The sequence below is a fragment of the Hibiscus syriacus genome, unplaced genomic scaffold (assembly GCF_006381635.1).
Source record: "Hibiscus syriacus cultivar Baekdansim isolate YM2019G1 unplaced genomic scaffold, ASM638163v2 tig00117048_pilon, whole genome shotgun sequence".
NCBI classification, from domain to species: domain Eukaryota; kingdom Viridiplantae; phylum Streptophyta; class Magnoliopsida; order Malvales; family Malvaceae; genus Hibiscus; species Hibiscus syriacus.
The window spans coordinates 35,397-106,877 of record NW_024063538.1 but is presented as its reverse complement, the minus strand read 5'-3'; the positions used below and the strand labels follow the sequence as shown (position 1 = coordinate 106,877).

The following is a 71,481-nucleotide window of genomic DNA, read 5'->3' as shown; positions in this document are numbered from 1 at the left end:
CAATGCGAACTTGGACTATCGCAATGCGAATATGTAAATCGCAATGCGAACTTGGACTATCGCATTGCGATTTACATATTCGCATTGCGATAGTCCAAAATCGCAACGACTGGTGGTATTGCATTTGTTTCTTAAGAATTTTCTCTTAAAAGATAGTATTCGCGCGGACGTGTCGAAGCCACGTATTACCACGACCACGACCACGATCCGAGACGAGACGGACGGCGGCGGCGGCAGCATGCGAGAGTCTCCCTTGTTCTCTATCACTCAACAAGGAAGTGGGAAAGCCAAGCCTTAAATACCATTCCCAATAGTGTTTCCAATACTATGTGGGATTGAGCATTACCAACACTTGTTTCCAATACAATGTGATTATTCAGGAAACAATTAACAAGCATGCATCTTAAAACAACTGAATCAGCAACCAATTGCATTAGTATTATATGATTAAATATGTCATAATTAAATGTCAATCTACAATCAATCGCGATTATTACAATTTTAAGCAAAACATTCAAAAATAATATCACTATTTAAGGCTCAATCCCACATAGTATTGGGAACAAGTGTTGGTAATGCTCAATCCCACATAGTATTGGAAACACTATTGAGAATGGTATTTAAGGCTTGGTTTTCCCACTTTCTTGTTGAGTGATAGAGAACAAGGGGGACTCTCGCGCGCCGCCGTCGTCCGTCTCGGGTCAGGTCGGGTCGGGTCGGGTAGTGGTCATGGTCGTGGTCATGGTAATAAATCACAACGCGAACTTCGACTATCGCAACGAATTTGGAATAAATCGCAACGAATTTGGAATAAATCGCAACGAATTTGGAATAAATCGCAACGCGAACTTCGACTATCGCAACGAACTTGGAATAAATCGCAACGCGAACTTGGACTATCGCAATGCGAATATGTAAATCGCAATGCGATAGTCGAAGTTCGCATTGCGAATCTAGAAACTGATTTGCGATACCGGAGATCGCGTTGCGAATTATCGATCGCATTGCGATTTAGTTGGTCATTTTGGCAAATCCAAAAAAAGCTAGTTAAAATCGTATATTATAAGACATTTTTGGTCACTGAGGTTATTTTCTCTATCTATTATTGTTATCGTATTTTATCATCAACTTCAACTTATATTAATTAATTTTTATATATCATATCATATTTTTTATTGTAACATGCAATGAAATACAATACAAATAAATAAATAAATAATGGGGCAAGACAAAGCGATGTATCTCTCTTAACATGCAAGTACAAATTTATTCTTTCTTTTATTTATTTAAATTCATCATCTCCTTTTAAGGTTTAAAAATTGAAAGAAAAAGAAAAAAAATCAACCACCATGCTAAATGCACCGACTTTTTCTCTTTTACATTTTATTAATTATTATTTTATACTCGTCACACTTTCAAGTAAAAAAATATATTATCTTGCTGAGAGCCCGACGGTGCAAGAAATTAAGAAAATTTTCAAGTAAATAATTTAATCGTTTTTTAATTACTCAATTAATTTAAACATAAAACACATATTTTATTTCTAAATTAATAAAAAATAAAAAATCATAAAATTAGCCCTCAACATTTATATAAATGGCCACTTTTGGTCCCAATTCTTTTTTAAGAGAATTTTAGCCCTAATATTTTAATTTTTTATCAAAATAATCCCATTGAATAGAAACCGTTAATTGAGTTTGGTCAATAAATATTATTGATGTGACATATGTCACACTATTATTTTAAGTGATGTGATATATCACGTCATATATTTAGTTACGTGGTATGTGGTATGTGATATAAGTAATTAAGTACAAGTAAAAATGTCACATTAACAATATGTGTTGACTTTTAGTAAACTAATATTTTTTATCAAATAAGAATTTTTATTAAAAATCGAAATGTTAAGAGCTAAAATGCTGAAAAATATATATAGGTCAAAGTTATCATTATGACAAAAGTTAGGGGTTAATTTTATATTAAACAAATAAAAGGATAAACTATACACATGATTTCTTAATAATGAGAAGATTCTAATTTGATCATCAATCTTTCAATTTTATCAATCAGATCACTTAACTATTTAAATAATATCAATCAAGCCACCAGTAACATTTGACGGAGTAGAAGATACAAAAATTAATAAATTAGTATAATTACACATTTAATCATAATTACCTACCAACTAAATTTATTGAATTAATTAAAATTAAGATTAAATTGATAGAATATGTAAGTAATAAGAACTAAATATATAATTATACTAATTTTGTTAATTACCATATCTATTCATTTGTCAAATGTTAACGACGAATGACTAGATTGATATTATTTAAATTACTAAGTAATATGATTGATAAAATTTTAAAAAATGATTAAATTAAAATATATCATAATTAACTGATAATGGGGTGTAATTTATCCAAAATAAAACTACAAACATATTTGTAGAGAAAATGTATGTATTTCTATCCCGGCCTAAAGATACGATAGTCACAATAACAACGCAATTTATAAATAAAAAATACTTTTTAAAATCAATATTTAATAAATACAATACTATAAACAGATCCTAATTCTCTAAATTATAGAATCAATCCTAATACTTTCATGGATTTATTTATTTATTATTTTCTTGAAATATATCTTTAATTACTTTTGTTAGCTTTTCCTTTACATTTTTACTCTTATTTTTTCTTTGTAAACCAACTTTTTAAAATTTAAATTATATTTCCCCCACTTTTATCATTCTTTTTCTGTGTTCCAATCCGATGGGATGTCCCCCCTTTTTCTAAAATAATTATTAGTCAATAGATTTATAATCACAACACATTTTATAAAAACTATTTAAGCTTTAAATTAAAATACATTTAATATTTTAAAAAAGTTTAAAAAATATCTTGAATGATTGAAACTCGTGAAATACAAATTTAAATAAGGTTGTTAGTTTAAAGCGTGATATTATAAGTTAAATAAATTATCATTTATATAATAATTTGTTATAATAAAATTGTAAGATTAATCTATTACTAAATTAAATATTATTGATGGTAATATTAGGGTTATAGTTGCTATTGCAAATCATTATTTTGATATAGACGAATAATATTAGTAGATGGCCCACCGTCCACGATAGATTTATAAATGATCAACGGTGTCTGATTTATCCAATATATAAGAGAAGAGAATTCAAGAAGAAGGTGAAAAAATGGGCACTTCTTTAATTTTGTATGATAGTTTATATATAGAATTTTAGTATTAGTGTTAAATCTAAGATTACATTATTATTTTTAAGTTGATAAACTAAATAAATTTAATTATCAATATTAAATTATAAATTATGTGAACTTACTCGTCGTTATATTAAAAGGTCGTAGTTTTTCGAAGTACACAACGCTACGAAGGTTTTGAGGGACTCTGAAGTAGGAGTGTAAACGAGCCGAGTCGAGTTCGAGTATTGCTGAGCTTGACTCGACTCGAAAACTCTAAAATTGAGCTCGACTCGACTCGAAAACTCGCGAGTTTAAAATTTTCAAGCTCGACTCGAACTCAAAATCCTGAACTGAAGCTCGTGAGCAGCTCGAAAATGCTCGAAATGAAGAAAAAAATTCTTAAATTTAACTCGATTGAAGCTTCAAACTCGAACATGAACCTTAAATGCATGAAAATATTAATGTATTCTCTTTAAAAAAATCAATACATAAATATTAATATTTTTAATATTTTTTTTAAAAAAATATAATCTTATATATTATATTTTCGAGCTGCTCACGAGCTTTTCGAGTCGAGTATCAAGTAGCTCGTTTCGGCTCGTTAAGAATTCGAGTCGAGCTCGAGCTCGAGTCGAGTCCATTCGATCCGAGTATTTATCGAGCATTGATCGAATCAATCTCGAGTAGCTCACGATCTGTCTCATCTCATTTACAGCCCTACTATGAAGTACTTGTCAAATACCATATGATTTTCTATCATACTTATTCTAAATTAATCTATTAATAAATTAGATATAATATTATATTTAAGAAAACAAAATTAAGCAAAAAAAACATAAAATTTCTTAAATTGTTTGATATTTTCATGGATCCATCAATCAATTGCATAGGCCATAACAAAGCTTATGAATCTCATATTTATTTCATAATATATAATTATATATTGAGATTAAAAATCCTAGAAATTAAGCACATGGAAATTAATACTGGAACATGTTATCTGCAGAGGCCATGATAGGCTGATTCAAGTAGGCCAAATTCAAAGGGTTAAGGAAGCTATCAACCGCCGGTTCGTGATCGTCGTCATCGTTCAAGAACCCGATGATCTCATTCAATGACTCCAACCTCTGACCGAGCTCGTTGAGTTGAGCTCGGAGCACCGAGTTGTCGGCCTCGATGTTCAACAGATGTTGCGCCGTGAAGTTTATGTTGCTGGTGATGTCGTGATTCTGTTTCCTCAGCTGAGTCGCCTGAGTCATTAAATCGTCCCAATGCTTCTGTTTTCTCATCCTCGATCTCCTAGCCGATTCTCGGTTCGACACCATTCGTTTCCGTTTCCGTTCGTCGATTACCGCCTGCAGATGGTCTTCCTCCGCCGAGCCGGAGTTTTGAGTTACGGTTGTCGTTGTCGATGAACCTGATGATGTCCCACTTGAAGAAGCCATGGAATTTGCAGATTTTTTTTTCAGAAACAATAAAAAAAACAAGACAGATTATTTATTATTATTATTATTATTACTATGATTTTAATAAAGAGAAAAAAATGGATGATTTGCTGAACTTATGAGACGTAATACAACCAGTAGAGGAAAACAACTGAGAAAGATTGAACGAGATGGGTCCTGCGAATGAATGTGGAATTGATCATAAACCCAGAAAGGAAGATTTCACTGAGAATTGCAGACATGAATCTCAAACATCAAGACAAAGAGGTTGAGCATCAATATTTTTTTATAGGAAAAAACACAAAGCAAACAAAGAGGAAGAGAAGGGGGGAAGTAGAGGAATGAATCAAGTGAAAGGAGGGGTGATTTATAGCAGGAAGAATGGAACTGCAAGTTGATGGAAACTCCGAAACTGAAATGGAAAAGAAAAATATGAGGAGAGAGAAAACAAATAAAGCTAAAAAGTAATGGAATATGTTGTGAGAGAAAAAAGTTGATGGAACATGTGGGGTGAGGAACGGAGGAGAAGCTCCACAACTGCCTACATCCAGCTGGGACTCATCTCCTGTTTACATCATGGTCTGCTGCCAATGTCCAATTTTTTAATTCAACAATCTTGTAAATTTATATAAATTATTTATAAAAGTAGATTGAATTGTTTTTTTTTTCTTTCTAGAGAGGATTCAATAATCATCTGCAGTCGTAGATGGACTGAATTTTTACAATAATGCATTAAAAAAATAACTCAAATAATATTGTGTAAAAATTATTTCATGAAATAGGATGAATGCTATAATATATCTCGAAATTGTGTTGTAATACCCATATACTGATGTGGGTGATCCGATCCAATCCAATGTGTCACATTAAGGCCACTGGAACGATCCATCGTAAAAATCCTAGAAAAATTAAAATTTATTTTAAAACAAGTAAAATCATAAAACAAATTATATTTAAAAATACAAGTTTCAGACTCATGATGACAATCAAATGTGACTTATATCGTACTTTGCAAGCGAAGCCGAAAGGAACTCCCAATACTAAAGTTGATAGCTGCACTAAATCGATTCTTTTAACATGAAAATGAGAGTCAAAGATGAGCTTTGAGAAGCTCAGTAATACACAACTACCAAGTGATGCTGAAGGACATGCATATAAATGGAAAAACATAAATTTTCTTTATAGATTTAACAATCTACAAGTTTTCGTAATGAACTGAGGTTCTAATGATATATCATCGAGTAAAAACCAGGAATATTTCAGTTCATAGGAAACATTCATAGTACCAAGTTTTCAAGAGATCATAATATGATGTCTAGTGTGTTCCAACCAAAACTAGTGAATAGATAAAGACATTTTTAAAACAATAACAATTTAAAACATATTTTTAAAACTATAGTAAAACCCTCAAACCTAACGCCAATATGCAGTTCCCCAAAACTGCATCCATAATAATTTACCTTAAGCACACAACAAATAAGCCACTTTAAGGGAATACTTTATGGCCTATAGGCCTACCCAAATGTCTCTTTAGGCACACAAGGATTTACCACCTTTATTAGAGTTGAACCTCTATACTCTAGAATCCTACCCATACAGTATACAATAGAAATCAGATTTAACAGTATCCAGTAGAAATCAGATTTAACAGTAAACAGTAATATCAGGATCGTGATCCAATAAAATCTCGTAATTGTAACAATGAAATAAACCATATAATTTCCATTCACCCGTACACTATATGTAGTCTCATGATTAACCCAAGGGAATGCCTTAGGGCCTGAGAGCCTATATAAGAAAGTTTATCGGGGGCCTTAGGGCCTACCCAAGGGTCGCCTTATGTCCATAAGGAATTACCAGCTGATCGGTGCTGAACCTATATAAGGAATTACCAGTCGACCGACACTGAACATATATAAGGAATTACCAGCTTGATCAGAGCTGAACCTCCATACCCCAGCCTACTCAGATAATGTCCCAATAAAACAGTTCAAGTAGTAACCAGTATATTTCATGATCCATAAATCAGGAACGATCATATTTTACAGTGAAAACATGAAACCATAGAACATATACCATGTAACCATAGTTCATAAGCTAGTAAATCACTAAATTTGTGATTTCGGAAAATCACATTTTAAAATAGATAAAACATTTGCATGTCACATAAGGAACACACTAGATGATCCAAATATTATTCGGAGATACTTGGTATTTATCAGGTAGGGAACCATGAAACTTTTGTAATTTAATATAATTTTAGAATCGAGATACCTATAAAATGGGGTTTGATAGCTAACTGATTAATCATTTATTCGAGAAATGATTTATCAAGATCATACAATATTCAAATATTTTTCGTAGGCAATTGAGTATCAGGAAGGTATTCAAAATCTTTTACATCATAATTATTTAAGATTTAGACATAATATGAGTGTTCTGATTATTCAGACAAATAAAGGGCATTTTAGACATTTAGTCTTGGAGAATTATTAGTAATTTAATCCATTAAGGGAATAACGATGATTCATGGTATTTAAGATTCATGTCGATTTATCAGGATATCGAGGTAGCTCGAACTGAACAAATCCCAACACTGATATCTGTCAACTGGCTAAATTGATGCACCACAATGGTATTCACACTTTAATACTGACAACTCTTGTCAAACTGATCATCTTTAAAATCATCGTTGAATGAATCTTAGGGATACGAACATGTGTTCCAATGGTTTTTATTGCATTTCTGTAATACAATGATATCAAGAAATGTCGATATGGTTGATTATTGGTTCAACACCCTTATGGACAATACAACATATAGGTTCATTAGCGTTTCCATACTTATCTAAGTCATTCCCTTAATTCTAGGTCTTTGATGGTACTTAGTCCATTTATTAGTTAAGTCTATCCCAGTCACTTCGAAGTTTTTAGAGTAATTCGGTCGTTTCTACAAATTTGAATATATACAGAACATCCATTCAATTCAACATGGTCATATAATATAGTCATTTTGGTATTCTAGGTTGATTTATTCATTTCAGAGCTGAGGGTATTTAGTTATTCCAGAGCTTGGACGTACTTCGAATCATTTTACCCTTCAGGGGCATTCCAAATAAATTAAGAATTTAATCAGTGATTCCAAGATTCAAGTGGATCAAAATATAAGTTCTCAAATTGTCTCTATTATCATAGTCATCCATAGTCCTTTTTTACATTTTAAGCGTATTATTGTCATTTCATTCAATTATGTCAGTGACATTACTTCCGATAAATTAGGCTTCAAAATATCATAGTTTCTTTAGAGTTCAGGTTATTTTGGTCATTTAAACAATTGAGGTTATTTCGTAGCTCGAGGATATTTTGGTAATTCCTTTAATCCATACAATATGCACTTTTTATGATAATTGGTCAAGTATGTACTTTCTAGGTTATTTTTCACCATTATAGGAAGTCTTGGTCTTTTACAGTACAAGGGCATTTTCGTAATATTATCATATAAGGTTATTTTTTTGTAATTTCACCCAACCGAAGTATTTTCATAATTTCTCATCCAAGTACCTTTGGCTTTTAAAATTTAATGAGATAAATCAGAATTTACATATCCTTGGGTTGATTGCTTTACTGCTTAATCGCATAACTTGAAATTAAATTCCTACTGGTCCCCGAGTTTCTTATACGAGTCATCTGATTCATATTCGGTTATCGACTTTTTATCGTATTCGGATCGAGTTTAGAAATAATTTACTATATAGATGACACCAATCATATTTATCCATGTATCTACCAATTCCAACATGTTCCATATAACATGCATAAGGTAGTAATATATTACCTCAATTTTTGTGCCACCGATCGAACATTTAAACTCCATTATATTACTCTCGAACTTGAATTCAACATCCAATAATTCCTCGGATACATAATAACCGAATTTACGTCAGAAACTGAACTTAATTGAGAAACCAAGTTGAATCCAAAGATAAAATACTAAAAAAGGCTTACTGAGTGCGAATTTGGCAAAACGGACTTCGGATTCAGACTCAAGACGTCGAAAAACATAAAATATGTATTTTCGAAAATTTTGACTTTTCAGGTCAAAGTCAACGGGTTGACTCGGTCGGATCAAACATACCTGGTTTGACTGGGTTGGTCGGTTCGATCTGGGGACGAGCCCTATGTGCACTACCGACGCGTGACGACGCGTGTGGTGGCGACGAAGGTTGGGGACGACAGACGATTCATCCTTGGTCTCCTACGCACTCGAATTCATGCATTAATCAACCAATTTCACAACAAAACTAGTCAAAATTACCCAAAAATATTAAAACCAAGCTTACTCACTCCGTCGATGATGAAATAACGACAATGCTTTGACGCATGGGTTGGATCACGAGCGCCCGAGGACGGCGATGCTAACGACGCAGGCAGTGAGGTGAGGCGACTCTTGATTGGTGACATTCGAGTGGCAATCAAACGGTGGGGTCTTAGAACTGACAAGGCTTCGATGGTCCCTATACGACGATCAGTGACCAAATCCGGAGCAACAAGGGAGGGGTTTTAGTCGTCGGTCAATGACGAATCGAACGGGGGTAGTAGTGGGCCGATTGTGGCCGTACGAAGAGGGCTTGGGGAAGCCGATGAGGTTTTTATGGAGGGGTTTAGGGATTTGATTTCTTGAAATTGGGGTATTTTTTTATTTTTCTTTGCCTATATAAAATGGGAAAATTTAGGGTTAAGTCCCTAAACTTCCTAGAGTTTTAAAATCGAGCTACAAGTTTCTAAAACTTGTAATTTAATCCCTTAATTTTACTTAAATAAATAAAATCTAGCCCATAAATTGGGGTGTGACACACACTATCGTCCGAGTGTACAGTCGATACCCCTCAAAGACGTATTGGCGTCTATGCGATTTGGATTTTGTCGGAGGACGCAGGGCAAGGTCGCATGGCTTGCCATGCGTCTCCCTGGGGAGAGGGGGTCGGTTGCCACTCACCTAGGTGCATCTCCCTTGGTCTCCTCACGTGGTCGATAAAGCCGTATGACATGCCACTCACGTAGGTGCAATAGGTAGCTGACATTTGAATGATACAAGTTTAACTAGACCCCTATCCTATCCTAACCCATACCTTGTAATATAAAGTTGAACATTAAAAAAATTTCTTTGAACTATATATATGTAAGAATGAAATCGGGGCAACTGCAATTCAGAAAATTGATAGAGGGAGCAGAAACAATTGCAAATAAGATTAACAGAGGGAGAATTTCATGGTATGTCCCAATCCAGTTAGATATGTTGTAGTACCAGTTGAAGAAGATGATGATATTGGAACTATGATTGGATTACATGAGTCAACAATTTTTTTCAGTTATTAAGTTATTTTTTGATGTGCGTAACATATCTGATGTTCCTAGGTCATTAAGAAATGTGACTATAAATTCATCTCAAATGGCTTTCGGAAGCGAGTTTTGAGGACCCGACATACAGATCGATAAACAATTTTATGGCACTATTGGAAAGTGGAAATAAAGTCGGTGAAACATCGCAACAACTGAGTACGAAGAAAAAAACATGTATAACTCAAAATTGACTGTTGATGTTGATGCTGAAAATTGATGGGGATAAATCAATGATGATTCTAGCGAAGATGAAGAAAATGAGGAACCCGTTTTTACGACAATGATAATTTTGGCTGTGGTGGTACACCTAACCTGGCCACTGATGAAGTTTTGACACCGTATCAACCTACCCCTCACATATACGAGATATATTATAATGCGATAAGCGCACCAAAATTCCCAGACATGCCACATATACTTCCATACCACATGGCTGAATCATTCAAAAATTATGGTGAATTTTCGGTTGGGATGTAATTTAGAGGAAAAGATAAGCTACGCTGGCAATTAAAGAGTATTGCATCAAAGGTCATATTGATGTCCATGTTGTAGAGTCCAACAAAAAAACCATATATGCGAAGTGTGTTAAATATGTCCCAGAGTGCAAGTGGAAAATTCGCATGTCCAAAATTCAGAGGCATGATATTTGGGTCATTACAAATTACAATGGTCCTCACACATTTTTGCGAAACTCAATCGAACAAGAGCATCAACTATTGGACTCCGATGTAATATGCAAATATGTGAAGGTGTTGATTGAGAAGAATCCAAGGATCCCTTGTTCAGTGTTAATTGCATTCGAAGCCAATTTGGATACCAAGTAAAATACGGTAAGGTTTTGAATGTGAAAATGAAGGCAATGAAGCTAGCATATGGAGATTGAGATACATCGTACAATGAGCTACCACATTTTTCACAAGCAATGAAGCGATTCATCCCAGGAACTATAGTGTAGTCTCAGACCATGTCTGCATATGACGAAGAAGGTCAACTTGTTCCAAGGAAGAAAATATTTCATAGACTTTTTTGGGCATTCAAGTTATGCATAAAAGGATCACCATTTTGCAAACATATGGTCCAAGTAGATGGTATGTGGTTGTATGGTCAATATAAACATGTATTGTTGATGGAAGTTGTACAAGATGGTGAATGAAATCTTACTAATTGTATTTGCCATTGTTGAAGGAGAGACAACAGAGGTATGAGATTTCTTTTTGACCAATCTACGTCAATATATCGTTTGAGAAGATGAGGTTTACTTGATATCCGAACGAGGAATAGGTATTTTGGCGGCAATTGAACGACCAAGAAGTCGTTAGATAGCTCTGTATGCATATCCCACATTTTGTATCCACCATATTGGTAAAAATAATATCAATTAGATTGAATTTGAATACACGATTTGCATTCAGAGATAGTTTTCTCACAATCTCGACTTTGCTTTGTGATTATCGGTGGTCCTTCAGTAGTTTGATATCTTATTGTGGTTCATTTATTAATGTGGTCAGATCTATTTGTATTTATATTTTCGAGCTTTTATGTGTTTTTAATTTTTTCTTATATAATCATTGTGTAATCTTAAATCACTAATTTCTTTTATCAATAATTATAATAAATGTTTTAATTATATATTTAATTTACGTTTATGATTGAGAATTTTTTTTATAATTTAAAACATTTCCTCTCTAACTTACAACTTCTATTCATAAAAAAAATTAGAATAGGACGGGTCAAAATTTTAATTTCTAAATCGAAGCCCCATCATAACTTAACTAAATCATTTTCTTCGATAAAACACTTGTTTAAGAGGAGAGAAATGGTTTAGCTATATATTTTATTGATATTTTATTGATTTTGTCTATTCTGAAAATTTATTTGTATTCAACTCATTCAAAAAATTTATGTTATTAATATATGTATAACAACCCTAAAAAAATATTAATAGATTCGTCACTAATCACATTAGGCTTTATAAATTTTCTCATAGATCATATTCTTTAAAGCTATGTTATATTCAATTTAGAACCTTTTACTCTTCTTCTGAACTTGCAAAATTTCTCTACACGATTCTTATTAGTATAATTGTGTGAATCATTGAACTTATTAAGTGGTTTCAGTTGTTAAAGAGAGTATTGTTCTCTTGAGATTTTGGATTCAAGTAGTTATGTTTGCAGGATATGTATACATAAGAGAGATTATGAACATATATTATAATCTTACGAGACTATTAAAAAAATTATGTAAACCATTGGTAACTTTTTTCACAACTTTATGTATAAAAATTATTATTTAAAAAAAAAAAAAAAACTCTTTTTATTATGAAAAGGGTGGTAAAACATTTTGAGCCGTTAATAAAGAGGTTGAATCAATAATCAAGCGTCTACGATCATGTTAAAGTTATTCCATAAAAATCCAATCAAATCTCCCAAAGAATACGATTCTGTGCATTTGGTCTACAACTTGATCTAAAGAACACCATCCATTTATATGGAAACCAAGGATTATTATATAAAATAAAGGTTAGACATATTTAACGTGAAGGTAACAAGTGCACGGATCGTTTGATTAATATGGTGTTTGAACAAATAGGCGAAATCACCATTTTATCGATACCCCAAATGAGTTAATCCCTTTATATGGGCTAACGTCAGAGGAGATAACGTGTTCAGGATGTAAATTACTGTTATTTCTCTTGTTATACAAAAAAGTAAAATTATTTAAAAATATATAAGAGGATAGAGCAAATCTATATGGTTTGTTGGTTAACTTGAATTGTTCATTTTTATTCTTTCGTATATTTTTAAATCAAAAGTTATAATTATATATCTTAATTAAATAGTAATATAATATTTTTATAATATATCAAATGATATTATATTTTGAAAATCTATATTTCGATATAATCAATTCATATTTTTCCTTAAAAAAGAGAGTGTAGCAGCTTTGTTCATTTGTTTCACCGTTGCAATGTGGACACGACTCACTTGGAAAGTGAGACTGTAAGAGTACTTTGAAAAATTATTTATTAGTACGTCTACGTGCATCCAGTTTGTCCAAACTACCCTTTGATTTGACATGACATGTTCAATATACATAGGGCAAATCTGCCTTTCAAAATTTGTAGGACCTACATTCCTCTTCTTCCAAAATCCTTATAAGACATGAAAACATGTTAATTATTAATAATCACTTCATTTTCATGCCCCCAACATTTTTGTCTTGGTGCGGTGCCCATGGCTGACTTCGCCATGAAGAAAAATATCTTGTGAGTCGTCAATAGCCTGCCCGAATACGAAACCGAAAACGACCCGTCTTTTATTTCGTATCGTATAACCGTATCGCATATAAAATTATTGATTTTATGAGTACTAATAAAGAAAAAGTTGAGATAATTCGATTTCAACCGAACAATAATTAAATTGAATTCAAATGAATAACTTATTAGTTGGATTTTAATATTTTTACAAAGCAAAACAATGCGTATTTTCATCTGTGGGGCTGAATTTATATCTCCCAACACCATCACCAACGACAAGTTTTTCACATTACAGCATGTTAATGGCTTCTGCAATCATAATAAACGCGAATGAAACCGTGAAGAACAAGCATTTTTCAACATGTATAAGTAGAGTTTGCATCATATTTGTTTTTTAGCCTTTGAAGCAGTGAAAATTTTGGTAATTTGCAGATTGTTTCATCTCTTTCTTGTCGATGAATTTCTGAAACTCCGGCTGTTTACCAAGCATCCTCAAGTGCCTGCACATGGAAAGATGGCAAACAAAAAAAGGTTATGTATGTATGTATGTTTGTATGTGTGCGTGTTTGTGCACCTTCTTGGCTTCGGATAGTTCTTTGTCGGGTGGCATGACGGATGGTTTCGCGCTGAGGAGAAACACTCTCTCTTCGAGTTCGGCCATGGCGAACAATTCCTTGTTAGTGATCGGCGGTGGCAACTGAGACTCAGGGCCTGTAACTTGCTTAGCACAGCAAACTTGACCACCACCATACACGGGGGCTTCGCTTTGTTTCTTCGGCATGCGACGGGACATTCGAATCAGGGTTATGATTCTTATCACGAACGCCATGATTCGTCCGAGAATGCCGCTTCCCGTTCCTTCACTAGATTTTCTACTATTGTGCACCTGGTATATATCTGCATTTCAAATCCTTCCCTTACCTCCAAAATAAGGCCTTAGATCTACTCATCGAATGTTAACGAAAATGGAAATGATGTGTACAAAATTAACCTTTCGAGAAGGCGAACTTTTCGTTTTCCACTGGTTTAGGCCAAGAAGCATCCACACCCTTGTCAACTATAGGAATAAGTTGATCATAGTCACAGGAATCTTGGTACATTTTCTTGATTGGAGTCTGCAATATATAAACACATGTACTTGTTATGGGATTGTTATACAGGTTAGAGGCCTTGACGTCAAACTTACTCCTCGAACCGGAGACGATGAAGGATTCTCCGAGGGCCATTCAGTGCTGTCCATCGCTATTTCTTTGTCGGAGGAATGAAGCTTCATGGTCCACAGCATCAAAACAAAATGTTAGGCATTAACTAGATCTTAAGGCTAGTGTTGCAGTCTTGCAGAGGCTTGGCTATAAGTGATCGATGATCGATTACCTCTCGGTGTGCTTTCTCATTGATGATGCCTGATAGAGTTCTCCCTGTGCTCTTGGCCTCGCCATTTTCGACTCTCTGCTCATCAATGTGAAAGTTGTTCATTTCGTTATTTCAACAACGATGCAAAGTAGATATTATCCCGAAAATCAATCGATCGATCTCAGGTGAATACCTTTAGTATTTCTGGATCGTTCCATGGACCCTTATCAGAAACCATGCAACCTCCTTTGTCTGCACAATTGCAGGTACCACCAAAAAACTCAGGCAGTTCACCGTTAAAGATCACAAAAAAGATTCTTGGAGGATCATATCGCTGTATGAATACATCTATGTTTAGATATGCATCGGAAACAAGTGCGAATCTACATGTATTTTATCAAAACGACATTTCAATCGGTCAAGACAAGATTTACCTAGCATCAATGACTTCCAGCAAAACCTGGTGTTTTAGCAAACAATATGGTATCAAATGCAAATCTATTTTCAAGGAACTGGTGATCTATGCTTACATGGATTTTTGTAGTGGTGTTCGGGTGAAGGAACGATTTAACTGTGCTCCATAACAGCCTAAATCCAGAACCAGCATTGATGATATAGATGTGGTTAAGAGTCTGCAATGTATATAAAGCATTCAATTAGCTTGGGATTAACCCGATGGCAAATGCTTCATCTTGACATAGCAGGCTCCCATGGATCACAAGGCACATTAAACAGAGTGCTTATGATTAATGACTTACCACGGGATAATTGTCACCATCGATCTTCTGAAGGCGCTGAAAGAGATCTTTCGCCCCCTTGTTGAAGCTCTTATGCCCCTGAATGCTCATTCATGATGTAAATATTAGAACACAAAAGCCGAATTCGGAGAAATAAACAAAGAAAAATCGCACATACCACTCCTTCGACATCCAATATAGTCGTGTTCTGAGTAATGTAGGTTTTCGCTGCAACAGATGCAGCAGGAAACTTAACATTCAAGGTCCTTTCAAAGTCCTTCACATGGTACCTCAGATAACGGTCAATCGTTGTTACTTGAGTTAGCTTGTTCGCATTGACTTGTCCGAGTCTTTCGATATAAACCGGTCGTCCACCTTTATCGACTCCGTGATATCCTTGAGGATAATACTTAATCACCTCATCGTATTCCTCAAAATCGAAATCCTAAACAAACGAATCCAAAACATGAAAATTCAGATGCAAATTACAAAGATGAAAACATGTAGTCAGTATTTATACCTCCATGATTGTGTCAGTCCCAAAATCCTTCCTCCATTGGAGCATATCAGCCCACATTTGCTTTGCTTTATCTTGATCAAATTTCCTGGCCTTAAGAAATCTGTACTCACCAGATATGACTTAATGTCATCGAAGCTATGTTACTCGGACTCGAATATGAAAAGATTATATACCTTAGCATCATATGATGATCATCATGTTTAGCAGGCAATAGATCGGCCGCGATGAGTGCTTCTCGAAATGCAGCCACCGATTGTAGCTCTTTAGCATCGAGGACATCTTCGATATGATCAGCCGACATTCGACCTTGTCGATCGACAGCTAAAGACGAAGTGTCATCCATGAGTTACAACAACAACCTTGCAGTGTCGTTCAATGCCTGGTTAGAGAAAAAGGGTTAGCCTCAGATTTTAATGTCTGCAAATGTAGAAACATCAACCACATAATGATGATGATGATCATACATGAAACCTACTTAAAACAAAAACCAATGACTACGGGGATGAAATAGAAGATGAAGCATAGATGAAGATTGAATGAGAGAAAATTTAGTGAAAAAAATGGGAGAAATGTTTACCAGCATGTGTTGAGAGGAAGAGGGTGCACGGGACAATAACAGAGAAAGGGTGGGGGGACCCGAATAAATCTCTTTGAATAGATATTTGTCTGGAGAGATCAAAACGGCCATTGATTTTATATTTCTCTGAGTTAAATTTTGCAGATTTAGTAAAGAGTTTTCTTTTGAGTTCCTGATAAAAATGGTGAGGGAGAGAGAGAGTTTGCCGATTTGCATGGCTTTTCATTGGTTTTTCCCCCATCTTTTAACCGACTTGTCAACTGAATCCAACCTTTTTCTCTATTCTAGGCTACAATTGAATTGAGAATCCAATCACAATAAAATCTGATCTGAACTAAAAAAAAATTGGACAAGAACTCACAGAAGATGGAGTGATTTATTTTTATGTATTGGTCAATCTCTTAATAAATATAGGCGTAATTGATATTGTTAACCCCATAGTATCCCCTTCAGCCTTAGAAATAGAACAAGACCCTTTAGGTAAGTATTGAGAATAATTTTCGAATTTAAAATTATTATTTTTCAGTTTAAATATTGATTTTTCTTATGATACCTATATCATATGAAATAAGAGTTAAAATCTAGACAAAATATTCTTGAAATATCTACACCCATTCATAAAATATAGATAGCATCAACAAATTTTGAAAGGTTTTTAACCCCTATGCCTTTAATGCTTTACATTATACATGCAATGCAGAACTATACATGTAAAAATTAGTTCATGGAAAAATATTAAATAAATAATTTTCTAATATTAAATTGAAAACTCTATAAAATAAAAAGTGGAATGAGCAATATCGAACATAGTGAACCAATTATAATATAACCAACATTCGTTTTTTACATTGATACAAAATATAGCAGCCATGGATGAAACAAGTTTTTTTTTGTTTTTTTGAATTTCCAACATTTTTTTCCTGTTCTTAATACAAAATGTGCAAAAATTATGACCAGCAGTCATTTCAATAGCAAAAACAATATAGAAAGAAAAGAAACCAAAAACGTATGATACAACCATTGCTCACTTGTGTATATGCTATAAAACTACATGTGCAAGGTGTATTGTTTTATCCTTTGTTTCAATTACAAAAGAAAAATGGGATGACAAGAATTATATTCCCAGTAATGATCTAATTAATTCCGAGACGACAGATCGGATTACGTTTGATGAGGCTAAGATCGACCTGTAATAACGATGGCACTTTCATGAGTAAATTCCATCTGAAAAGAACCACTACATGGAAAGAAGAAAACATGTTGGCATATGTATTAGTACCTTATGTCCGAACAGATCCCTAATGTTATCAACCCCGTAGAGTATCATAGTCGGCCTACATCGTTGTGAACAAATAAGAAATATCAAGATATAGTTAAAGTTTTGCTCTGAAGAATTTCGAAAAGATGACATTTTTTTTGATAAGATTTGAAGGTCTCTTTAAAAACCTCCTTCTTGATTAATGGAGCTTGTAAAGAAGCTTCTTAATCATCGGAAGGAGGAAAAGAGTGTCTTATAATTTCATTGAAGAAAATAAGAATTACAACCTTGGAAAGAAAAATCCAAGTAGAACCCTTACAACAATTCTTGAGCCTTAAAACCGAACTATAGAAGTCAACAACATAATAATCAACCTATACCAGCCTTTGCTAGAGCATCGGCATCCATATTAGCTGTCCTTGCAATCCATCTAACAACCCCCCGACAGTTTTAAGACACTCAACAATATCTCTAACAATGAAACCATAAACAGCTGGACATGAGACAACCTTATTGATCCAGTCTACTGCAACTCTGCTATCACTCTCTATGATCAACCTATCTTTAACCCTCCCTAGGACAGAGGTAAAGAAAGAGATACCCCTTTGGATAGCTTTAAGTTCCTTCAATGTTGGAGGTCCAGAACCATCCGGTTCCTGAAAAGAACCAAGGATTGCACCAGAATGATCCCTCATAAGACCACCCAGACCTGATTTTTCCCAATCACAACTAATTGCTGCATCCACATTCAACTTGATGAAACCCGTAGGGGGAGGTAACCAAGGGGTTATGGAAGACTTCAAGAAATTGTAGGACGAGTAAGAATCCCCTATAGAAGGATCAGAGATTAAGGAGTCCTTAGGAATAGAAACATCCTTATTCTTTGCTAAATACCAAGAGGCCAACCTAACTCTTGTTAAGAAGAATAATTCAGTCTGATCGAGCTTCCCCCCTTCAAAAACTATGTAATTCCTGAATTTCCAGATTGTCCAAATAACAGCCCCAGGAATGAAAGTCCAAATTACCGAATTAGATTTCAACTCATCCCAAGCAAGAAGAAATTTTTTTGCTTCTGCAGAAAACACAGAACTAAATCTCCAAAAATTTAGAAATTTATTCCACAAAGACCACGCAACCGAACAGGAGAAGAATAGATGCGAAGAAGATTCTTCAACCATTTTACAAAGAGGGCATAAGCCATCCTCAAACTCCTCTTTTAACCAATTCGGATTTAACTGCAATTTTTTGAAGCACAATTTGCCAAACTAAAGTTTCAACTCTAGGGGGAACCAATCCTCTCCAAACAATCTTGTTCCAGAAATGAGACTCTTCTGAAATTGAAGCACAACTCTTAACACAAGAACCGACTGTATAAACCCCATCCCCACTGCCTTTCCAAATCAATCCATCGCTAGAATCAATAGATAGAGAGAAGGAAGAAATGATGCTCACTAAATTGCACCATTGTTCAAGCTCCCAATCGTTTAAATTTCTTCGAACTTTAACATCCCAAATCCAGCCCGAAGAAAGAAATTCCCCAAACTCACAAAGTTTACCGAATTTATTAGTTGACAGTGAAAACAGTCTAGGAAATAGAATCTGAAACGGAAAATCAGCAGCCCAGCCAAAATCGAACATGCTTACCATTTCCGACATAAAACTTGCACAAACTATGGAACTTACAACCAAATGAGTCTTGTTTGAAATGGTTATTAACCACTGATCTCCACAACCAGGAGGATTGAGAAGGAATCTTGCTGTCAAACAATAATATAGAAAAGTCAATGTTGTATTTGCTACAAATAAAATTCCTCCAAACAGAATTTCTCTCATTTGCAAACCTCCAAGACCATTTCCCTAGCAATGCTCTGTTCATAGAAATCAGATTCCGAACTCCCAAGCCTCCCTCAGTCTTTGATTTGCAGACATCATCCCATTTAACCCAGTGTATCTTCTTAATACCATTGCCCCCTCCCCATAAAAAATTAAACATAATAGAATTGAGAGCCTTGAGGATAGAAGCTGGAATCTTGAAGATAGACAAAAAATACGTAGGTAGTGAGGACAGAACGGATTTGATCAAAACCAATCTCCCTGCTAAAGAAAGAGTAGCAGCCTTCCAACCTGCTAATTTAGAGTGAAAATTATGTACCACTGGTTCCCAGATAACAGAGGAATTCCTAGTAGCACCTAGAGGGAGGCCTAGATAATTAGATGGGAAGTTTCCCACCAAACAACCGATAGAATCTGCCCAAGTTTTAACCTCCTGTTGGGATATATTAATCCCGAAGAGTCTGCTTTTCTTAAGGTTTAATTGCAGCCCTGACATAACCTCAAATACTCTAAGCACCCTCTTCACATTCATAATTTGAGTCTTCGAAGCTCCACAGAAAATAATTAAGTCATCCGCAAACTGCAAGTGTGAAAGATTAAAAGACCCCTCCTCCTTGCCAACTGTCAAACCAGCAAATAAACCCTCCGAAACAGCTCTTCGGATTAAAAGATTCAATAATTCCCCCACTAGGTTAAAAAGTAAAGGCGAGAGTGAACATCCCTATCTAAGGCCCTTGGCCATTGGAAACTCCTCGGATGGAACCCCATTAACTAACACTGAGATTGAAGCTGTAGAAACACATCTCCTAATCCAACTTATCCATGTGAAACCGAAACCCATTTTTTCCATCACCTTAAACAAAATAGGCCAGTCAACCGTATCGTATGCCTTTTTGAAATCAACTTTAAACACACAACCCTTTAGCCCTTTCTTCCTCCAATAATCAATACCCTCGTTAGCAATGAGTGAGCAGTCCAAAATTTGTCGACCGGGAATAAAAGCGAATTGAGTCGGGCTTATAAGATCTCCTATACAACTTCTAAGCCTCCTTGAAAGACACTTGGATAATATCTTATACACTCCTACTAGGCTTATAGGTCTATAATCATCAAGACTTCCAATGTTAGATTCCTTAGGAATAAGGGTAATAAAAGTATGGTTAATACCATGTTCCCATTCTTTCCCCACAAAAAATCTGTGAAAAAACTGCATAATATTCCCCTTAAGAACAGACCAAAACCTTTTAAAAAAACCCAAGTTCAATCCGTCGGGCCCCGGAACTTTATTGCTATCACAAGACTTTAGAGTTTCCCAAACCTCCTCCTCGGAAAATTCCTTCTCTAAAAGCATATTCTGTTCGAAAGAAATTCTGGGAAAAACCAAACCAATATCTTTAACTTCTAAAGTAGACCGATCATTATAAATTTTGAAAAAATGATCTTTGACCTTGGCCTTGATAACAGTTGGATCGTGAGTAGTATTCCCATCAACAATTAAAGCATTCAGAGCATTTCGTTTCCTCCTAACTGAAGCACAAGTATGAAAGAATCTTGGGTTTCGGTCCCCATCATTAAGCCACTTCTTCCTAGAATTTTGAAGCCAAATCTGCTCCTCAATTCTGTGAAGTCTTCATAACTCTGCTCTACAAACACTAAGCTCTTTAGCAATCCCCTGAACAGAGCTGTTATTCAGCTGCTGGGCGTCCTCCTCAAGCTTCTGAATTTTCTTTTCCAAATCTGATATTGCTACTCCCGGAAATTGATTCTTCTTCCCTGACCATTTCTTGATGGCAGCTTTAGAGTTCTTCAAAATACTTAAGATCCCACCTTTTCTCCCAGTCTTCTTACAGTCTGTAATAGAATGTCTGACCATATCCTCAAAGCCGTCTTCCTCCATCAGATAATTAAAGAGTCTAAACGGTCTTTTCCCCCAATCAATACCTTCATCTTTCAATAAAATAACATTGTGATCTGAAATGGATTTAGGAATAAGAGACTGAGAAATCTCAGGAAAAGTAGCTAAAAATTGACCATCCACCAAGAATCTGTCCAATCTAACAAAAGTTGGATCATCTTGGTTATTACACCAAGTGAACCTTCCCCCATTCAAAGGCAGATTAATTAAACCTAAAGACTGAATAAACTGAGAGAAAATCCTCATAGAGAACCTATTATGTGCTTTACCCACCTTCTCATCTTCACACAAGTAAACATTAAAATCTCCTCCAACACAAACCGGCAGATTCTGTCCAGAAATGAACACACCGAGTTCTTCAAAAAAACTCTCTTTTTCTTCCTCCACTGAAGGCCCATAAACATTAATGAGGACACTTCTGAATTGATGCAACCTAAATTTCCCTACAACAGCAATGAATCTTCTGTTAATGCAGTGATTTTCCATCTCAAACACATTGTCATCCCAACAACATAATAAGCCCCCTGAAGAACCAATAGCTGGAGATTCAATAACACTCTGAAAAGTATTCAGTCAATTCCTTCTCAGAAAAGACCTTTGAACCTTCTCTACTTTAGTTTCTTGTAACCAAAGAAAAGAAGGATATGAGCTAGAGACCAATCTCTGGACTGCTTTCTGTTTTTCTCTTTTCCCCAAGCCCCTAACATTCCATGAAATTATTGCTAATTTGTCTTTCATTAAAATTTCTTGAAAACCTGACTTCCCCACTATGGCAACTCAACTGGCCAAATTCAAGCCCTGTTCTAATTTAATTATTTTGTCCAGAAAAGCTTCCTTCCCCTGAGTAAAAGAGACCCCCAAAATCTAACTCACTTGCCATGTGGCTACTGCTTCATCTAAAAGCTCTGAGAATTCTGTAGAAGAGGCTGTAAAAATATTAACATGTTCTAGAGCTTCTCTTACCAATGATCTTCTTGCCCTTCTTTTGCAAAGTCCTGATTTGGAATTAATCAAATGACTGTCCGTAACACAACCCTCTGGCTCTCCATCGAGACTACTAATCCCAGCTTTCTCTACTAAATTTGTCTCCTCTCTGCCTGGAGAATTAAGCTCTGCTGCTATAGAAATCTTTTGTATTGGCGTGCAGACCTGATCACAAACTTTCTTTTGAACTGGAACAACCTCTGTAACATTAATTTCCTTATGAATCTCCCCATGCCAATGTTTTCTCTCCCTCCTTCTATAAACTTTGTTGTAACTGGCCATTCTCCTTCTCTGTAGAGGCTCACTTTTTGTGGATAGCGAGCTTCTATGCACCACCATCGCTTTATTTCTTAACTGGCTCTTCAAACAATTCGAGTTAGGAACTATCAGCGAAAAATTAGGATCAAGAACCTCAATATCTACACTGGCAGACGAAGCTGAAATGCAACTGGTCCCTTTATTCTTGTTTTTAACACTGCTAGCCTCTATAATTCCCCTGTTTTTAACCAGTTTACCAAACTTGTTAATTGTATATCCTGGCCCAGAAGGAAAAAACTTTGAAGCCTCCGATCCAGTCAGCTCATTGTCAACAGATAGGGCCTCCGGCCCATTAGCCGAAATATTTGAATTTCTGATGCCCAAACCTGCAAACTCACCTACTATGGTATTCCCACCATTCTGAACACCTGACAACCCTCTTTTAATGCCTTTCCCATGTTTAGAAAGTCTTGGAAAGTGCATTTCCCCATCAGACTGTGCTGTGCCGAAAGAAACACCATCATCATTCCACAAGTCAACCTTCTGTCTGAACATCTCTGCTGATTTGACTGAACTTTCCTCATATTCGGACTTCTCCCTGACTCTACCTTCCTCAGACCCCAACTCGCCATATTGTTTCCCATCTGCACCGATCACCGGAAAAAATTTGAAAAAAGGATTTGCATCTTCCCAGTCCGCTCCAACTTTGATCTTAATCCGATACGATCTGCCATAGGATCCAAAATTAGTGAATTCTGGAACATCGAAAGGACTTGCAACTCGCAAAAGAATCCTCAGAGACGAGAGATCCTCCCTGTTCTTAGTGGACTCATGGATTTCTACCATACTTCCCTATCTCCCAGCAGCTCGTTCCAAGAAGGATTCATCCCAACATAACAGAGGAACCCCACTTAACTCAAACTGACAATAAGCCATTGGAACACCTTCTTCATTCAGTAAAGGTGCTAATCTATCAAAACAAAAGTTTATTACATCTCTCTTCTTTGTCCATGCCTCCATCATCTCTTCGAGAGATTTGAAAATGATAACACAGGAATTACGGACATAACCCCAACCAACAATCTAAACTTCGTAACCATTAGTAATGAAGAACTCCTGAACTGACTTAATATCTAAAGAGAGCTTAAAAAATCCCTGTTAAAGATCTTTTGACCCAGTTCCGATTCTCAGAGGGAATATGCATTTCCATAACATTCTTCAATGCTTTCTCCCTTTGATTCCCAACAGAATGTGTCTCCCTATACCCCAAGGTATTGTTCCTCATATCCTCAGTCACTAAAGCCTCTTTGTACGATCTGTCATCCCTAACACTCCTATTTCAACTTTGAAGGACCTGCTGTAAACGAAACTGGACCCAACTGAACTGGACTATTCTTGGCCACATTCCTTGGACGAACTTCATTGTATTTTGCAACACCAACTGAAATCCTTCTCCCATCTATCAGTGAATCATTTAACATATCAATTGCTCTCCTCAAACCAGATTCCCTCTCAAACTGAACAAAACGCTTGGTCCTATTTATTCAACAATGCTGCTAGGAAAATCTATATTTAATTTTGAACCTTCTTCGGAAAAAGGACTAATGTTACCTTTCAAGCGAAAGACCCCAAGCAATGACACGAACATCCTCAGGGAATCCCATTGGAAGCAGCATTTCAGGTCTGAACATGCCGGAATTTCCGATTTCCACCCATTTCTTCAAGCCTTCATGATAACTGATAAAAACAAAAATAATCTATCAAATCTATGTTTACCGAACAAGTAATAAACTCGTTCAGAGAAGTATGTGATACATCACCTGAATATCTCCATGCTAGGTTCAGTATATGGGTTGTAAGCAGGCTTGAAACGCAACTTGGACATTCCTGAAAGAGATCATAGAGAAAGTATTCACTTTAATTGCATTACTCACAGTTTCACCATCGCTGCCATTCCTAAGACAGTTCTTGTAGCAGATAAACCAACCGATAAACCTTATGATGCTGAAGTGTAAAAAACAAAACGCTTGGTCCTATTTATTCAACAATGCTGCTAGGAAACTCTATTTGCTGTAGAATGATTATGATGATCATTACCTAGTCGCGAGAAAAAGTCATTCAGAACACCGATCAAATCACCAAGAGTAAGCCCGCGATCACAAACTAAACCTAAAGCAAAAGAGAATTTCCATATGTTCAGTGAGTCATTAGATGCGTTCCAAATAAAGACATTAATCAGACTATTAGTGCAAATGATATTGGTCCCAACTTGGAACCAGTTAACATAATCAGAAGCTGGACTTGAGTAAACAAAACTAGTGCATGCAAACAGCTTATAAATACCTTCAATCTGATGGAACTCTGCAAGATGAGTTCGGTCCACAGATTCATTTCTGAACACACGATCTATAGAGAAATATCTTTTGGAGGCAAAAGGTTGCTGAAGATGAAATCATAAAGCATATAAGCATTAAAACTCAAAGGTACTAGTTAATAATGATGCAACCAACCTCAGCAACAAGTCAACAACTAGGGGTGTTCGCGGTCGGTTTGGATCAGTTTTTGGCTAAAAATTTATCCGATCCGAAAGTATAAATGTTTGCGGTTTGGATCGGTTTGGATGTTTCAAAAAAATGTGGTTCTGTGTTATTCGAACTGAATTCAAGTGTATGGAAGCGTATCTCTTTTATGCACTCATCGCCAGCTTTGAAATACAATGAATCTTGTATTATATGTAGTATTATTATCTTAAACTGTCCCAGAACATTCCATTAAATCCTAGGTACGTTAATGTTTGTGTTTGCTGTGAACTCTCAAAACCAAACCAATTCTATGAAATCCCAGGTTTTCCATATTTTTTCAAGCAATGATACAATCTCAAAGTTCATATAACTTGCAAACTAAACAACAAGATGACATGAACCCATATCAGAGCTTAGTATGAGAAAGAAGAAAGATGTAATTTTTTATAAAGAAAAAACAAAACCTGAACCTGAGTAAAATGTCAAACTAAAATTAGTGATGGAACAAGTAATGAATGAAATCTATACACAAACATTTCAAAAAAAAAAAACATGAAAAGATGAGCTGACAATGGAATGCATAGGTTGGCAACAGTTGCAGAAAGGTAAGAGGATTAAAAAACTACCTGATCTCATCAAGCTCGTTCCAAGTTGAGAAAATAGTTAACTGGAATCTGAGCTACACTCCATTTCGATGTTAACTTTCCATAATAAATATATATATATATATAGTAGTTTTGTTAAAAATATAGCAAGTTATTGGTTTGACTCGGTGGTTAAAGATTTCAAAATTGGGCTAGGGTTTAAGATTTTTGGCCAGGAACTTGAAACGGTGCCATTCATTGTAAGAGATATCGGTTCGGTTCGGATCGGTTCCGGATTTCCAAACTGAAACCGAACCGAACTGATCGTTTTTTTTTTTAAAAACACACTAAATCGGTTTCGGTTTTTTTCAGTTATCGGTTTTTTGGATCGGTTTTCGGTTTTTTTTCATCGGATTGGATTTGAACACCCCTACCAACAACTACTAACTATTAAGACAGCATAAAAGAATGTGTGAACTAAAATTAAGCAGTATACACAAGTTAAAAAAAATTAAAAGTTTTCGTGGAAAACTTAAAGAGAAAGGGCTTTTGAATTCAGGAAAAACAGCCAGTTGAAGGTTGTTTCTAATCACAGATATGTATGAAGATAAATGAAGACTATCAAACCTTTGCAAGAGCATAAAGCATTCTAGTAGAGACAGCAGTCGTATGAGTACGCAGCAGGTTTTTGTTTGCTTCCTCTCTTTTCCAGTCGTACATATATCTTTTGGAACATGAATACACATATCAATCAATTAACCGATTTCATGGTTATGAAATATGAAGGTAAAAGTACCCCAAAAAAATGAAAAAGAAAATTTCATACCCCTGGAGCCATAACCACCAGATTCATGAACACGCTTCACCAACTCAACATAATCTTCAGGCAGTTCCCTTGTAGTGGATGGAGCTGCAGATATATGCTCCAAGTAAGTGACCAAACACAAAGAGAGTAGAAAAGTCATCTGATGGTTCGTTTGGTCAATTGAAACATACCTTCCAGAAAGAATGTGTCATGTGAATCACGTGCTGGGTGTTGTTGTGGCTGGAACAATGCATCAAAGTTCCAGAAGCTATAAGTGGAAACAGATATACGAAACCAACTTTAGCACAAACTTATTCTGGTCCGACATGAAGAGAAGAATTATAGGATTTGAGGTTCCTTCTAATAAGTTTTTTTAAGGAAACTAGAGGTATGCATATGTTCTTTTCTCAAGTTTCATTAACATGTATGTATTATTGCTTTCTCAAAGAAGCTCAGCATACAAAAGAAAAAGCTGGCCATATCAACTACCTGCTTTCAACGAAATTGTTTGTTGGCATCTCCTCAAAACTGCAGACAGCACAAAATGAAAATATGTATTAATATCAAGGCTTCAAAGTTGAAAAACCCAATCCAGAAAAAACAATCTCAAACTCACAGAGAAAAGAAAAGCTGTAACTGAACTTGATATTAAAGAAACAACAACAACAATAATAACACGGCACAATTTGTGGTGATGCTTAGTAGCATGCTTTTGCTCATCATAAAACATAAAAAAATCAAGGCCAGGAAGTGAGTGTTCTATATGCACTACGAGTTGATGTCCATCAGTAATTCTCACAGCACCAACATATGAATATGAAATAAGATTTGTACGAGTAAGATTTGTTAGCTCAAAACTCACCCCATTTGAAGAAATATATTCTTCAATTGTTGTTTCACCTGAATATAAAATAAGGCACAAATATGTTAACTCCACAACAAACAAGCAGGTACCCAAGTAATCAAAAGTTACAGATTCAATAAAATAAAAGGCACGGTAAAACAACTTTGGAAGAGAACCATTTGCATTATATCGTGCATAAAATATGATTTTCACACATTGAAATATAGGTTCCACAAAGAATAACCGCAATGTCTAACTCAGACTAAAAAGAAAGGCAGTTTATTTATCCTCACAAAATGTAGTCTCTTCCACCCATTTTTATGGCAGATAAGAAACATAAACCTTTATCAATTATTTAGTTGCAACTTGCAAATGATTACAAGACTACAATGTTCATAAAACTAAATATATTTAACAGGACGATATTCTCATTTGTATTTTTAAAGGTTCCGCATTTGCCCAAAGCTAAACAAAGTTGATAAATATACAGACATATCCTTGCCTTGAGCAATGGATGAAGATGGCCAGCTTCAGCAGGCGGTCCTTTAGCATTGAAGTTATACTCTTTGAACTCCAATTCCTTCCAGTCAGCCCTAAAAGAAAGTAACCATGTATAAATATTGGTTCAATAACATCCCTCCGGAGCAAAGGACAATAGCTAAATAATAAGACAAAAAAAGTAAGGGATTCAACTTCATCAACAAAATTCTAACTTCACAAGCATATTTATCACTTCTATGAGATACCTCTGTAGATTCTCTCGAGTCAGATCAGTAGCTACTTTCTTTCTTTTAGGGGCATAGTTAGGCCCTTTTCTCACTGAGTAACCTTTCCATATCCTAAAACAAGATGTAATTGGGACACTATCAGTAATGTGAACAAAATACACAAACACTGAATGAAAATTGAAAAAGAATGGAGCAAGGGACTAGATGATCACTGTGCAACAATAAGCTTCCTTGCTTTAAGCGAATTAACATCATCTTTGCCAATTTCCTGGAGTAAAAGAAACCAACTTTAATCACTGAATTGACAGGAATAAGAAATATTTCATACAATAAGCTTAAAGCAAAACAGATAGAGACTGGTAACTTATTAAAATGGTGACATACCTCTCCATTTTTTACTCTAATAAGCAAATCCTTGACCATGTCTTCAACATGTGGAACCTAAAACAAGGCAAAAACTGCACTGATAAATAACATATTCACATAAAAACATGAGCAGATTCATGAACATTAACCATCAAAACTATTACTTTTCTCGAAACTTGCTTTCCCATATCGACCCATTTGTTTTTCCCAGCTTGTGAGCACCCAATTTTGAAAACTGAAGGCTCGAGCTTTTTCTGCAACAAATGAAAGAGCTTGGAAACCATAGATCCAAACAAAAAGTTAAAAAAATTAGCAACACTGACCTGCAACTCATCTTTAGAAATTGAACCTTCTGGAGGGATGGCTAAGAATAGTTGAACTTCAGGGGAGCCTTCGGCAGCATATTTCTTGCCTTCGTCAGTGAGAACCCAGTTTTCTCTTTTGATGTCTTGAGCGTCGATGTAGCGGAAACCGTGGAGGCTCTTGATGACATTGACGACGTCGTTATGGTGGAGGCCGTGTTGGGCGGCGAGTTGTCCTGAATCTGTGATCTCTTCGGCGGTCGCCAAGTAACCCAGTATTGCATCTTCCGCCATTGCTGCTGCCAAACGCTGAATCCGTGTGCGTTGCGTCTAGCTTGAACAATTTTTTAGGGTAAAAAATGGCAGTAGGCAATAGCTGTGGGCTTCACTCTGGGCTCTTTCTCTGGTTTCCAAATGGGTTATAAATTATAATTGTGGTTTAGATCGGTATAGTTTGATTAAATATTTGGGTATACTACATTTTATGTACCTCAATTATTATTTTTATTCCATTTTAGTCACTCAACTATTTTTTTAAAAGAAAATATCAGATTTAGTTACAAGCCTAGGGATGAATCCTAAACCTGACTTTTAAAATTAAACTGACATAAGTTTTTTTACCACATCAATTGTGGGATTGGATATAAAAATTATTAAGAAAACTAGAAAAATAATTTTAGAAAAAGAAACATGATTTAATATATTTCTTAAAATATTAATGTTGTCGTAACCGTCTTTCGGTTGGGCCCGAAATTGGGTTAGGAAAAATAATTTTAGAAAAAGAGACATGAAATAATTGGATTAGGAGTCGCCACCGATCATTTATTTAAAAGTAAATAGGTTGACCGAATACATTATTTCTTACCTGACCTGCGTCTTACCAGTGATATGTCGGATTCGGGAGTCGGTTACAGTCAAGGAAGGGTTAGCACCCTTGAACTGCCCTTTCGGTACTATGTAATTTCCAGTTGTCTTTAGTTAAGAAAAATATAACTTTAAATTAAAAGGTAAAATAGCGATCTGAATTACTTACCTTGGATTTCTTTGAAAATATCCTCAAAAAGCTACAAAAAGTGTTAGATAAAAAGGTGAAAATAAATAAAATAAAGAACAACAATCGAAATAAAGAAAAACAAAATGAAATAAAAAACATAAAGAAAAAAATAATAAAAAAAAGTAAAAATAGAAAGAAGAAAAAAATAATATGAAGTAAATGGGGACAATCTATGTACGAAAAAAATAATAATAATAAAATAGCAAAATACAATAAAATGAACATCAAAGAAATAAAAGTAAAGATAAAGATAAAGAGAAAAATAATAATAGGAAAGTAAAAAAATGAAATTAGACACAAATGAATAAGTAATATATATATATATATATATATATATATATATATATATATATATATATATATATATATATATATAAAAAAATCAAATAATTAAAATATATAAAATAATAGACATATAAAAAAATATTAAATATATATATATATACACTTATATAAGATGATAAAATATAATAAAAATATACATATATATATATAAATAATATAAAATATTTAAATAAGTAAGAATAAGAGAGAAATTTGAAATCAGAGGGCCAAATTCGAAAGAAAAGTGGGTTTAAAATCGGATTAGGAATCAAATTGAGCTTTCAAAAAAATCGTGAGGATCAAAAGCATAGTTTCCCCTTCTTAAACGAAAATGCACGGATCTAATAACCCGTGGTCGGGTCGCGGGTCGGTATTCGGGCTGAGTATTTAAGCCAACCATTGTTTTAAGATTTTCATTTCTCTCCTTCAAACCACATGAGCCCCTCACCTGTTTCAAAATTCTCTCTCGGTGTTCTTCAAAAACGAAGAATGCCAGCCCTCGTTTCCAGAATCTGACCGTTGGCCTCCCCCCGTGCCGCCTCGTCGTCGCCGTTCATTGGCGGCAAAATTTTTATTTTTTATTTTTTTCAAAAATCCTAAAAGCTCTTTCCACCCTCTTTTTTAAAAATCAAAACTTTTTTAAAAAAACGAACGCCTCGGGGCTAGATCTGGGTTCGAAATCTCGAAACCCTTCCCCTTTGATCATCGGCGTAACCCACTCTTGGACTATTTGAGGTCGCACGAAGGCAAAGCAAAAGGAAAGAAACGACATGCAGGGTAAAAGAAATATTCACCTTTTATTTCTCTTCGAATCTGGTTACAAAGTAAAACTTCGAATCTGTTGTGTCTCTCTTGATCTATCGTAGTGTATTGCGTGTATGTGTCCCATTCGTGTTCTAATTACATGGCTTTATAGTAATAACCTAGGCTAATTTTAGAGTTTTAATCCGAGTAAAACTCGGTTTGTTTGTGGTTGTTTTGAAGTCCCACATGTGCACGTCGTTGGTGTTGTTGACGGGGACGTTGAATCCGTGAAGTGCGGCTGAGGAAGGCGTGATGAACAAGGGGACTCCAGGGAGAGGGGATAGGGTTTCAAACAACCCTAACTGATGTGGATTACCTAGCAGGCTAGTTCGAGACTTGGGCCGCCTGCTTGGTGGGTCGTTGGGATGCTTTATTCAATGTATCAGGCCTGCACAATGCAAATAATAAAATTAATAATATTATATATATATATATATATATATATATAATTATACAATATAATTTGTAATATTATGTAATATAATAATATTAATAGCAAAAGACGAAATTGAGTGTCTTCAAATGTCTACTAATTATAATAATTTTAATTAAATTTAAAATTGAATCGAATTGAATTTGATACATCTCGATGTCTAATATTTTTATTCATACAATAAACTGAACTAAATATTATTACTTGAATATTATATATAATGATGAATATATTTTTTTTATGGGGAAAATTATTGAAATAATTTTTTTATTGACAGTAACATTTAGATTGTGATGGTTATAGACAATTCATTCCTTTTAATTAAAGTGGAGAGTCACAATCGGAGTATTTATGATCTATGGTCGATAAGAATGATAACCAATGTCTCTATTTTCAGGTAGAGAGAGGGCGAAAAGAATTATTTATTCTCGACTGAGAAATTTTACATTGACCTTTAGTATTGATGTGAGACCTAAAATCATGATTACTACTCGTAGATTGATAGCTTAAATGAATATAGTTGTCTGAGAGTAAATTTAGTTTTGATAAATCACTTGAGTTTATTAGAGTTCTTTCAAAGACTTTGGTCAAACGAAAGAATAAAAATAAAGATGCAACCCGCGAAGGAGATCCAAAAGAAGTAAAACATTTCTAAACATCGTTTCTAAACATTATATCTCCGATACCCTTTAACTCTCATTTTGAACTTGCACGTGGGTCATAGTTACCTTAACCTGACAACTTCCGAAACCTCGTCAGTGAGCTCCATCTTTAAGAAGAGCGTTGGTCATGTGTTTTTCACGTGGAGATGTTGAGAATCTGCCCTCGTTGGAAATGTGGAAAACGAAGTTAAAAACGTTGCACTTTGTCTTGTGTTTTGAGTCCCCCCATCGCTCATATCCTGTTCGATTATAATATGAAGGAACAAGATACTAGGCCTTAACACAACTACGGATTTTGTCCCAAAAAGCAAAAAACTTAAAATGATTCATTATTCAATAACTCTTACATTCTAGGATAAAATCTATGAATGAGTTAATGTTTTGATGGTTTTCATGGTGATTATACACATGCATGCATTAAATTTGTATATAAATTAAGGCACGAAGGATTGACACAAAGACATAAGAGCCTGTTTTTTTTTTCAAGTGTTGCCTGAAAATTTGTCTACTGCCGGAAAGTTCTTGTTGGAAGGATAGAAATTGTTGCTTTTGTTTTGTATTTTTTCCGTCAAGCCGATGCTTGAATTTCTGTTTGTTTCTCAGTTCAATTTCTGTATAAAAAAGTACAGAAAATTTCTTCTCTTTAATGGAGAGAGTCATTTGATTTTAGAGTTTTCTATGTAAGAATAAGCAAGTTTGAGTTCGATGATGCTTCAAGTTCAACACCCAAATACCTTACTCTCAACCATGTCCCATTGAATCCCAACACACTACGTGAAGCCGGCACCGATCCCGACAGCAGATCGATCATTCTCCGAAGGGTTTGGGTCAATAAAAGATCCGAAGAAGCCATTTTCGTGAGCACGGATAGCATAAGGCTGACAAGGAGTGTAAAGTTTGAGGTTTTCGATAAGGATACTATTTTGCTACATGGGGTTTTAGAGTTCAACAGTTACACTAAAGGTTCAAGAGAAAGTGGCCAGAAATGGAGCATGGATTGTAAAAATGTTATGGCCAAACAAATTCTCAGACATGATTCAGATTCACCCACGGTTGAGGTTCATGTTGCAGGGTCTTTCATGGGGAGTCCAATTATATTAACTCAGATTTTACGGCCTAGTTTACGGATGAAACAAATGGAGGCTATTTCAATGCCAGATTCGATACCCGAGTATGAGCATCCATGGGTGAAGTGTTTTGAAGACGAAGATGGGAAAGAGCTCTCATTGTTCAATGCTGGTGTGAAGGTTGGTTTGGGAATTGGGTTTAGCATCTGTGTTGGAATTGGGATAAGCCTTGGTTTGCTAGTCCGTACCTTCCAAGGCACCACTATCCCTAACTTCCAAAGGCGATTTTGAGAATACCATTTGTGGAAATTTCTTTTATAGGGTTTAAAATTGAAGTGTTTGATCAGACTCGTTGATTTGAGAATGTCATGATAAAGTGTTATTGCTTTTGAATTGTCAAAAATTTTAAATTTGAATATATTTGTATCAATACGACATTTAAAATAATTATTAGGGTTAATCAAACTTGTATCAGTACAATAGTCAAACTACAACATATAAATTTTCGATTTTCGTAGCGATTATACATTTTCAGCAGGCAGATTTACTGTACTGCTCGGATTGGATACTAAAGAAAGCGATTATAGCTGAGAAAATGGAACAATAAAAACAAAGATATACGCCATTTATAACAACAAAAACAGATCTGTCTGTCCACAAAATAGAATACACAGGGTTATATCTGATCATAAGATGCCCTAAGAATTTGGTAAGGTTAGGGATGTTTAATTTGCATCACCTAAAATTCATCATCCAGGTCCCACAGTATCAACTACAAGAAGGAATAATTCCATGTTAGACATAGGCCCAACTGTTTTCGACTAGAATAGGATTGAAGGGAGAACAATACCCATCTGCTCCTTCCTATGATCATGAGATGTCAGTCTATCACATAATTTAGACAGCAGTATCTAGATTACTCGAGATGAAACAACGGCGTGGCTAGAATTAGCAAAAGGTGTCACAAATGAATTTGCTACGAGTTCGGTTCGAGTTGATTCCCAAGCTCTTAAAAGCACCCAAAATGACTAGCAGCGCTAATGCTAATGTGAACTGCAACTATAAAGAGTACTCACCTGATATATCTCGTGAGAGATGACCATCGTATTAAGAATGGATAGAAAAAATTCTATTCACAAGTAATATGAATAGAGACTACTTGGCTCCGACAGAGGAAACACTGTCCTAGCTAGAAGGTCGAACTGAACCACCTGTAACTGCTGGAGATACATATTGGTTGGAAGGCGTAGGAGTCATGGGTCTCGACATTGGCGGTCTTGGGGCTTTCATGCTCATAGGAGGCCTTGCAACTGAATTTGAAAAGTTTGCAGCAACTCTACTTGTAGCATTTGGTGGTGGCATTGCTCTAGAGGAGGAAGCTGGCAAGCCCAGTCGAGCGGCAATTATCTGTGACCGCTCATGGAAAAGCCTCTGCCTCGACCTGTCCAATTGCTCCTTCACCTTCATCACAACTCCTTCCATATCATTGAAGAATGCTAATTTGGCTTCCATCTTAAATAACTGCATTGAATTAAAACCTCAGAAAAGTTGGGTTTTGCTCCAGTAGGATATTTATAGGAAAAAGAGATTGCATGTATTCTGCAACTAGCTAACCTGTTTTTCTATTAATGAAGCAGCAAGTTGTCGGATTTGGTCCTCTTCCTGATCTGCTAGAAGTTTCGCCTTCACTGCTGCTGCTGAGAGTGCCGTAACTGCAACATTCTTTACTTTATCGATGCTACTATTATCTTCTCTGTCCGTAGAGTCACCATTCTGGTTTTTACCTTCTTTATTCTTGTCTGAAAAAAACAATAAGATATTGAGAAGCATTTTGCACTAGAGTTGGTTTTGTAAACAAGATATACATACAAGAAAAGAGAGAACCTTTGGCTACTCCATTTTCATTTCCAGAATTTAATGCGACTGGTTGGTGAGGCTCACTCTTTTCTGAAGGTTGTGGAACAGATGCCATTTCAACATCATTTGATGCCTCATCAGGCTCAGTAGATTTTCTACCAGGACTTGGTTTAAAAAGTTTTTGCTCATTCTTCGCTTCGGATAAAGAAGAGGAAGCAGTCTCTAGATTTTCTGATGCATTTGCTGGTTTAGACTCTCCCGCAGACTTCGATGCAGCTGCATCACAACACTCGTTCTTTTTCACTGGAACCGAATCAGACATATCTACTTCCTTCACTGCTTTTGGAGGCTGAGAAGGCTCTTTCGTTGTTAAGTTATTTGATACCTTCATTACACTTGGTTGATGATCCTTTGATTGATTAATAATGCTGGATTCATTCAAATTAGCCTTTTTATCTTCCTCATTAGTTGCAATATTGCTGGACTCTTTTTTATCCATGGTTAAGTCATTGGGTGAAGGCGATGTCACCTTCTCTTCAGGAAGAGAAACTTCAGTGTTTTGGTCCCAATGGTTGCTCAATGAACTTTTCTGCTCCCCCTCAAGGCTTTTGTCTTCCGAGTTTTTCACATTATGAGCATCCCGATTACCCGTATCATTGACAACACTGTATGTCTCTAACTAACATCAGATAATGTTCAAAACTGATAAGGAAATATAAGCTTTACATAGGTTAACATACCTCTCAGAACATGTTGGTTCCTTCGGGTCATTTGGTGGATCTTCCAAAACAAAGCAGTTCCTTGCAGCCAGTTGAATGCTAGGACAACTACCAGATAATGATTTCAGTGAACTCTGGGCTGAAGCAACAGCAATGTTGGGTCCGACCAGACGCGCAAAGAACCCTGCCTGCAGGAAGATCAACTTTTAGTTTGTAACATATCACCAACAAATAGAAATAGGTAAATGATGAATAGCGGAATAAGTTGAGAACAAACATTTTCAAGAGAAAAGTTTCGAAGATTAATGAAACAAACCTTTATACAGAAGTGCTTTTGATTGTTTCATAAACATGTACAGAGCACATGATAGATTATAAAAGACTGGCATTGCAATCATTTAAAAGGAGGAAAAATGACCATGAAAAACCATTGTTGATGACAGAAAAGCGAATTGCAATAGGACAGCATTATGAGGTTTGATCATTCATTTGATTACAAAGCAAGCCACCGTTTCTTTTACATTGGAGGTAGGAAAACGGGCTCTAAAGTTATTCTAAAAGCAGAAACAAAAGATTCCCAGATAAATTTTAGGATAAAAACTATTTCAAAAGCCATGTACAAAGTGGATTAATTGAGATCATTAAATGAACTCAGTTTTCCCTTCATATACATCAATTTATAAAACCTAAATTAAATACTAACACATTCAACTTACCAATGCCATGACAGGATTTCCTACATCAGCAAATGAGAGTATGCTTTCAGATGTTAAATTATAACCAATAGCTTCAAATGCCTCCCTTAGTGCCACAAGTGCACAATTTTCAGTTGTGTCTTTTCTGTCTTTTGCCACATCCGTTTCCTCTGGCTTTGATGTTTCTTGACCACCACTTACATCAGTTAAATTTTCAGGTTTAGATGTTTCCTCGCTAGCTCTCACTTCTTTTCCATCTTCAGGTTTTGAAGTTTCCATTGGTGTAGTCTGGGCCTGATCCTCTTGAGGAGCAGTCTTACCCTCTGTTGTTTCCAAGACATCTTTAGAGAAAGATGTTTCATCAATATCGGCAGATGGTCCAGCAGTTTCTTTTGAATTGGTGTCTCTGTTATCATCGCTATTAAAGAATACATCCTCAATTGGCATTTGAACAAAGTGCAGTATGCATTGTGCTTTAGTTTTCGTAGCAACATGCTCCGCAATCTCATTCCAGTTTTCTTTATAAAGTTCAAGTGCCTCAAGAAGGAGGAGGGTTTCCTGATCTGTCCACTTGCCACCACTAAGACCAGAGGCCTCACCAGGTTCCATGAGAATGAAATCCGAAGAAGACATGCCAGAGTCAAACTCCCGGTTGTTAAAGCAATCAGTACATAAGTCAAAATCAGCCTGTCAAATACAAACATAATTACATCATAAACAAATGGAACAATAATTTAATAAATATATAAACAAAACTACTAAGTTAGTTATTCTTTCCATTTTGATCATTCACACCATTGGCTTTTCGTTGCAAGTAAACAGATTGCACTGGTGGTGCAAACAATTTATGCTCATTTCTTATTTGTTGGACAACAAGCAGTAGCTAAAAAGGTCTGGATTTCCCATTTTATTTACCACTTGGCTTGAGCCGAAGGTGTCAAATAAATTGATTTTGTAGTAGAATTCCCTCTTACTCTCTTATAAAAATAGGACTAGTGAAAAATGAACATATACATAAAAATACATATATCAGTACAATGCAGGCAAGATTGAAACATTGCCACAAGAACACTCAGAAAGAATTAGTGCAGTTATTTTCTCTTCATAGTGTACTAAATAATTTGAGGCTTAGACAAGTATTTATCAGTTAGTATTCAATAACTCACCTGCTTCTGGCAATGATAGCGCTTCCGAGAGCAATCAGCTGAACAAGAGTTGCAATGGTACTCAACCGATGGCCCCTCAGGTGTCATCAAGTCCTCAGCAAGCGCAGATTCTGGAAGAAACCCAGACAGTAAAGAGGAAGTTGAAAGGTTAGACCTTGTAACAACGTGTGGGTGTGATTCAATTTCCTCAAAGTGGAACAATTTTTCAAGCAAAGAATCCTTATTGGACATCCCATCCCCATTGGCTTTGGGTACAGCCGAACCAGCTGGAGGGAATAGATGAAAGTTAATCAAACCCCAGTAGTCCAGGAACTCCAATACTTCCTGCCTTGCATCCAAGTCACCAATGTCAAGATCTTCCAGATTTTTCAACTCAATCTGCACACTTGGATTTGCATGAAATTTCTTTATAATCCAATTACGAATCTCCATGTATAAATCAGGGGTTCGATCTGGGGATTTCCCATTAAAGAAAGAAGGCAAGATACTCTCCTCTAGATGGTGAATTTTTGTCCATGAAAACCATCCTGTGAGTACAAAGAGAGGATGAGTACAAAGACTGACAGCATCCGAAACACCAAAAAATCTAATAGTTCAGTATCTTCTTTTTCGATCTTTATATAAACAGATAAGAGCCTTCCAATGAGGCAAATTTATTTAGAGCCCTAGCTTGCACTCCGCTAATGAGGACTAAGATTAACATTCTTTTTCTAATTTGTGTATACATGGCGTAATCGTGTATTTGTGGGAAATTTTTATTTTCATTTTTTTTGATGCTGTGTCGTATTTTACTTATTTTTATCAATGTTGTGTTTAATATGCCAAGGTCTAATTCTCATGCATGGCTGATAAGAAATGAGCAGAACAAATTGGATGGATACTTATTATCATTTCCTTTGTGTTAGCATTCATATAGCATATAGAAACAAATTAAGAAATAAAACTTCCAAATTAACTATTCAAGAAAAACAATTCGATCTTTTTCTCTTTTTTTTCGGTTTACACAATTAAGACAAAAACTTCAATTCAACCCGAATTGAACACCTATATTAACAAACAAACAAAAATTCACATAATTTCTCAATTCACTAGCTCCCACTTAAAGAAGTAACACTAAAGTTGCAAACGATAAAGTTCACCTTTCCTTCCCTTTCCTGCCCACTTCTCATCAACCAAACAAGGGGAAAAGGGGGGAAATAGAAAAACTCACCGCAATGATTAGGAACAGCATGCGCATTAATGTCACGAGATATAATAGCCTCAAAATCAGCCTCAATCTTAGCTTCCAAAGCCTCCCACTCTTCACTTGCCTTATTCAATTCCTCCAAATCTTCCGCCTTCACACTTTGTTTCACCGCTCTTGCCTCCCCAAGCTTCGCGCCATCCGATCCCAAGCTCAAACCCAAGACAACGTTTCCACTAGGCGCCCCTTGGCGAGCCCTGGTTAAAGGACCGTAATGGTTGACCGGAGGGTAGGAGATCAAGCTTGACTTCTCTCGAGTAACCCGTTTCGACGGCGTTGATGAAGAGCTCGACCCGGAAAGCGAATTGGCTTTTCTCTTCAGCGCTCCACCTCGACGGCGAGTTGATGCCGACTCCGGCTCCGCTGAGCTCGGCCCCGCCGGTGAGTTACCCGCGTCCCGCCGTTTCTCCTCCATCACGGGTCGCGGGGTTTGATTTTATTGGGGGGGGGGGAAAGGGGTTTCGGTCGGTTCAGTGTGAATTTTGGTTGATTTGAGCTAAAAAGTAGTGTGAATTATTGTAGTTATAAATTGGGCCGTATTTGGATCGGCTTAGTTGTTGAGCTGCTACTACCGGCCCATAGTGACATTACATGTTATTAATCATACTTAAAATTTAGGATAAACTACACAAAAAGTCCTTAAATTATATTCAAATGATCTTTTTAACTACTTAATTATAAATTAGAAATAGTATAGATTTAATTCATGTATTCCAATTTAATCATTTTTAGTTTTTTCACTTTTCAAAACTAAAGATTTTAGTCTCAACCCAATCAGTAACTGTTAAATGAAATTATATAGTATTTGTATTAGTTCATCTTCTCTTCTTTGATGCTTTTAAATGCTTGTAATTTAGTCATATTACACCTATATTACTTGTATTAGGACTAAAATTTCAAATATTAAAGGGATTAAAATTGACTAAATTAAAGTATATGGATTAAATACATATAAATTTAACCTAATAATAATGATCATAAAATCATGTATTCACAATAACCTACATTTCGTTTTCTTGCATAAATATATAACATGGATCTTCTTCACACGCAAAAGCACGACACTCAGTCTAGTGATGTTGCTGAGTTTGTTCTAACACGCAGGATAAATAATTTATGAGAAATTATTTCATGGAACCTTCTCATCAAAAAAATATTTTTAGACCCTTCCCATTATATTATTAACGGCCCTAACTAATTAAAAAAATCCACATCAATATTCATATTACTTAAGTTAAATCTTGAGTTTGAAATTTTGTGTATGAAAAATTCATCGTTGAGAAATTCACCTATCAAAATCAGATATACGATACAAATTGATTCGGATTAATCAAGACAAAGCCCTGAGAAACAAGGAGGACAATCAAGAAAAAGCCACTTAAGTTTGTATAGATACGGAGAAGCAATCTTTCTACTGCAATTCTGGTTGCATGTTTAGAGCACTTAAAATTCGTTTTGCTTCTTTATATTGACTCATTAACCCATTCCGATCATAATCTAAATTTGTAAACGATAAGAAATAAAATAAGAAGTATATTCAATGTTTAATTATTTTGAACCAATTTATTTAATCTTTACTGGATATCACAACGTAATGAAGGTTTATAATCAACTTTGATATGCATTGTTGTAGAATAAAAAGAATTAGGAAGATCCCAAAAATAATCTTTAAATTTGATTTTAATTGTGATATGTATTAAATGAAGAAATTGATGTTGGCGAATAAAGTCTATGTGAATAAAAGACATAAAAAAATATTAATACGAATTGTTTTAATTGACTGAAATCATTAATGATGTAGTGGAAAGGATCAAATAAAATAATTTCTAGAAAATGAGGGACTCTAACAGTACTTAAGTTTCGTTACTATTGTTTTTCATTAATTTTTTGATGGTCAAATATTTTAAATTTTGATAATAATTGTTTTAAATAATTAAATTTTATAATATATATACAAATTATTTGATTAAAGTTTTAAAATATATTTTTATTATTAATAAACTTTAAATATTTAAATATGAAAAATTAAAAAATTAACTAAAATTAATAAAATAATAATAATTGCATGCCAGCGAAACTTTAAAATAATAATAACCGATATATGCATACCAATAATTGAATACGGAAGGCTTCTTTTGGTGCTTGTGGTCTCCCGCTCGTTGGAATTAGATATATGCACATAAATTCTATTACAGTAATTAAAATATTTCATGTTAACTTACGAGTTAGTCTTTAAATTATAAATTTTTATTTTTTTTAACAATATGTGATTTTTATGGAAAGAAAATTGCTATAAAAGATCATCTCATGATTCATTAAAATAGTAATGCAAAGAAAGGAAGGAATGATTTCATGATTTATTAATGCAATAAACCTAAAGATTGATATATGGATATATCAACTTCTACAACTCTTATGGAGTCTATAATCAATTTTCCTTTCTATATATAGAAGAAATAATTATTTTTTAAAATATTTCACGACTCAGCGGTCTTCGTAATAGAAGAGACATTTGGCGATAAGCCTGTGCTTGCTTGGAAAATCATCATAAATGATTAAGGTGTGTCGTTCACGATACATAAAATATTCAACCAAAATTGCTCCTGTATAAGGAGCGAGGTATTGTAATGTAGCTGGGGAATCCGTCGTTTCGGCTACCACAATAGTGTACTCCATCGCTCCCTTTTTTTGGAAAGTAGTCACTACTTGAGCCACAAAAGATGCTTTTTGACCAATAGCTACATAAAAACATATTACATTTTGCCCTTACTGATTGAGAATGGTATCCGTGGCTACTGTTGTTTTACTAATATGTCTATCCCCAATAATTAATTCTCGTTGTCCACGTCCTATAGGGATCATCGAATCAATAGCAATAAGTCTCGTTTGAAGAGGCTCATAAACGGAACGTCTAGAAATAATACCCGAGGCATGAGATTCAATTAACCGAGATTTAGAAGCTGAAATTTCACCCTGACCGTCAATAGGCTTAGCCAGGGCATTTATAACATGACCAAATAAGCTTCACTCACTGGTATATGAGCAATTTTTCCAGTTGCTTTTACAGAACTTCCCTCTTGTATCATCAAACCGTCACCCATTAATACAACACCAACATTATTTGATTCCAAATTCAGGGCAATCCCTATTGTACCTTCTTTAAATTCTACTAATCACCTGCCATTACTTCATCAAGACCATGAATACGATGTTTATAACTTTTTGGCCACTTATGTTATCGATTTATAACATTTGAGTCACTGAGATTTTAAATGTAGTTAGTTTGATAACATATCACGTTAGTAAAAGGGTTAATTTATAGCATGACCCTAAACTTTAGATAAAATACTAATTTGACTCCTAAACTTCAAATAAATTATCAATTTAACCTATAAATCCGTTCAAATTCCCCCTTCATTGGCCATTGCTCACTACTATCATCTATCACTACCGACTGTCGTCGTCGACGACCGTTAGATCCCAAAATTTGTAATTACTCATTTTAGTCTCATGAATGTGAATATAATGTTTGTTTCCTCGAAAGATGTCCCTAATTCCATAAATCTACCATAGAATCCTTGACGTCCTTAAAATTAAACCATAATAATAAATTTATCATTAATATTATTTTAAAAATAAAGACACAAAATTAAAATCAATATTATAATCAAATTTATCGATGACTTTATGATTGTCACAGCATGTCACAACATTGTTAAATATTAGATGAAATATTTTATTCATTAGAAATATTAGATTTTAGAGAGTTATAATCAAGTCACTCAATTTATTGTAACAATCAAGTCACTTAATTAATTGTAACAATAAGGTAATGTGCCACCATGTACAGTGGTCAAGTCACTCAATTCATCATATTATGTTTTTGACAATATCTCTCAAAAGTTATTAAATTACACCATGACTTTCAAATTTCCTAAACATCAATCTACATTGTTCACAATAAAATTGTCTGTTTTATATATGTTATTCCTCGCACTAATGACAACCTCTTCACTATTTGGATCATCAATGGATCTCCCAATATTTGAGAAACCCAAAAGACAAAAAGGATTTTCTTTCCCAATGACTCATTTGTGACTTTTTGAAATTGGATGATCTATCTAACTCCTTGGTGACTTTTTGAAATTAGGTGACCTATTTATAATTTTACTAATAATTAGATATACTTTTGTGTAGTTTACTCAATAAGAAAATTATAAAAAAAAAACAAATGTTTTCTAATGGCGCCATCTAACTTTTGTTTCATTTTTAACGGTCTAGTGACCTAGTGACCATTGATTAATTGAATGAATCGGTTATAATTTTTTAAATTATAAGGCTTATTTGTAATCTTATTAATAGTTAAGTGACCTTTTATAAAATTTACCCAAATATTTTGTACTCGTGTTTTCGCTTTTGCACATGTTGTGCCCGTCTAGAATCATTGTTCAGTTCAAAACATATAATGATAAAACTAATCTCCAATATTTTCATAAATGATCATTTTAATTCATATATTTTTTGGAATATTTTAATTCAATGTTTCAATTTTTAATTAAAATAGTCAAATTTAAATAAAATTTGTTAGTTGACTAATAGTCAATACATGTTACTGGCTTGATATTTTAATATATACCTAATTAGTAACATATTATATATAATGTCATCATTTTAATTATGTGTCGCATATCACTTCATCAGTTTGAATGACGAAACACATGTAACTTCAACAATTGAATACATGTGAAAATATCACGTCTACAACATATGTTGACCGTTCAAATAAAAATTTTCATCCAACATGAATTGTTTTGACCAAAAATTGAAACGTTGAATGAAATATTAAAAAAATCAAAATCACTATTTTGAGATCATGTATGGGTGGAAAGATAACTCCTCAGGATCAATCAGGATATGCATTTTGGCGTTTTCACACACTAAAAAAATACGAGGAAGTCTAAGAACGATAGTCTAATTTAAGGTTAAAAGACGACGATATTGAACGCAACTGAAAATGTGATAAAAAAATCATAGCATTTTAGGTTAGACGCAACTTAAAATGTTATATTTTTCTTAACATTTTTCGTTCAACAAAATGTTACATTTTTCATAACAATTTCAGTTGACAACTGAAAATATTAACTTTTTCCATGACATTTTAGGTTCAATAAGTAAAAATGTAATATTTTAAATTACGTTCAATCTAAAATATTTTATTTTTATCACATTTTTAATTGTACCTTAAAATGTCGTATTTTAACCTGTCACATTAAAAACAAGAATCACTTCAAGCATGAAACATCAAATCAAACCTCTATAAGAGCACAATCCAATAGTGGTGTAATACCCTAATTTTGTCAGGGCCTTTTAAATCCATTTGAAGATGCCCGATAATTAATTTGGAGGTAATCGTGCTCAGATGAAGAATCAATTCAAATGACGAAGCGTGAAAGTTTGCGTTTGGAAGCTTTAGGTGCTCAATTGGGATTAGTCGTATATGGAAATCGAGACACATATTGAAGTTCAATACAAATTAAGTGTCTAAAGTCCATTTACCTATTTGAAGCCCAATTACAAACCAAATTAATTGCAAGCTCAAGATTCAAGCCCAACAGTAATTAAATTGCAACCAAACCCGAGCTATCCATGTCTCCCATGTGCAGCACAGCTCCCCAGCAGCTACTCCACGCCCTGCCAAGCATCACCCACGAGTGCACATGCTTGACCGGACATCACCCTGCCAGCATTCTGACCGAGCAGCTCGGTTTCCCAACACCCGTGCCCTGCTGCTCCTGCTCCACTGCCCAGTCCATCTCGTGCCCATACCATGCACAAATAGAGGAAGACAACAAAAATTAGCAGGAGATCACGGGAGGAACATAGGCAAAGATTAAAGCAGCAAAGGGGACCGAACCAGAGAAAGGGGGAAAAAAAGAGAAGGGGGAGATATCCATGGACCATTAGCCATCAAAATAGAAGGAACGATAACGAACAGAGGGGATTAGATTCAGGGGAAGCTCATAAACAAAGGAAGGCAGCAGTGAACAAGGAGAAATCAACCACGAGACAGAACGAAATACACAGCAACCAGTGGCGATCATTAACAAAAGGAGGGGGGAGATCATATGAAAGAAAAAAACAGTTTGTAAAAAGAAAGGCTTCGACTTCCCTATTTGAAAAAAGCAAGGTGTAAACGAGGTCCCTTTTTGACCTCCTATTCGAAGAATATAACGCAAGGTTTTTTCTTCATTATCATCTACAATCATGCTTTCCTTTATTTGTTTTAAATAGCTTTCCACGTAAATACAAAACTAAAAATAGTAGGGAGTAGAACGTTTACCTTAAGGGGTTTAGCCCCTTGTCGGGTTTAGCGGGTTCTCTCGCCGGCATCGGGATGCAAGCATTCGTGGCTTAGTTTCGAGAGGAGTGAGGTCTCGATTTGCTGCTAGAGTTAGAGAAGAGGTTTGGTTGGTGTGATCTCGGCTTTGGTGGCCGTTGGGTGTGGTGGCCGTAGTTTCTAGGGCCGTCGGGGGTCTCGTCCTTAGGCCAACCAAGTGTGTGCATGTGGGTTTGGAAGTGTTTAAGAGCAGTAGAAAGAATAGAAGAGCCTTACCTGTCCGGGTCCTGCGGCGATGGAGTGGCGGCCGAGTTCCTTCTCTGGTGTCTGTTGTGTGTGATTGTGGAACAGAGGATGGGGGAGAGAAATGAGAGATGGGTAGAGTTGAGAGAAACGGCGCAGATAGGGGGGAATTTGTTTGGCTTAGATGTTAGGGTTTTATTTTTTTAGGTTAGATATTAATTTAAGGTTTGGTTAAAATGACGTCGTGTAAGTGTTTAGAGTTTCTTGATTTCGCATGGTTTATTCGAGTTAGGAGTCACTTTGGTTTCTCCTCAAGTTCATTTTAGTCCCTAGTCCAAAATCTGCATGTTTATATTTCTGTTCATTTATTTTATGCGCGTTTAATACTGGTCCCAAGTGTTTGTATATTTCATTTTTCTTTTTAGACATTTGACCTTTACGTTTTTGCATGTTTCTTTTTAGTCCTATGTATGTTTAGGGTTTATTATAATTTTAGTCCATTGTGGTGATGATTTGTTTTATTCTGGTTTCATTGTTTACTATGTGTACTAATATGTTCATTTCAATTATTATTTTGTTTATATTTTGGATATTAAAATTTGGTTTAATGTGATTTGGTTATTAGTGTAACATGTATAGTTTTTCTCATAGTTTGGTATGTTATGTTTTTATTTTTCGTATTTAAGTCCCATTAGTATGTTACATATTAATATGTTAAGTAATGTTAGTGCATGTTAAGTTTTTCATATATTATTTATTAATTAGATAATTTTTAATATTGTATGTTAACCTCGTGTGTATGACTCGACGTCGTTACATAATCAGATTAAGGGTAATATTCTTTTAATTTAAAATTGTTGGAATGACTTCTCCTAACTTACTAGAGAGTTGTTTTGGTAATTTTAAATTAAAATTGTATCCCATCAGTAACACCTAATTAAATTTGGATTAATCACTTTAAAATTTGGGAATGAAAGAAAAAGAAATATTCGACTATTTAAATTATTTGAGAAAATATCGTTAGAACTCACCTAAAGATCTGGTCTCGATATTTTTAAATAATCGAATATCCTTTATCTTTCTAATGACTTGGAAATTTTAAATCAACATATTTTGTTGCTTTTCAATGTTACAAATTTGCATTTTTGTTGTTTAAAGGGATTATTAATCAAATTAAACTCGAACTTGTGAAATTCGTTGCAAAGACATTAATTAATCGACTAGGTACCGATTTAGGGCGTTGTGGGGGTGCTAATCCTTCCCCACACGTAACCGACTCCCGAACTTGGATTTTGGTAACATAGACTGTAAATTTGTCGTTTTAATTGAAATTAATTTTTTATTTAAAATGACAACATTTTTGGGTGCCCAATCACACCTTAATCAAAGATTGGTGGCGACTCCTCGAACCTTATATTTTTATCGCAAAGGAATTTCCAATTTTTCGAAACTAGAGGTTTTCTAAAATTGCATTGTTTTTAATTAAAATTCAATCGAAAAGAGAATAATTAAAAATGACGCGGTTTTCAAAATCTCGCCCCACCTCGTAAAAATCGTTTCGACAAGTGGGAAATAAATTCACCCAATTGCGATGATTCATCGTTTTTGGATACCAGGACTGAGATTTGTACAAACACGACCCAAGCAACAACAAAGAAAACATAATGGCGAGAATGGTTATACCAAAACACCACTACCGGACAAGCTCTTCCATGGATCTTCTGTGGAAAAATAAGGTCCCATGCTTAATCAGGATATGTAGTTTGGCTTCACTCAGCTTAAATTATTGATCTTTTCGTCCATTATTGATTCCATATTTTATAAAATGATTCATATTCGATGTATTGATAATATATAAATTTTATCAACAACCAATTGATATGGTAGATGAAGCAATAGATTTTGTTACATGCATACATGATACATAAATACAAGAAAATTTAAAGACTAAGATCTTTTGATGTTTAGAACTTAGTTACAGGATTAACATTTTTGCAGTATGCAGATGGAAGTGGAGACAAACAGCTCAAAAATGTTTCGAGACTCTCATTAACAGAACTCCCTAACCTGCTTCGGTTCTTCTCTTTCTCGCAAGACTCTCCCCAGGCCAAAGCAATGGAAGCTACACTTCGAGAATGTGAGCCAATCATAGGGGAGATCAAATTCTGCGCTACATCAATAGGATCGATGCTAGATTTCACAAGCAATATCATCAGATCGAACTCCGATTTCAAGATATTTGCAACCGAACATCATATGAAGTCGAGCACCCTTTTCCAAAACTATACTATATTAAAAGCACCGGATGAGATACCAGGTCCGAGGATGGTGGCTTGTCACACGATGCCCGACCCTTATGCTGTACTGTATTGCCATACCCAAGAGACTGAAAACAGAGTTTAAGGTATCATTGGGAAGTGATAGCGGAGATAGGATGATGGTGGTGGCCGTTTGTCTCATGTATACTTCGCAATGGAAACACGACCAGGTGGTGTTTCGTGTGCTGAGGATCGAGCCTGGAACCCCTCGTGTTTGTCATGAGATTTTGGTTGTCTTGTATGATACTCGTTTCTTGATGTTTGATGTCTGGTTAACTTGAGCCCCAAGACTAACACATTGAATGTTGCGATATTGCATACTATCCTTTAGTGTGTCACACTTAAAAAAATTAAAATAAATTTAAAAATTATATCAAATTTGAGAACCCAATTTAATTTGGGCTAATAATAGGATTCATAGAACATTTCATAGAGAAACCCAAGTCTTTTACGATAACATATATATTCTTAGCACACAAAAGCATCATCTTGTACTTATTTTACCATCTCATATGAGTGTATTCTTACATTATGCTTTCTATAAAGCATATATGAGTGCATTATTACAACATTCATACACTATGCTAGTATTAGATAATATTTAATGATTTCTTCACTCCTTTGAGACCAACATCATTGTTGTTGTGATACTTGGTATCGATTCCAAATTACTAGGGAATGCTTTCTTGCCATAAGAAATGATGCTCGGTATGGGTTTAAAATCACTAGTTTCTAGCCATAAAATGTGGTACTCAGACTTGGTTCAAAATCACTAGTGAATGATTTCTTGCTATAAGATGTGATACTTGGTCTCGTTTCAAAATCACTAGTGAACGATTTCTGGCCATAAGATGTGGTACTCGGTCTCAGTTCAAAATCACTAGTGAACGATTTTTGACCATAAGAAGTGACACTCGGTCTCCGTTCAAACTCACTAGTGAATGATTTCTCCACTCCTTTAAGATCAACATCATTCGCGCTGTAAGACGTGACACTTGGTCTCGGTTCAAAATCACAAGTGAATGATTTCTCCACTACTTTGAGATCACCATCATTGTCACCATAAGACATCACACTTGGTCTTGGTTCAAAATCACTAGTGAATGATTTCTCCACTCCTTTAAGATCCACATCATTGCTGCCGTAAGACGTGACACTCGATCTCGGCTCAAAATCACTAGTGAATGATTTCTCCACTTCTTTAAGATCAACATCATTGCCGCCGTAAGACGTGACACTCGGTCTCAGCTCAAAATCACTAGTGAATGGTTTTTGCACTCCTTTAAGATCAACATCATTGCCACCGTAAGACGTGACGCTCGGTCTCGACTCAAACTCACTAGTAAATGATTTCTTCACTCCTTTAAGATCAACATCATTGTCGCCGTAAGACGTGACGCTCAGTCTCGGTTCAAAGTCTCTAGTGAATGATTTCTTCACTCCTTTAAGATCAACATCAATGCCGCCGTAAAACGTGACGCTCGGTATCGGTTCAAAGTCACTCGTGAATGATTTCTTAGCTCCCTTAAGATCAACTTCATTTCCGTTGTAAGAAATGACGCTCGGTCTCGATTCAAAATCAATGGTGAATGATTTCGGCTCTCCTTTAAGACCAACATCATCTCTGCCGTAAGACGTGACGCTCGGTATCGGCTTAAAATAATAGAAAATGAAAGATAAAGAGTTAATTTTTTTAAAATTTATAAAGAAACGAAAACGGTTAAAGATTATCTTATGGTTGTCTAATTCGTTGAACTTCAATAAGTTAATAATAATATTAACGTGACATCTTTTTACCATTTTTGAATTCTATTTTCCTTGTTTCTCTTTAAAAAAAATAGACAATTTATATTTCATCCTTTTCATTTATTTTTATTTTTAAATAATAAATTATAAAATCAGCTTCCACAAAAGTAAAACTAACACAGCTCACTTGTCATTCAAATTAAAGTATATTATACATTTCCCAATTATTTTATATAACAAATAACTAAATGAACCTGTAAAAAATACAAAACTGAGATTGTTTAGGTTAAATTTTACTTAAAATCAAAATGACACAAACTAATTAACGTATAAATTTGGGTAATAAAGAAACATAATTTGATTAAAAATATAAAAAATTATTAAAATAAATTAAATAGTTTATTTTGTAATTAAATATCTACTTCTATAAATAGATATTAAAGATTCAGATTAAAAATTAAATTATTTATAAGAACTGCTCTCATATTCTTCTTCTCTTGCTATCAATAAACTTTTTTTACTAGTGATTTTTTTTTGAAATGATTAAAAAAGTTCAAGTGAATATCTCAATGTTCCAAATCACGAGGAAGAAATGTAAACAATGATATCCACCATATCCCATTAGTTTTATGGACCTTTTTGGGTATGGTGTTAGGTTTGGTTGCGTATTAATTTATGAATAAATCAGCACACGTGAGTAATTTTTATTTTTGTTGATCCTTATCCGATATAAATTGAGAAAATAGTTGAAATAGTCGTCCTTAAATTTTAAATTTTTATATGATATATATATATTTTTATATTTATTATTAATAATTTATTTTTATCTCCTTAAATCGTATAAATTTACAGTACCATTAAATTCTTCGCAAGCCTCTAGATTTCTGAGATAGCAGTGTCATATTAACAGTGAATACTCTAAGTATTATACTTGAAGACAAGCATATTGAAATCATGGCAGAACATTCATGGTCGGCAATTACTGTAATTAAAATTAAGTAATCACGAGTCACGATTTTCTACAGCAAAAGTTGTACGGTCTTCACCTTGGAATCTGAACGCAAGAACGGAAATTTCTACGGAAATGTTTCACATCCTAAACATATAATTACATTGATACATTAAAGTATAGAAAAATTTTATAATATTTGTTGAGCATGGATGAACATCATTAAATTAATTTATAAAGCGTTAAATTGTAAAATATTAAATATATAATTATAAATTAGTTAAAATTTTAAATATAATTTAATTAAAATACAATATTTATAAAATATTAGTTTTTATAGTAAACTATACGATTGACCATCCAACTATTTATCCTTTTTACTTTAACTACATATTTTTTAATTTTATCAATCAAGTCATCTAACTATTTAAATATTGTCAATCAAGCCAACTTCCGTTAAATATTAATGGAGGAGACGACGTGGTAGTTAATAAAATTTGTATAATTACACATTTATTCCTCATTACTTACACATTCTATTAATTTGGTCCAAACTTTTAACTAATTCAATAAATTTAATCCCAATGATTTTTTTTCTTAATATCTTTATTTAATTTAATAAGCTTTCCATCCAATCAAATGGTGCCACATTGTCACCAAATGAATGAATAAAAAATAAATTGAATCAATAACTATTGCTGGTGGGTTTGAACCCAAGATATGAGGACAGGAAGAAATCACCTTAACCACTGAGCTGCACCATTCAAATGATAAGCATATCACGACATGATATATATAATTAAAGGCAATAAAAAAGGGAAAATGACCTGATAAGAACTCCAACTTGAAATAATTGAATAATAAAATAATATGATACATATACACAAATATTATAATTGATTAACATGTGAATGTATTTTATTTATATTTTAAATCATTTTAATGAATAAATAAAAGTAAAAATAATTTTAATATATTATAATTTAAATATAATGAAGAGCTTTGTTGACTTAGAATTTTCCTGATAGTTGATGACTTATTGTAGAAAGCATTTTAACTTATGTGTTGACTTGTTTATACTTTGGTTAGAATAAAAATTTTATATTTTATTATTTATTCATTATATATTTAAAGAAAATTTTAGGGGAAATTTGATTTTATAGAATTAGTCTATTTTAATATAGAGTTGTTAAATAAGATTAAAATCCGATCGACATTGTAATATTTTAAAACATAAGATATGATACATTTTAGTTCAATAAAATTAGAATAATAAAGACAATTTATTAATTTAAAATATGTAAAATGATACATTTCAATTATAACATATTAAATTCACTTTTATTTTAATTTTTGCATTAAATGTGATTTAAATATAAATAAAACATATTCATTTATTAATCAATTAGAATATTTGTTTATATATATTTTAAATTTTCATACTATTCGATTATTTCATGTTTGAGTCCTTATAAGGTCATTTATTACTATTAACTATTCTATAAATTATATAGATTATGTTTCTGTATACTAATAAATTTAGTGGTTCAACTTAGTGGTTAGGGCACTTAGTTTTTTGGTTTGCGTCTCAGGTTCAAACCCCACTAGTATGGTTATTAATTTAATTTATTTGTCATTCATTCAATTGGTGACACGTGGCACCATTTGATTGGATGGAAAATAAATTAAATAAAAATATAAAAAAACATCCAATCACATAATGACACATGTCACAATCGGATTGAGGATTAAATTTATTGAATTAAATAAAAGTTAGGACCAAATTAATAGAATGTGTAAGTAATGAGGATTAAATGTGTAATTATATAAATTTTATTAACTGCCACATCATCTCCTCCGTTAATATTTAATGACATGTGGCTTGATTGACAATATTTAAATTAAGTGACTCGATTGACAAAATTGAAAAATCGGTGGTTAAACTAAAAGGGTAAATAATTAGGTGGCCAATAGTATATTTTACCCTAAAAACTAATATTTTATAAATATTATTGACATATGGCACCATTTGATTGGATGGAAAATAAATTAAATAAAAATATAAAAAACATCCAATCACACAATGACACATGTCACAATCGGATTGAGGATTAAATTTATTTAATTAAATAAAAGTTAAAACCAAATTAATAGAATGTGCAAGTAATGGGGATTAAATGTGTAATTATACAAATTTTATTAACTGCCACATCATCTCCTCCGTTAATATTTAATGACATGTGGCTTGATTGACAATATTTAAATTAGGTGACTCGATTGACAAAATTCAAAAATCGGTGGTTAAACTAAAAGGGTAAATAATTAGGTGGTCAATAGTATAATTTACCCTAAAAACTAATGTTTTATAAATATTGTATTTTAAATAAATTTTATTTAGATTTTTAACTAATTAATAATTATACATTTTGTATTTTATAATTTATCATTTTATAAATTAATTTAATGTTACTTATCATTAACAGTGTTTATCTATGCTCGTGGAGCGTGGCAACATCATCATAAAATATATCACTATCTAAATTAAAATAAGATAAATTTACAAATGATTATCAAATTATGATAAAATGATCTTTTAGTCATTCAACTTTTTAAAAGTTATAAAATAAACATTAAATTTTAGATTTGGTTAAAAATATAAGCACCTATCATTAAGGGATGATGTGATATTTTAAATTAATGAAAATTATATACTTTGGTCCCTCAATTGTGACTAAAATTTTATTTTAGCATTTTTAATATTTTTAAGTGAGAATTTCAAAATATTATTTTTTAAAAATTATATTGAGTTTCAGAACTTTTTTTTAAAATTATAAATACATTTTTAGACTATATTTAAATTTACTAAACAAAAGTTAAATAATCGGATTACATTGCTTAACAAAAAATAGACTTCGCTTTTTGATAATTAAAATTGTTGGATCTTGAAAATTTGTTGTTACCCGTATCTATCGATTCTGTTGTTGCACATGTGTCATGCATCACTTACTCTTATTCTTTCTGCTGCAAGACGTTTTCAGGCTCTAGGGATACTGATCAAGTACAGGCTACTGACCTTGCAGTAGGTTCCTTGGCTAATATTGTGCTATCTATTTGTGGTAATGTACCTGTTGATCGCTCTACTGCTAATTGGACTACCACTGGTCAAAACATTCATCCCATGGTTACATGGGGGTAAAAATGGGATACGAAAACTGAGGGTCTTGCATGTTTCATTTGATGATAAGGAGCCTACAACTATTAAGGAGGCTTTTCTTCACCCTCACTGGAAGGCCGCTGCACAGGCAGAGTTTTATGCCTTGGTTCGCAATGAAACATAGACATTGGTTCCTCTCCCTGAGGATAGACAAGCCGTGAGTTGCAAATGGATTTTTAAAATCAAACGGAATGCAAATGGTTACATTGATCGTTACAAGGCTCGTCTCGTAGCTAAGGGATTCCTTCAGCAACCTAGGTTGATTTTCATGAGGTGTTTAGCCCCATGGTGAAGCTGGTCACTTTTTGAGTTATAATTTCGATTGCGTTAGCGAAAGGTTGGTCTCTCAGGCAGGCCGATATTAATAATGCCTTCTTAAACGAACATTTATATAAGGAAGTTTATATGCTTCAGCCTTCGGGATATGAACAAGGCGATGGTAACTTGGTGTGCAAATTAAATAAAGCGATTTACGGTCTAAAGCAGGCACTCCGTGCATGGTTTGACAGTCTCAATGGGTATTTGATTTCTATGGAGTTTGTTTCTCGTTCGGATGCCTCTTTTTTTTTTTTGCAAAACCGATACTAGTATGGTTTACCTCTTGGTTTATGTGGATGACATCATTCTCACAGGGAGTTGTTCTAATGAAGTTCAAGATGTTATAAATAAGCTCCATGCACAGTTTGTTTTAAAGGATATTGGCCTTCTTCGTTTTTTTCTTATGAATTGAAGTCTGCTATGACTCTAGTGGTTTGGTGTTGAGTCAACAAAAATACATTAATGATCTTTTACAAAAGAATGGTTTTGCAGCAGCTAAGGATCATGTTGCGGAAGACGGCTATCGGATAGAGCAAAATCACAACTGATAATTTGAGAAAATAAAAATGAAGATAAAAGATACACAAAATTTACGTGGAAAACCCCTAAATAATATAGGGTAAAAACCACGGGCAACGGTAGAAGAATTTCACTATAAGAAAATATGAATTACAACATCTCTCAATCTACCAAGGAGAAAACAATGATAATTCTCTCTTAATAAAAAGGAGAAAACAACTCTCAAGAAACTCTCTAAATTCTCTCTAGTATTGAGAGAAAGCTAGAATGATTTGGGATGGTTTTGAAGCCAAATGAGCTAGGGTATTTATAGTTGAAGCCTAAGGATTAATTTATAAATACCATAAAATTTAGTGACTAAATTGAATTATCCCATTTTACATTTTCAACAAAAGGGGCCATGCACCTTTCGGTGCATTAATTTAGGCACCTTTCGGTGCTAGTCAACAATCTCCCACTTGAATATTTGATTGGAACAATCATATCTTCACACCATTCTTTCTACCTTGTAACTTCATGTTGCTTAAGTCTCTGACAGGCAACAGGAGGATCGACACCAGGTAAATTTATCAGCGTTGATCGCCTTCGTCATGAAATCTGCTATGTTGTCTTTGGTATGGATCTTCTGCATATCTACTGTCCCTTCTTCCACCTTTTCACGAATGAAATGATACTGAACTCGTATGTGCTTTGTCCTTGAATGAAATACTGGATTCCTTGCTAGATGCAAGGCGCTTTGACTGTCACAAAACATAGAGACATACTCTTGATTGTGCCCAAGCTCCTCCAATAGCATCTTCAACCAAATTGCTTCTTTACTGGCTTGTGTAGCTGCTACATATTCTGCTTCTGTTATTGACGTAGCCACAACTGACTGCAATTTTGAAACCCAGCTTATAGCTCCACCAGCAATTTTGAACACATATCCTGTAGTAGATTTGCTTTTATCCAAATCCCTTGCATAATCAGAATCGACATACCCATTGATAAGTAAGTTTGATTCTCTGTAATATAATGCAATATTTGAGGTCCATTTGATGTATCTTAGGATCCTCTTTAATGTATTCCAATGCTCTTTGTCTGGATTTGCCATGTACCGACTAACCACTCCCACTGCTTGTGTAATGTCTGGTCTTGTGCATATCATAGCGAACATTAAACTTCCCACTGCTGATGCATACAGTACTCAAGACATCTCCATCCTCTCTTCTTCACTGCTAGGACTCATACTGGAGGATAATTTGAAGTTAATAGGAAGAGGGGTAGAAATTGGCTTACAATCTTGCATGCTGAATCATGACAAGATCTTCTTCAAATAATTCTTTTGTGAAAGCCAAATCTTCCTATTACTTCTGTCTCGATGAATTTACATCCCTAGAATATTGTTTGCTCATACCAAGTCCTTCATTTCAAATTCCCTAGCCAGTTGTGCCTTCAATTCTTCAATATGATCTTTGTTGGGTTCTGCAACCAACATATCATCCACATACAACAGCAATATAACAAAATCGTTATCACCAGACCTCTTGAAATAAGCACAAGGGTCAGCATTAAGTCTGTTGTATCCAAGGCACATAATGAAGGAATCAAATCTCTTATACCAACACCTCGGCGCATGCTTTAGACTGTACAGAGATTTGTTCAACCTGCAAACCAAGTTCTTCTTTTCTTTTTCTTCAAAACCTTCAGGCTGGAGCATACAAATTTCTTCTTCAAGATTACCATGAAGAAAAGTTGTTTTAACATCTAGCTGCTCTAGATGTAAGTCCAATGTAGCACACATTGCCAAAACTACTCGAACTGTTGTTAGTCGAACCACAGGAGAAAATATTTCATTGAAATCAATACCTTTTTTTTGAGCATATCCTTTTACCACCAGTCTTGTACGATACCTCTCAACTTGATCGTCACCATTTCACTTGATTTTTAAGACCCATTTGTTACCAATTGGCTTCCTTCCTTGTGGTAGTGGCACAAGGTCCCATATATTATTTTTATTAAGGGATTCGATTTCTTCTTGCATCGCCATCATCCACAGTGAAGCATTTGAGTTGTTTATTGCCTCCTGGTATGTTGATGGCTCACCGTCCTCTGTTAAAAGATAGTATGCAATATTACCTTCTATAACATAATCTGAGTGCCAATTGGGACGTCTTCTCACACGATCTGATTGACGAGTTGTTGGAGCTTCATAACTCTCTGGTTCTTGTTCATCATGTGATGATTCTGCTTCAGAAGAATCTCCTTGTTCAAACTTTTTTCCACATGTATATGTGTAATCTCTGACTTTTCAACGCTACCATCTTCTTCTTTTCTTTGTAGCTTATTCTTTTCTTTGTAGCTTATCTTCTACAAAGATAACATCCATGCTAATGATCACTTTGCGGGCAGTGGGATCCCACAAGCGATACCCTTTACACCATCAACATACCCCAAGAATTTGTATTTCCTGGATTTTAGATCTAGCTTTGAAATTTCTTGGGAGTTGTACATCACGTACACAATACTTCCAAATACATGGAGGTTTGAATAATCAGCTGGTTTACCAGTCCACATCTCCATTGGTGTCTTCAGCTCTATTGCAGTTGATGGAGCTCGATTCACCAAATAACAGGCGGTATTGACTGCTTCTGCCCAGAATGATTTTTCTAGGCTTGCATCCCTCAACATTGCTCTTGTTCTTTCTAACAAGGTTCTGTTCATCCGCTCTGCCACTCCATTTTGTTGATGAGTGTTCGCCACTGTGAACTGTCTTTTGATACATTCTTTCCTGCAAAAGTCATCAAATTCTTCGCTTGTGTATTCTCCTCCATTATTTTGTTCTAAAACACTTGATCTTATTTCCAGAATCAAGTTCCACCCACGCTTTGAAGATTTTGAAAGTTGAAAACACATATGACTTCTTCTTAATAGGGTACACCCAACATCTCCTGGAATAGTCATCAATAAATGAGACAAAATATTTTGCTCCACCTAGGGATGTAACTGGTGCTTGCCATACGTCAGAATGAACCAATTCTAGAACACTTTTGCCTCTAGAATTTAAACGTGTTGAATTTCAACCGGTGCTGCTTACTTGTTATGCAATGCTCACACAAAGGAAGTGTTACCTTTGTTAAGCCTGGAAGTAGCTTTTGCTCCACAAGAACTTTCATTCCTTGTTCTGAAACGTGTCCAAGTTTCTGATGTCATAGCATTGCAGAATCTGAACTACATGAGACAACAGAGACTTCTACTTCTAGCAAAGTCTCTCCCTTCAGCATGTACAAGTTTGCTGCTATCTTTTTGCCTTTCAGCACCACAAGCGCTCTACAGAACACCTTCATGATTCCTTTCCGTGTTTCAATCTTGCTTGTATTATTATCCAATAATCCGTAGGATAATAAATTTTTCTTCAGGCTTTTCACGTGATGCACATCTCGAACAACTTTAATTGTTCCATCATATATCATCAATTTGATGGTTCCCACACCAATGATCTCTAAGGCATGATCATTGCAACTATACACAGATCCTCCTGAGACAGGTTCATAATGATGGAACCATTCTCTTCTTGAGGTCATGTGATATGTTGCTCCCAAATCAATGAGCCATATATCTGCAAATCTTTTTCTGCCTTCCACGGTGGTTGACGTTTCCCAACATAGAGCATCTCCATCATCTGAAGTGTTTGCGGTATTGCCTTGTGGATTGGAGTTTTTATTTAGACTCCAACAATCCTTCTTCAAATGACCTTTCTTTCCACAGTTGTAACACTTTAAATTCTTCTTGCTCCTCGACTTCGATCTACCATATTTGTGACTACTGCTTTGGCCACGTTCTGTTGATCTCCCTCTCATCGTTGTCATCGTTGTCAATGCTTCTGTTTGTTGCAGATTTACTTGTCTGTCTTTCTTGTTCTTGCACCGATTTTCTTCTTGTAGAACAACAGCTGCAACGTCATCGAAGACTAGACTGGTGACATTACTTTTGTCAAGTTGATGATGAGTTGATCATACGAATCCGGTAGACTTTGAAGTAGAAGTTCATCACGTTCTTGTTCTCCTATTTTACAGCTTAAGGATGTAAGCTGAGAAAATAAAGTGTTCAGTGTATTTAAGTGCTCTGTCAGTGAAGTAGATTTTGGCATACAGAGAGTGTACAATTTTCTCTTAAGGAAAATTTTATTGTGCAGCGATGTGGTCTCGTACAATTTGGTGAGATGATCCCATATCTCCTTAGCTGTCTTCTTCTCCTCGATGCTTGACAATACTTCATCTGCTAATGCTAAATGAAAGTTTGCCATAGCATTCCCGTCCATTTCGATCCATTTATTGTCATCTGTGAAATCCACTGGCCTTTCACTGATAGATGCTAGACAACCGTCTTTCCTCAGGATGACCTTCATCTTCAATTTCCACAATGAGAAATTTCTCCCATTGAATTTTCAATATCAAATTTCGTTGTCATAGCTTCTTTTACGGATAGCTCCCACTATTTCACTATCGTGAATAGTTCTCTGGAACCTTCAAAAAATGGGTAATAACTTCTTACTTTCACATGTTGGATGATCCACCTTTTGGTGGCAACCACAAAGACAATAAGCAGATATTACACACTCTAATCTGGCTCTGATACCAATTATTGCGGAAGATGGATATCGGTTAGAGCAAAATCACAACTGATAATTTGAGAAAATAAAAATGAAGATAAAAGAGACACAAAATTTACGTGGAAAACCCCTAAATAATATAGGGTAAAAACCACGGGCAACGGTAGAAGAATTTTACTATGAGAAAATATGAATTATAACTTCTCTCGATCTACCAAGGAGAAAACAATGATAATTATCTCTTGATAAAAAGGAGAAACAACTCTCAAGAAACTCTCTAAATTCTCTCTAGTATTGGAAGAAAGCTAAAATGCTTAGGGATGGTTTTGAAGCTAAATGAGCTAGGATATTTATAGTTGAAGCCTAAAGACTAATTTGTAAATACTCTAAAATTTAGTGACTAAATTGAATTATCCCATTTTACATTTTCAACAAAAGGGGCCATGCACCTTTCGGTGTATTAATTTAGGCACCTTTCGGTACTAGTCAACAGATCACCCTACTCCCATGATAATACACTATAAGCTTTATGTAACTGGTGGATCACCTATTGATCAGGTGGCTCAATATAGGAGTATTGTTGGTGCTCTCCAATATGTGGTTATTACTCTGTCGGATATTGCCTATGTTGTTAATCGCGTCTATCAATTTATGCAAGCTCCTAAGGATATGCATTTTCAGGCGGTTAAGCGGATTCTGGGGTATTTTTTGGGCACCTCGGATTACGATTTACGGTTCTCACCTTCTTCTCGTCTGTCCTTGGTTGGCTTTGCTGATGCAAATTGTGGTGTTGATGTTGATAACAGACAATCCACGTTGGGGTATTGTATTTATTTTGGTGGCAATCTTGTTTCTTGAAGTTCCCATAAACAACAGGTGGTTGTTCATTCTACTGCTGAAGCAGAATACCGAAGTATTGCTTCGGCTGCTTCGGAGGTCATATGGATTGCGTCTTTACTCAAAGAGTTGCATTTTTCTTTTCATGGGAAACCTACTTTATGGTGTGACAATACTAGTACTATTGTTGTGTGCTCCAATCCTGTTCTTCATTTGAAATTCATGCATGTTGAATTTGACTTTGTTTTTGTTCGTGAAATGGTTGCGGCTGGCCGGTTGCAGGTTCATGAGGTTCTAGCGTACGAGCAAGTTGTTGATGTTCTTACTAAGCCCTTGTCTTCTCCGATGTTTCTTTGTTATCGGCAAAAGTTATTGGTTTCTCGCATTCATGAGGCAGGGTCAGCCTTGTTGACTAGTTACTCACAGAAAGATACAGCTGAAGAAAGAAGTGAGGATGATGAAGCTGAAGACGTGAATTGCATGGGGAATGTTAGTGTCTTACAAACGTGAATTGCATGGAGAATGTTAGTGTATAGAATGGAGTTGGTTTTCAGATGTATAGTTATGAGTTGGTTAGAGTTTGTTGTGAGTTAGTTGATGTCAATTTGTTAGAATTTGTTAGTCATCTGTTGTTATAAATAGCTAGTTTGCTATCACCCTTGTACACACGATTTTCTCATAATAAGATGAAAAGCTATGTTATTTTCTCTCTTGCTTCTTCTATACTTAGCAGTAGGGTTTTTATCTTAACACAGGAAGTTATTAAATGGAATATGAGAGAATCCCTTAGCAACAAGTTGTGCTTTGACTCGATTAACCACCATCAACAAGTCGTGCTTTACGACCTATGGCTTTTCTTTATGCAAATTATATGTAGTTGAAGTTGCATCAGTCATCTTCTGGACAATTACATAATGAACAGTGGGATGAGTGGCTATTAGTGTGCAGGAGTGGTCTGTAGATGAACTGACAAAAGGGTCATATGCATGGTTACGAGAATCTTATGAATGACAGAAAACATGAAGTAGCCTAAGGTGTAGGGGAGAGCCTAGTATTTCGGTCTTAAATCGTGTTCATCATCATCGTTTTTCATTTCAGTGGCAAGTAATTTGCTTCCTGCATGCCACCTTTCTTGATTATTCAACATGATAGCATTCGCTGATGATCCTGCAATCAATCTTCTTCCACTGCTATCGATTGGTTCTTTAACTCTTTCTTTTCTCTCATCCCTCATTGCTACTTCCTCGGTTCTTGAATTTATGAGACTTGAACACTCTTAGGTGATGGTAAGGCATGTAATCCCACGTTGGGAAGAGAAATGCTTTTCGGTTGGATTTGCTTGACTCGTGTTCATATTTGTGTTAAATATACCGTGAGTGCATTATCGTGGTAGAGAAAATCTGCAAAAAAAAAAAAAAAAAATTAATCTAAAAAGAATTCTTCTTCTTTATATTTATAGATAAGATGATTTTTGGAACGGTTTTCTTATAAATATTTTGCTTAAATTACTGTTAATCGCATCTGTAATTTCTGTGCGAAGCGATCTGAATCTTTAAACGAGACTAAAAATAATTTAAAAGGGGACAATTTTATTATGACATTAGGGTGCATCATGCATGGAAGCAACCCAAACACAAGTTACAGACTAGTTTTCAATACCATTCTCTCCACATAGGAGCCCATTTTCTTCCATTAAAGCTCTATACTTATTCGGTACCTTGCTTAATCTATATGTTGACAACCTTATCAGTTTTTGTGGGCTCTTGAGACTGACCATCTTTTTTGGAGTAATACACCAAAGGAAATTGAGGACGGTTTGGGTCGAAATCCTTGACAAAAGATTTATCATTTTCTGCATGCTCTCGAGACTCGCCATCTTTTTTCGAGTAATATACTAGGGGGAATTGAGGACGGTTTGGATCGAAATCCTTAACAAAAGATTTATAATTTTTTGCATGCTCTTGAGACTGGCCGTCTTTTTTCGAGTAATACACTAGGGGGAATTGAGGACGATTTGGGTCGAAATCCTTGACAAAAGATTTATCATTTTCTTCATGCTCTTGAGACTGACCATCTTTTTTCGAGTAATACACCAGGGGAAATTGAGGACGGTTTGGGTCGAAATCCTTGACAAAAGATTTATCATTTTCTGCATGCTCTTTAGACTGACCATCTTTTTTTGAGTAATATACCAGGGGAAATTGAGGACGGTTTGGGTCGAAATCCTTGATAAAAGATTTATCATTTTCTGCTTGCTCTTGAGACTGGCCATCTTTTTTTGAGTAATACACCAGAGGAAATTGAGGACGGTTTGGATCGAAATCCTTGACAAAAGACTCACGTTCTGTTGGTTCAACTGCTTCCACCATGGGCTGCTCCTCCTTTTCATTTGTCCATTGTGTGTCTGGTGCTTTTCTAGCTGCAATAGTCTCAGCAGACTGCAGATATTGAGAAAAACATTTATTAGTCAATGCTAATAATTAACTTGATCAAGCAAGAAATGTTTTTGAAAAATAATTGAAACTTACCAAAAGAACGCAGAATAAAGCGAAGAAAGAAAAGAAAGATCTCATGATTGCAGAGAAAGCCAATAGTCTTCACTATTAGTGATGCCTATCACTTTCGAGGGATATGTTGGCTGCAACATGAGTTGTGCTATATTTATAGGGGGGAAATATCTATAAAATACAATAAAGATGATTATTGAATAACTGTCACCTAACAAAGATTTAATAGTAAAATATACACTTTAACTAGAAAAGCACACACAAATGAGTATATCAAGTAATCTTTGTTAAAGAGAGTGTCGTTTTCTCTAAGATTCAAGAAAATACATCTTGCAATAGGTGAGATAGATTAGGGTTCAAGAAATTTGAATATTTTAGAAAGATTTTATTATTTTAAAGAGATTCTATTAATATACTAATCTAATGAATCAAATGAGAAGATCAAAATAAATCTTATGATAATATATAAAATTCATCGATCATTATTGTGGCTTGATTTTATATTATACATCATAATATTGTTATAATAGATTAATTGAAGAACTTGAAAACAAAACCACGACAAAGAGGTGAGGGGTGTTTGATCCCCCTAGCTCATGTCCACAGCCCATATATATCATTTAAAATTGGTCCTCATAAAAGAGATGTATATATATCAGTTTCTAATGATTATAATATATCATTCACTTGCCATTTTGGTAAGTCCATCATATTTAAGAAAATATTGAAAAAATGTAGTGACGGATCTAAAAATATTTATGAAGATGTGTACATATGCATTAATAACACAAAATGTTCGTATGTGGTGGACATAAATAAAATCCAAGGAAAAGCATAAATGATAAAATAAATAACTAATCGAAGAAAATGTAAATTTCATACGTGTCCACCTTAAACTAAGGGTGAATCTCTCACTAAAGGGAAAGTTAGAAGTTTGAATGTCTTTGCAAGTACTTTTACCAATTGTTTATTTTGATTTCTTTTCTCGGTAAAATATTTATTAATAAATTATAGTCTAAAGTTGTGTGTTTCTTTAAAAACCTTCCTAATTCTAGATAAAGAAAAAAAAAATACAACAGAACTAGACTACACATATTACAACCATATGTGATTCTGCCCCCAATGAAACGCAATCCTCGACCATAATATTCTCGATGCAAATTTTTCACAACTAGACTACGCATATTACAACCATATGTGATTCAACACAATTTTGGATCATCAGATTAGATTTGTATACGTGATTTGCGTACGTGGATAGTTTTCTCACGTTGCTTGATTCTGATTAGTGATTTGTCGATGGTCTTTTAATAGCTTGATCTCCTTTTGTGGTTTGCTTACTGATACGATCAGATATATTCGTATATATTTTTCGTTCGTGTTTATTTGATTAGGTTTTTTAATATTTTTCTTGTATGATCATTGTGTAACCTTAAGTGACTAGCTTCTTGTGTTAATGATTATAATAAAATATCTTATTACGTGTTTAGTTTATAATTATAATGGTAAACTTTTATTATAATTTTGAATATATATTATTTTTAATAAAATTAATTGTTTTTATAAAAAAACTAATTAATCATTGAGTAATATTGTATATGCAATTTCGATTTATCTTCCCACGTATCTGAGTCCTGCATGCAATCCCCGTACTCCCACTGCACAATCACATGTCTGACATTATGAAACTTAGCATTATTGGTGTTAAAGTAATAAAAAAAGAAGCAACAAAGTTGCCTTGATTTCCTTTATTAGTTAATACTTTCCAAAAATTATTATCAAATTAATTATTTATTAGATAGTATTGGATCTGATCCGCATTAAAAAAATTATTAAATTAAGATAGTATTGTAGCTTGATTTTATATTATACATCATAATATTGTTATAATCGATTAATTGAAGAACTTGAAAACAAAACCACGACAGAGAGGTGAGGGGTTTGATCCCCTAGCTCATGTCCACAGCCCATATATATCATTTAAATTGGTCCTCATAAAAAAGATGTATATAAATTAGTTTCTAATATATCATTCACTTGCCATTTTGGTAAGTCCACCATATTTAAGAAAATATTGAAAAAATGTAGTGACGGATCTAAAAATATTTATGAAGATGTGTACATATGCATTAATAACACAAAATTTTCGTATGTGGTGGACATAAATAAAATCCAAGGAAAAACATAAATGATAAAATAAATAACTAATCGAAGAAAATATAAATTTCATACGTGTCCACCTTAAACTAAGGGTGGATCTGTCACTAAACGGAATGTTAGAAGTTTGAATGTCTTTGCAAGTACTTTTACCAATTGTTTATTTTGATTTCTTTTCTCGGAAAAATATTTATTAATAAATTATAGTCTAAAGTTGTGTGTTTCTTTAAAAACCTTCCTAATTCTAGATAAAGAAAAAAAATATAACACAACTAGACTACGCATATTACAATCATATGTGATTCTGCACCCAATGAAACGCAATCCTCGACCATAATATTCTCGATGCAACACAACCTAAACACAAACCAAAACAAATCTACCGCGTAAGATTAAAACAATTTACTACTATACTTTAAAAATCTCCGATATTGGCATACTAATCTTCACTAGATGATCGATCATTCCATTTTTAGCTCTTGGCACATACATAAATTGTGCTAATTGTCGAAACGATTTTTACCGGTGCGGGGCGAGATTTTAGAAACCACGTCATTTTTAATTATTTTCTTTTCGATTGATTTTTATTTAAAACAATGTGATTTTAGAAAACCTCTCGTTTCAAAAATTTGGGAATTCCTTTACAATAAAAACATACGGTTCGAGGAGTCGCCACCAATATTTGATTTGGGTGTGATTGGGCACCCAAAAACGTTGTCATTTTAAATAAAAATTAATATTAATTAAAACGACAAATTTACGGTCTACGCCACCAAAATCCAAGTTCGGGAGTCGATTACGTGTGGGGAAGGATTAGCACCCCCACAACGCCCTAAATCGGTACCTAGTAGATTAATTAATGTCTTTGCAACGAATTTCATAAGTTCGAGTTTAAATTGATTTATGATCCCTTAAAATAACAAAAATGCTAATTTTGTAACATTCAAAAGCAACAAAATAAGTTAAATTAAAATTACCAAGCCATTAGAAAGATAAAGAATGTTCGATTATTGAAATATATTGAGACCAGATCTTTAGGTCAGTTCTAACGACATTTTCTCAACAAATTTAAATAACCGAGCATTTCCTTTTCTTTCACTCCCAAATTTTAATGTGAAGAATCAATTTTTTGGTAGTGACAATGACATGATACACTTGTAATTTAAAATCGCCAAGAACAACTTTCCTGTAAGTTAAGAAAGCCATTCCGACAATTTAAATTAAAAGAGTATTACCCTTAATCCAATTATGTGATTAGGTCGAGTTATGCACGTGAAGTTATCATGCATCTCATATAAAATGATGTCATGTGATTTGCTACTAAATTAATTGCATACTCATACATGTGTAAACATATCATCATGCAAAGTAAATATAAACACTTAATTTAAGAAAACAACTCTAATAATGGACTAAGCTAAAATAGATTTAAATTTAAAGAATTAATCTAAAAATCTAAATTATGACTAAAACATAAAAGCAACACAATTACACCAAATATAAAATACGAAATCTTACTTGAATAAAGAAAGGGGGTCAAAATAATTTTTTTTAAAGTAATGAGCCAGAAGTACAATCAATGAAAAATTCGATTAAACACACAGAATGGACTAAAATAGAACATGCAAAACATGAAGCTCAAATGTCTAAAAAGCAGCAAAAATTAAATATACTAACATTGGGACCAATATTAAATAAGTGCAAACAAGGTTACAAAATCAGAAACGCGGAAGCATGATTCATGGACCAAAATTAGACGCGCGTAAAATAAAGACTAAATTAAAAATATAAAAGGCGATTCTAGGACTAAAAGGAATTATAAGCAAAACACAAATGGCTCGTACAATAAATAAAAACGCCAACGGATGCCCTAAACTGCTTAAACTACGTCGTTCTAGTTGAACTTTAAATAATATCTAACCTAAAGACGAACCCTAACAACTAAACCAAACAAATTCCCCCTTTCTCTGGCCGTTCTCAATTCTCCAAACTCCCCATCTTTTCTCCTTCACCGAGAAAACCCACAAAACCAGCGCCCTCTCCCGACGAACACCATCGAGAGCTTCAAAGCTCTACAACGTCTCTCGCACCACTGGTCACCGGCGAGTCAAACGGGAACGAAACCTAAACCAAACCCCGAACCTAAAAACAACTTTACCCTAAAACCCACGACCACACCAGGCCACCGTGGCCTCCGCCCTATAGCCGTAAATTGGCGACGTTTAGACCCCGATCTCCCTCTAAAGCGACCTAAGATCGACAACAACACAAACGAAGGAAGGTAAGAACTCACCTCACTCTTTACCTTTACTTGCTTTGAAGAGCCCTTAATACGTTTGTTGTATTGCTTCTGCTTGGGTTCCCCTATCAACTGAGGTTCCAGCTATTCAAAGAGAAGGGCACTCCAACGGACCCGATATGAGGTCGAAGAGAACCGAGCCACCCAGGTAAATCACTTCTTCCTTTTGGTTTCGTTTTGATTTAGAAATGTTCTTTTGAAAATATGTTGTTCTTGTAGTTTCTTCGAATGATTAGAAATGAAAGTAATGCTTGATGATTTAATGTGTTGCTGTTTTTTAAAAACATGGATGTAAGAAAAATCGTTTTTATTTCTTTTGGAACTCCATGCTTACACGAACGAAGGGGAGCCCCCTGTTTTTACAATGTTTTCCCAACAGAAAATTCAAGATGGCAAGCAGAAACCCCTTTTGTTACCATTTTTGTTCTCCTCCGTTCTCTCTTTTTCTTTCTGTCCCCCCCGCTCATGGAACCCCTGTGATGTTAATCTTTTGTGTGTTCCCTTTTTTTTCGTCCCCCCCACTCTTGTTGTGCTCTAAATTTGCTTTGTATGCCATTCCTTGATTTCTCGTGATCCCCCTCTTCCTTGTGCTTTGTGTTCTGTTGTCTTCTCCTCGTGGTTGCAACTTTTTAATTATTGTTTGATGTTTTTCAGGGTGCCAGCGTATGGGCACGGTGAAGCGTGGACTGCTCGGTTGGGAACGGTGAAGCATTGGTAACAAAAGAGGTGTCTTCACGTGGGCTGTTGGTGGTGTGTGGGAAACTGCAGCGCTGCTCGGTCAATGTGCTTGCATGCACGAGCTGGGTGTTGTCAGGTGTTGTGGAGCCTGGGCACGGGCTTCTGTTCGTTTGCACCACTGGTGACCGAGCGACGTGGAGCAGAACAAAGCCTTCTCGTGGAGTGTACTGCCAAAACCGGTCATGGTCTTTGAAATCTGGATTTGAATGCAATTGTTGTTGGGCTTTGCTGTTGGACTCTAGATGTAAATGGACTTTACACTTAATTTGGATTATGAATTGACTTTAAATTTTATGTCTTGATATCCATATACGATTACAATTCCAATTGAGCACCTAAAGCTCCCAATTTTCATATAACCCGAATACATGCTTTCATTATCATTCATCAATCCTCCCATTTCATTCGAACTAATTCTTTATCGAGCACGAATTATCTTCAAACTAATTCTCGATTATCTTCAAGTAAATTTAAAATTGTTCGGATAAAATTAGGGTATTACAGTTGCCCCTCTTTGCTCGTTGTTGTGAACACAAAAACGTGGCAAAGACAAAAAATAACCTAATTTTGTCTGACCACAGTGTCTTCTTCCATTCTTCTGTATTCTTCTGACTTTTACTTCCATCTCACGTGCACAAGCCCTTTAATCGATTGCTCTGTTGCTTTGTACCCGAGAATCTTCGGTTTTCACATATGATGATTGATGGTTTGCTCCAACACTATTTTGAAAAAGACTAAAATTGGCTCGGATGCCTTATTATCCTGGTGAAAAACATCCTGCCGAAGGTCTTATGGATGACCCGAAGGATTTAAGCATCATGCTCGAAATATTTACTGATGACCCGAAGGATTAAACATCATGCTCGAAAGACTTACTGATGGCCGAAGGACTTATAAATTATGGGATTTTGAAAATCGCATTCTTCGTTTACAAAATTTCCATCTTCTTAAAACATCATTTTTCATTTTCAAATTCATTTGAAAACATCCTACCCGAAGGTCTTATGGATGTCCCAAAGGACTTATCATCTTGCTCTAAAGGCTTACAGATGACCCGAATGATTTAAACATCATGCTCGAAAGACTTATTGATGGCCCGAAGGACTTATAAATTGTGGGATTTTGAAAATCGCATTCTTCGTTTTCAAAAATTCCATCTTCTTAAAACATCATTTTTCATTTTCAAATTAATTTGAAAACATCCTACCGAAGGTCTTATGGATGGCCCGAAGGACTTATCTTGCTCTAAAGACTTACAGATGACCCGAAGGATTTAAGCATCATGCTCGAAGACTTACAGATGGCCCGAAGGACTTATAAATTGTGAATTTTGAAAATCGCATTCTTCGTTTCAAAATTCCATCTTCTTAAAATCATTTTTCATTGTCAAATTCATTGAGAACATCCTACCGAAGGTCTATGGATGGCCCGAAGGACTTATCATCTTGCTCTAAAGGATTACAGATGACCCGAATGATTTAAACATCATGCTCGAAAGACTTACTGATGGCCCGAAGGACTTATGAATTGGGAAATTTTGAAAATCGCATTCTTCGTTTTCAAAAATTCCATCTTCTTAAAACACATTTTTATTTTCAAATTCATTTGAAAACATCCTACCCGAAGGTCTATGGATGGCCCGAAGGACTTATCATCTTGCTCTAAAGACTTACAGATGACCCGAAGGATTTAAGCATCATGCTCGAAAGACTTACAGATGGCCCGAAGGACTATAAATTGTGAAATTTTGAAAATCGCATTCTTCGTTTTCAAAAATTCCATCATCATTTTCATTTCAATTTCATGTGAAAACATCCTACCCGAAGGTTCATGGATGGCCCGAAGGACTTATCATCTTGCTCTAAAGGCTTACAGATGACCCAAAGGATTTAAACATCATGCTCGAAAGACTTACTGATGGCCCCAAAGGACTTATAAATTGTGAAATTTTGAAAATCACATTCTTCGTTTTCAAAAGTTTCATCTTCTTAAAACATCATTTTTCATTTTCAAATTCATGTGAAAATATCCTACCCGAAGGTCTTATGGATGGATTTGCTTTACTACTCTTCAGTGAAGGCTTAAGATGGTGCTTCACTACTCCTCTTTGAAGGCTTAAGATGGTTTGTTTCACTACTCCTCTATGAAGGCTTAAGATGGTGCTTCACTACTCTTCTGTGAAGACTTAAGATGATTGCTTCACTACTCTCCGGTGAAGGCTTAAGATGGTTTACTTCACTACTCTGTGAAGGCTTAAGATGGTGCTTCACTACTCTTCTGTGAAGGCTTAAGATGATTGCTTCACTACTCTCTGGTGAAGGCTTAAGATGGTTTGCTTCACTACTCCTCTGTGAAGGCTTAAGATGGTGCTTCACTACACTTCTGTGAAGGCTTAAGATGATTGCTTCACTACTCTCCGGTGAAGGCTTAAGATTGACTTTGCTCCAATATCATGTATGCAAGTCTCTCTTTATACACGAAAATTTTTGTTTTTCTTCTACATCTGATGGTTTTCACTTCAAAGCAATGCTTCTTCTGTGGATTAGACCTCTATGTTCTTCAGGGTATGCCTCTTTAAATGTAACTCTTTGTATTTGAGGTTTGAAAACTTCCTTTCAATCATCAAGATTTTAACATTCTGCATATTCTCTTTTTGCCGAAAGATTTGTTAAAATCATGTATTTATGCAAGAAACACGAATGCAATTCAATGTATCAGTGTAATATGTTTTCTTTTATGCAAATGATGTTATCGTGAATGCATAAATGTTGAATCAATCTTCACTTGGCTCCAGGGTGGTGAGCTCGATCTTCTTCCATTTGATCATTCTTTTCCTAGGTTTGCTTCATACCCGTGTAACAACTCATAATTTCCAATTTGCATTTTGTAAGAGCTCTCTGTTATTTTCTATCTCTTGTCATCTTTATTTTCTGTTCATTTCGGAGAGAGTGTTTTCTCTCTCAACTTGTTATGGTTAGAAATACGATTGTGTTGCCCCATTTCCGTCATTGGCTCAATTACGCTTCCAGAGTTGTTCTTCCAGGACTATGTCATTGGTCGATGCTCGGTTAACTTGCTTTACAAGGTAAGCTCTACTCAAATTCACGGTTTTCCCATGACACTTCGAGTTGCGAGACTCATTCTTAATGTCCTCTTGGTCTGAATCTTGTCATCTCAGCATGATGTGGGTTCAGTCGTGCCCAACATTATCTTATACTGGTATGGGCCTTCAAAATGCCCATCATCTCGAATTGTAAGCTCATTCTTCATGCCTTCTTGGTATGAATCTTGTCATCTCAACATGATGTGGGTTCAGTCGTACCCCAACATATCCTAACTGAATGTTCTCATTCTGGTGTCACTACACAGTAGTGTTGTCAAATTTTGAGGGCTTTTCTTCATGCTACTTAAGAAGTGATCAACCCTTCTAACAAATGTCTTGTATTTTATACAAGTTGTAATATGTGTCTTCTAAATGATGAGATCATCTTCTTCTTGACGGGTTACTGACAATGTCAAGGAAATGTTGCCAGTTTTATCCTCCATCTCTTCTGATCTTCTTGGACCATCTACTTCAAGATTGTGGAATGCTTCATGTTCTGGAATGGTTATTCTTCTTCTCCATGGAGGCACAATGAGCCTCACCAACTTAAAAGGACCTTTCACATTTGAACTATCCTGTTTGAAAATGTTTTTATACATTCTCTCTTTTTAAGGAATGTGAAAAATTTATCAATAATTTAAAAAATACTGTCATTTCTTCAGACTCACAATCAAAACAAATTG

General features: G+C 34.8%; 7 protein-coding genes and 2 pseudogenes across 7 annotated transcripts; 2 read left to right on the top strand and 7 right to left on the bottom strand.

Moving 5' to 3' along the window:
• Positions 1 to 4,120: 4,120 nt before the first annotated feature.
• On the bottom strand, positions 4,121 to 4,986 carry LOC120197534 (bZIP transcription factor 44-like). Its single transcript, XM_039199036.1, has one exon. The coding sequence runs from the start codon at positions 4,655 to 4,657 to the stop codon at positions 4,193 to 4,195; it is 465 nt and encodes a 154-aa protein (XP_039054967.1). The 5' UTR covers positions 4,658 to 4,986; the 3' UTR covers positions 4,121 to 4,192.
• An 8,805-nt stretch (positions 4,987 to 13,791) lies between these two features.
• LOC120197293 (phosphatidylinositol/phosphatidylcholine transfer protein SFH3-like) lies at positions 13,792 to 16,295 on the bottom strand. Its single transcript, XM_039198879.1, has 11 exons — positions 16,096 to 16,295; positions 15,923 to 16,022; positions 15,581 to 15,847; positions 15,424 to 15,501; positions 15,179 to 15,297; positions 14,859 to 14,982; positions 14,687 to 14,761; positions 14,499 to 14,579; positions 14,304 to 14,427; positions 13,887 to 14,209; positions 13,792 to 13,812 (listed from the first exon to the last, which is right to left on the bottom strand). The coding sequence occupies exons 1-11, from the start codon at positions 16,263 to 16,265 to the stop codon at positions 13,792 to 13,794; spliced, it is 1,482 nt and encodes a 493-aa protein (XP_039054810.1). The 5' UTR covers positions 16,266 to 16,295.
• Positions 16,296 to 17,501: 1,206 nt separating this feature from the next.
• On the bottom strand, positions 17,502 to 29,238 carry LOC120197263 (phenylalanine--tRNA ligase alpha subunit, cytoplasmic-like). The gene is made up of 17 exons (XM_039198853.1): positions 28,920 to 29,238; positions 28,761 to 28,850; positions 28,615 to 28,671; positions 28,443 to 28,498; positions 28,249 to 28,341; positions 28,005 to 28,095; positions 27,521 to 27,558; positions 27,148 to 27,186; positions 26,850 to 26,926; positions 26,680 to 26,763; positions 26,481 to 26,578; positions 25,091 to 25,187; positions 24,845 to 24,916; positions 24,568 to 24,634; positions 24,359 to 24,484; positions 17,779 to 17,833; positions 17,502 to 17,686 (listed from the first exon to the last, which is right to left on the bottom strand). The coding sequence occupies exons 1-17, from the start codon at positions 29,190 to 29,192 to the stop codon at positions 17,633 to 17,635; spliced, it is 1,467 nt and encodes a 488-aa protein (XP_039054784.1). The 5' UTR covers positions 29,193 to 29,238; the 3' UTR covers positions 17,502 to 17,632.
• A 2,646-nt stretch (positions 29,239 to 31,884) lies between these two features.
• LOC120197292 (uncharacterized protein At1g01500-like) lies at positions 31,885 to 33,533 on the top strand. Its single transcript, XM_039198878.1, has 2 exons — positions 31,885 to 31,910; positions 32,846 to 33,533. The coding sequence occupies exons 1-2, from the start codon at positions 31,885 to 31,887 to the stop codon at positions 33,531 to 33,533; spliced, it is 714 nt and encodes a 237-aa protein (XP_039054809.1).
• A 300-nt stretch (positions 33,534 to 33,833) lies between these two features.
• LOC120197661 (SWI/SNF complex subunit SWI3D-like) lies at positions 33,834 to 39,412 on the bottom strand. Its single transcript, XM_039199100.1, has 7 exons — positions 38,890 to 39,412; positions 37,680 to 38,206; positions 36,535 to 37,200; positions 35,840 to 36,006; positions 35,127 to 35,764; positions 34,857 to 35,041; positions 33,834 to 34,763 (listed from the first exon to the last, which is right to left on the bottom strand). The coding sequence occupies exons 1-7, from the start codon at positions 39,335 to 39,337 to the stop codon at positions 34,428 to 34,430; spliced, it is 2,967 nt and encodes a 988-aa protein (XP_039055031.1). The 5' UTR covers positions 39,338 to 39,412; the 3' UTR covers positions 33,834 to 34,427.
• Positions 39,413 to 41,389: 1,977 nt separating this feature from the next.
• LOC120197290 lies at positions 41,390 to 44,751 on the bottom strand (annotated as a pseudogene).
• Positions 44,752 to 47,166: 2,415 nt separating this feature from the next.
• On the top strand, positions 47,167 to 48,101 carry LOC120197289 (annotated as a pseudogene).
• A 451-nt stretch (positions 48,102 to 48,552) lies between these two features.
• LOC120197288 lies at positions 48,553 to 54,405 on the bottom strand. The gene is made up of 2 exons (XM_039198877.1): positions 54,328 to 54,405; positions 48,553 to 49,473 (listed from the first exon to the last, which is right to left on the bottom strand). Exons 1-2 carry the CDS (start codon positions 54,403 to 54,405, stop codon positions 48,553 to 48,555), a joined length of 999 nt encoding a protein of 332 aa, XP_039054808.1.
• Positions 54,406 to 61,721: 7,316 nt separating this feature from the next.
• On the bottom strand, positions 61,722 to 62,603 carry LOC120197287. Its single transcript, XM_039198876.1, has 2 exons — positions 62,523 to 62,603; positions 61,722 to 62,432 (listed from the first exon to the last, which is right to left on the bottom strand). Exons 1-2 carry the CDS (start codon positions 62,565 to 62,567, stop codon positions 61,722 to 61,724), a joined length of 756 nt encoding a protein of 251 aa, XP_039054807.1. The 5' UTR covers positions 62,568 to 62,603.
• Between the last annotated feature and the right edge of the window lie 8,878 nt (positions 62,604 to 71,481).

What these genes read in the sequence shown, in the direction of transcription:
- LOC120197534 (XM_039199036.1), bottom strand. Translation starts at nt 4,657, where the DNA reads ATGGCTTCTTCAAGTGGGACATCATCAGGTTCATCGACAACGACAACC.
- LOC120197293 (XM_039198879.1), bottom strand. Translation starts at nt 16,265, where the DNA reads ATGGATGACACTTCGTCTTTAGCTGTCGATCGACAAGGTCGAATGTCG. An exon ending in TATTGGATGTCGAAGGAGTG is followed by an intron (nt 15,502 to 15,580) that starts GTATGTGCGATT and finishes ATGAGCATTCAG; the next exon opens with GGGCATAAGAGCTTCAACAA. An exon ending in AAAGTTCGCCTTCTCGAAAG is followed by an intron (nt 14,210 to 14,303) that starts GTTAATTTTGTA and finishes TTTGAAATGCAG; the next exon opens with ATATATACCAGGTGCACAAT.
- LOC120197263 (XM_039198853.1), bottom strand. Translation starts at nt 29,192, where the DNA reads ATGGCGGAAGATGCAATACTGGGTTACTTGGCGACCGCCGAAGAGATC. An exon ending in GAAAGCAAGTTTCGAGAAAA is followed by an intron (nt 28,672 to 28,760) that starts GTAATAGTTTTG and finishes GCCTTGTTTTAG; the next exon opens with GTTCCACATGTTGAAGACAT. An exon ending in GGGATCTGTTCGGACATAAG is followed by an intron (nt 17,687 to 17,778) that starts GTACTAATACAT and finishes TCGTTATTACAG; the next exon opens with GTCGATCTTAGCCTCATCAA.
- LOC120197292 (XM_039198878.1), top strand. Translation starts at nt 31,885, where the DNA reads ATGATAACCAATGTCTCTATTTTCAG. An exon ending in ACCAATGTCTCTATTTTCAG is followed by an intron (nt 31,911 to 32,845) that starts GTAGAGAGAGGG and finishes ATTTGATTTTAG; the next exon opens with AGTTTTCTATGTAAGAATAA.
- LOC120197661 (XM_039199100.1), bottom strand. Translation starts at nt 39,337, where the DNA reads ATGGAGGAGAAACGGCGGGACGCGGGTAACTCACCGGCGGGGCCGAGC. An exon ending in TGAAAATGGAGTAGCCAAAG is followed by an intron (nt 35,042 to 35,126) that starts GTTCTCTCTTTT and finishes TGTTTTTTTCAG; the next exon opens with ACAAGAATAAAGAAGGTAAA. An exon ending in CTTCATTAATAGAAAAACAG is followed by an intron (nt 34,764 to 34,856) that starts GTTAGCTAGTTG and finishes AATTCAATGCAG; the next exon opens with TTATTTAAGATGGAAGCCAA.
- LOC120197288 (XM_039198877.1), bottom strand. Translation starts at nt 54,405, where the DNA reads ATGGAGCTTATTTATAACATCTTGAACTTCATTAGAACAACTCCCTGT. An exon ending in TCATCCACATAAACCAAGAG is followed by an intron (nt 49,474 to 54,327) that starts GTAAACCATACT and finishes TATTATTTTAAG; the next exon opens with CCGATACCGAGCGTCACGTC.
- LOC120197287 (XM_039198876.1), bottom strand. Translation starts at nt 62,567, where the DNA reads ATGAGATCTTTCTTTTCTTTCTTCGCTTTATTCTGCGTTCTTTTG. An exon ending in CTTTATTCTGCGTTCTTTTG is followed by an intron (nt 62,433 to 62,522) that starts GTAAGTTTCAAT and finishes CAATATCTGCAG; the next exon opens with TCTGCTGAGACTATTGCAGC.